This window comes from Schistocerca americana, chromosome 4, assembly GCF_021461395.2.
Source record: "Schistocerca americana isolate TAMUIC-IGC-003095 chromosome 4, iqSchAmer2.1, whole genome shotgun sequence".
Lineage (NCBI taxonomy): Eukaryota > Metazoa > Arthropoda > Insecta > Orthoptera > Acrididae > Schistocerca > Schistocerca americana.
In genome coordinates this window covers 475,296,394-475,368,482 of record NC_060122.1, presented here as the reverse complement: position 1 = coordinate 475,368,482, position 72,089 = coordinate 475,296,394, and the positions used below count along the sequence as shown (strand labels likewise).

Below are 72,089 nucleotides of genomic sequence, written 5' to 3'. Positions count from 1 at the left end.
AAAATATTCGTCAACAATTAATTTCTGAATTATTCAATAAATTATCCACAGATCGCGTAAGTATTGACGTCCCCACATTGAAAACATATGTGTACATAGTCATGTAATAAATGATCATAGTCATATAATCCAATAGAAAATTATATCATTGGTCGGGAAGAATAGTTGACTAATGTCTGAAGACTGTTATACGATTTTTGCACACGCAGAACCCTCTCAATTTCATACTCACAATATATGTCCATTATATTTGTAAGGCCATTATTGACAACTAAATGTCTATTTGGCTACACGATTAAAATAGGAGGGCATGTAACACAGTTTAGTGTTGATAAGCGAAGAATATACACTGATTGTGATTCGAATGCAAAACCATAAAACCGGCATGCAACAAACGTCAAACTATCATGAAGTGTCCTACATGCTTCGGTATGCACTCGATTTGCATTTCATCGCAACTGGAGAAAGTAGCTAGGACCACCGGTCCGTATAGCCAGTAATCTGGGTAGCATTAGACACATTTATGACATAAGACCAGTGCCTGCATCCTGCACTTCAGATCTTTTTGAGGTTGCCTTTCACGAAGATAATTCAAGAGAAGCTGTCCCAGTGCTGTTCTGACCTATCATGATACAGAGTGTGATCGAATGTTGATCTGGCCAGCATAGGGCCGGCCAGAAATTCTGCACGCGTGCGGTACTCCTGCACATGTGCAACTTCCGGGTAACAGCGTGCACGCCGCAGCCGTCAGCTTTCATGTAATGCATGTTTCTACGCACAGATGTCGCTTTATCGACTTGCTGGGATACTCTGTACCGGCGCATTCTAGTGCTCTTTCCACAGCTTGCAAGCCAATCATGGAAAGGTATTTCGTGTATTAAACATTTAAAATACTGTCACAGTCTACTCATTGAGACGTCTAATTTTATGTTAACAGTTTAACCCAGTAAGACAAGTAATACAGTTAACAACCGTGGGTTTTTATTAAGGCAGCTTGACTGACGGCACGTAAATATGCGTAATGTTTTTGATCTAGTATTTAACAAAGAGAAAATAATTTCAAATAAATTTAAACTAATGCAATGTTTCCTATAACTAATTCTCGGTGCCCTCAGTTACACCCACATAATTTCTGTCTCACTTACCTCTGATCAGAATGATAACTGCAGACCTCTCGATGATCACCTGTTATTTCAATACCATTATTGCTATATCTTTCATCAGTTCCGCCTGAAATCTGCATAATAAACGACAATTAGATGAATGTTATGTTTTATCGACTTCAGCTGAGCGTAGTCCTTCACACATTAAAAAAAAACCCTAAATGTAAGTATACAATGGAACAATCGGTTTGCCGGCCGGGGTAGCCGAGCGGTTCTAGGGGCTACAGTCTGGAACCACGCGACCGCTACGGTCGCAGGTTCGAATCCTGCCTCGGGCGTGGATGTGTGAGATGTCCTTAGGTTAGTTCGATTTAAGTAGTTCTAAGTTCTAGGGGACTGATGACCTCAGATGTTAAGTCCCATGTGCTCAGAGCCATTTGAACCATTTTGAACAATCGGTTTAATGACCAATTTTCCTGATAGGAATGTAACATGGAGCAGAATGAGGCAATAATGCACAGTTAGTAAACAATAATTTTTAATTATGAAAGGAATAAATCCAAACACGTTTATCACTGCTCATGAGAAATGATATAGTTAATATCGGGCACAAAAGCACGGCTCATTGACAAACGCAAGCAGTTGCGAATATTTTCATCACTTACGCTTGATCGAAACCTTGATTTATTCATTTTAATCACCGAGAAAAATCATTCGCAAACATATGTCGACCCGAATATGGACATAACTCTCGCGGCTTCTCGGTGCAGGCGTGGAAATTCTTGTTGTGGAAAATTTTCGTAGAATTCTTTTGTACTTCGCACTGCAAAGAACTTGCCCTTCAGTCTTGTATTGCACTGTAGGTCAATCAGTTCCATCTGTAGATCATTCGAAGAATCTTCAACTGACGACGAGAACGGTCGAGCAAAGAGGCGAATGAAAGGAGAAAAACTCGTAACATCTGCAAATAGTGCTCGAAATTGTTCCTTAATTTTTACAATTATTGACACGTATTCTTGAAATCTAGCACTTTCATGGACCAGCCTAAGAGTCGGGAAATGTGCAGTGTTTTCTGTCAATAGCTGGCTCCTCCAAAGCGCAAGCTACCTTTCAAAGGCATTTACTTTTTCCAACATGTCAGAAATTAAATTATTTTCACCTTGCAAACTGACGTTCAGGCTGTTCATGTGAGACGTAATGTCCACGAGAAATGCAAAGTCTGATATCCAACAAGGGTCTTCCAACATAGGTTCACTTTTTCCCTTCTCATCTAAGAATGTTACTCTGACCAAACGTAAATAAAAAAATATTTTCAGCATTTTACCTCGACTGAGCCAGCGTACTTCGGTATAGTAAGGTATGTTGCCGTACTTCGCTCCTAATGCCTCCAAGAACCGCCAAAACTGCCGATGCGTAAACCCATTAGTCTTCAGATAGTTTACAGTACGCACAACAATTTGCATGACGTTTGCTAAAGTTACTGATTTTGCACAAATCGCCTCTCGATGCAGAATGCAGTGAATTCCATACAACGTCTCTTCTGTGTGCCCTAGCTTTTTGCGCATCCGTGCTATGAGTCCTCTCCGATGGCCTTTCATTGATCGTGCTCCATCTGTGGTCGCTGAGACTAACCGATTCCAGTCCATACCGACACTATCAATCGCTTGCTCGACAGCTTGGAGTATGTCCGCACCTGTAGTAGTCCCTTTCAAAGGTACTAAGTCCAAAACGTCCTCTGTTACACAAAGTGCGTTTCGACACGTCGTATGTATATCACAACCTGGGCTGTATCTGTAAGATCTGTTGCTTCATCGAGCGCAACAGAGAAAGCAACAAAGTCTTTAGCCTTATTTATTAACCGCCTGTGCACATCGCCGTCCATAGCACTGATACGTCTTGTCACTGTTTGTATGGATAGACTGATTTCTTGAAACTTGCTAACGTTCGAGGGACACACAAGTTCTGCAGCATCAGTCAGACACCCTTTTACAAACTCCCCTTCGGAAAAGGGTTTCCCAGATTGTGCAATTCTTAACGCGATTTTAAAACTGGCTAGAAGTGAAGATGTAGGGTGGTTGTCATTCTGGAAAATTGGAAACAGTACGTTGTACAGCGTACAGTAAAATAGACACAAATGTAACACAAGAAACAAAGAGTTCAGGAAGTATGTTACTTTGACGTACAGTAAAATCGAGTTGATGTGTCTCATCCATTTTCTTAAGGACATTTAATTTTGCTTGCCGTTCTTCACTGTTGAGTACACTACACTCGTCTTTGTGATATGTATTGTAGTGCCTTTCTATTGAAAACTTACGCTGGCCGCCTATTATTCGGTGGCACAGCAAACACTGAGTTTTCACCAACGGCTACAAAAATGAATTGCAGTTCCCAGTCATTTTTAAAAGACTGAGAACATAGATCTCCCGTCCTTTGCTTTCTCACAGTACCTGCCATTTCTCAGTACTTCTCTGTTAAGGTTACGCTCACCAGGGGTAAACGAGACTGTGTATGTTGCGCTCTTGCTTGTACCACATAAACAGGGAGGAGGAGGAGGATATTGGTGTTTAACGTCCCATCGACAGCGAGGTCATTAGAGACGGAGCACAAGCTCGAATTAGGGAAGGATGGGGAAGGAAGTCGGCCGTGCCTTTTCAAAGGAACCATCCCAGCACATGCCTGGAGCGATTTAGGGAAATGACGGAAAACCTAAATCAGGATGGCCGGACGCGGGATTGAACCGTCTCCTCCCGAATGCGAGTCCAGTGTGCTAACCACTGCGCCACCTCGCTCGGTATAAACAGGGAAGTGGAGCCGCCGCCGTTCATTTAGGGCACATGTCTAATAACAGATGTCGCTGTCGTTCGCTGTCGCACACGTGCGCACATATGCAGCACTTCCGCACGTCTGCACACTGTGCAGCGTTTGGCCGGCCCTGGGCCAGCACGTTCTCCACGCCTCTCCCAGCTGGACCCAGGTTGCCGAAAGACAGCCACGCCACCACTCGCCGGCCACTTCGAATGATTAATTCTCGCATAGACGTGATATCACAGCAACGGGTTTCTCTATTAGATATCTCGTTGAATACTGATTACCTATGACAAGACCGTATGTCAAGGAGCAACGTCTGCCATCACGTATCGTAATTCGACAGTGACGAGATTGTGGCATATCAAGACTGCAGGTTTGTGTCGCACGATGTTTTGCTCACGTTGGTTAGGATCCCAAAACAGCAATGTGAATATGGAATCAGTGGGTTCAGGGCAGGCAGACACCATGCCATGCAGGATCTCAGCGGCCGTACTTTCATAACGCCCGAGAAAACAGACATGTTTCACTAAGCCGTACAATATCGTACAGCCCAGTCATGTTCGTTCAGTCAGAAAACTGGCTTCTTTCCAGCAAGACAAGCATCCAGACGGAGTTCATATATTGATTACTGTTGCAAATCAAACCTGCAGTCTTGTTATCTGCATTGCAGAACACAATTATAGGATTACTTTCTTGTAGCACCACAACTGTCTCCCATTGCAACGCAGAAGCTTGAAATTTGGTTCAATAGTGCCTGCTACCTTCTTCTGCAAAGGTGCAAAAACGTGATAGGCTGTGACGCCGCCGAAACTCGACGACGCTTAAAGCACATGTGCGAAGAAATCTCCACACCTCGGAAATTCTTGCGTCGTCTAAAGTTAGTGGTTGCCACAAAATTTTATGAAACGTCCCCTTAGAAAAATTGTACATGACTGTGTTTAAACTGACACACAATATTTTTAGCGCAACGCAATCTGATTTTCATTAATCCCTACAAAAGAATTGCCCTGACTAACATTAAACTATACCTTTCACAAATCACTTACCTCACAAAAATCTTCGTTACTCAAGCTACTGCAATACAGTGAGCGCCACTACTACCAGCTAAATAAAAGATTCAAACTACTGAAGGCACTAACTACTGATAGGAATCGTTAGCAAATGAAAGATTTTGATAGAGAAAAAACAATGTATTTACCTTAATATTGTTCAAAAGTCATATTATACATATCAGTTCATGACATCCAGTCTTACAAATTTATTGTCTCTGTCCAGATCATCCGCTCTCACAACTCCAACATCCCACATCCACCACTGCTGGTGGCTCACCTCCAACTGCGCAACGCTACGCGCTGTTAACATCTAGCTGCCCAACACTGCAATGGCAGACAACAATGCAAACTAGCCACAGACTGCACACAGTACAGCTAGTGATTTTCATACAGAGCGCAACGTGGCGTTACCAATATAAGAACCTAAACACGGACGTTTCATACGATGGGGAAGTCGTCACATACTCTCTTATCCACATTCCACCCCTTATTTTGTCGCCTCAGCGATGGAGGTCAGAACGGTACGCGGTTTCTGTTACGAGTGACAGAGGAAAAAATTTCTGGCAAACTGCCGCTCGGAATCGACACGACGACTCCTCATGCGGTGGCATAAACCTCGTCAATTAAACCATCCCTTTCTTTGGGGTGTTGATTTTCACATCTTTCGCGGTCTAAAATTACAGTTCGCAGTGTCACGAGCGTTAGGACGACGATCTTGACACTGCTGACACCGCTGGACGTTTCGACCGTCCTCTAAGGAGACGGTGTGACTTCATCCCTATTGATCGTGATGCCATCCATTTTAAGTGCAGCACGACTGCAGTTTTTGCTCTCGGGTACAGAGTGGAACCACTAGCGACCGTTCACACCCATCCAACGAAATTTGAACACATCTGAAGTAGCAAAGGCTGCTTATGCATTTTTGGCCTTCTTGTTTCGTGCACTCATTTGGCGTGATAATTGCGGGAGTGGGGAGCGGGATGCGCAAAGTGTGACAATGACACATGCGTGAATAAAACTGCAAAGGGTCCACGACCACATTCGCTTTCCCGCCAGTCTGACAATACCCTCGGTGGCACCTGTGCTGGGGCATCAGTAGAGGTACATTTTCTTTTAATTCTCAATAAAGTTAGGGCTGGTGCCACCGTAGGTACCCCCTAACGTGAGGGAGGGGCGGGGGGAGGAGTCGTAGAGGGACCCATTGCCTTTAATTCAGCCAACGGCCTTGCCGTATTGGTAATACCGGTCCCCACCAGATCGCCGAAGTTAATCGCTGTCGGACTTGGTTATCCCTGGGATGGATCTCCGTCCAGATCTTCCGAGTGCTGTTGGCAAGCGGGGTGAGGGCAGTTGAGGAGTTGCTTGACTGAGAAGTAGTGACACCAGTCACGAAAACCGACAACGGCTGGGAGAGCGGTGTGCTGCCCACATGTCCCTGTGTACCCGCATCCGGTGAAGCCTAAGGGCTGAGGATGACATGTCGGCCGGTCTGTACCGATGGGTCCTCAAGGCCTCTTCGGACAGTGTTTATTTATTTTGCCGCTTAATTCACACATGTATCATGTGGCGACCACCGGTGATCACGCCCGAGGAGGGAGCGAAACGACAAGGGCTGAAAATGCATAAGCACTCTTTTCTGTTTCTGATCAAGTTCAAATTTCCTGGAATGGTTGTGAAGAGTCCTGGTGGTTACAACCTGTAACAAGAGAGAAAGTTGCCGTCGTGCTGTACTCCAAAGGAGTGCAATCGTGTCCTTAGAGAGCTGTTGAAAAGTCCAGAGGTGTCAGCAGTATTAAATGTGTCAAGATCGTCGTCCTAGTTCTCATCACACCGCGACCCGTCTTTTTCGACCGTGAAACGTGTGAAAACCGAAGCCCAAAGGAAAGGAGTTGTTTAATACACGATCTTTATGCCACCCCATTTATCCTTCTCGTGTTGACTGTGAGCGTCGATTTGTCTGAAATGTTTCCCTCGGCCACCCATAAGAAAACCGCGTGCTTTCAATGTTGGGAATCACGGTTCTCACCTCCATCGCAGACGCGTCAAAAGAAGGGACTGAACGTGGATAAGAGTGTGTGTGGGGACATACATATCGTGTGACAAGGCCACGGTGATTTTGGGCAGAATTGTGGGGAAATGTGTCAATGTGACATCATTTACCCACCCTCATACGGCAATGATCTTCTGAGCCCTGGCCTTTTTCTTCGAATGTGTCGACACCTCGCAGTTTGAAGCATCGTCGAACTCGAAGGTGAGCCAGCAGGGTGCAACGTTTCTACACAGTTACAGAGGAAGGATGTAGGCTGCTTTGAACCAATTTTCAAAATTCTGAGTCACAACTGGAGACAATTACGGGGTCTCGAAAAAGTGATCCTTCAATTCTGTTGCACTATGTCATTCACGTGGCGTAACACAAATTGTAATCGTGACAAATACGAGAAATTGTATTCGTGCAATGGTTGTAGATTTTTGAATGTACGAGGGCTGTAAATACGAGGGATATTCGGAAAGTAAGTTTCGATCGGTCAAGAAACGGAAATCACTGCGAAAATCTAATAAATCTTTGCATATATGTGTTCGACAGTGTCTCTAATACCCCTGTCGGTTGCATCACTTTGTTCTTTTCAGTTGTGAGCGCATGGTGAGCACTTAAAGATGCGCAGAAAATAGTGTCTCCCACCAAGTAGGAGGTCCTGCTGAGAGATTTCGCCTGATGTTATGCAGCCCACTCTCATACGGTACCTATTTCGTGACAATTCTCGGTCGCAATCCTCATGTTAAGGCAACCTCTACTAATAATTTCCGGACAGTCCATAACCTGCGGTCTCATTCCGACCCACACGAAATACTTTCACCCGCAGTCCCACAGCACGACTGTGCTATGTGGTAATGCGTTCTCACCTCAGGCTCCACGTAATCCTCGATAATATTCTGATGCATTTTTCTGACAGGAAACCTCGAATTTAATCAAGGAACGTTGATCAACATTTGGAAGCATGCTTTAGAGCACTAAAATCTAAACCCTTTGAAACGCCCTGCTTAACCCGCATAACAGGACAAGTAGAATAAATTGTGGAAGGAGGGCAAAATAAGGGGCTGTCAGTTACACTCGAACATTATACTTTATTATTTTATTAAACATTACAAAAGCCCAAAAAATTTTTAAACGCACAGCTTTAATCTTTGAGACTTAATTACCGGCAGAAAGCTCCTTTAGTTTAAAAACGGCTGAAAGCCAATAACGCAAGCATAATCAGAAATTTAAAAGGCCAGCCTTTTCTAAAAGTCGTTCTTTAGTTAGGCTGAAGTGAACAAGTTAAATTCAACTTGATTGAAGGCCGAACACTTAAAACTATAAAACATTAATTTTTAAAAAAAATACCAATTTCCTTCCTTTAAACTGTTCTTTAATTTAGGCTGAAGGCCTTAAGAACAAACAACTGAAACTCAAACCGGCAGAAGACCGAAGACTTAAAAATTATATAGGTTGAAGCAAATAAGTTAAAGTCAAATTGGCTGAAGGTCGAAAACTTAAAAAATCAATTATTTTTTAAATGCCAAAGGTCTTACGTGAAACAATACTTCAAACTAGGCTGGAGGCCTTAAGAGTAAAACAACAAAACACAAAACCGGCTAGAAGACATACAAGTACCAACAACAAGAACAAATAAAAAAAATAAGGCAGTCCAGACAAGGGCGCGCAGATGTTCGAGGATCGGCCTGTAATGCAAACACAAACGCTCGCTGAGGTGAGACAGGCAGTCGGGTCAAGCATTCACGATCCGACGACAACCCAACCGACCGACAGTAAGCGGACCAATCGACAAGATAACTTCCACTTCATCCGACCAGGACACAACAGGGTGTTCAACGGAACAATGTAGAAGATATTGGTGCCCACAACCAATCATACACGGAGCTATCAAACTACACACCGTGCTGGACAGCAACAAAACGATGAGGAAACTACATTGCCTGAAATTTACCTCAACGCCCAGGGCAGGTAACCGGAACGTTAACGGCCACAAGACAGAAGATTCCGCTGGTGTACTTCAATTCAAATAACAGAATACAGTGAAACTCCACTGGAGGGTGGCTAGAATTTTCCAACTTGAAAACCACGTTGTTGCTCGCATTAATATCCCAACAGCCGACAACGAACTCCAAACGATACATTGTGAACAGTCTTAACTTCCTGGTAGGTTAAATCAAAACTCATCTGTCGTGTCCAGGGTGGGTGAGCCACGGACCTCGTGGCAATGGCAGCAGCGCCACACTCCGACGCCGTTTAGAGACCGCCAGCGGGTCGCGATCATACGAGGTGCATTCAAGTTCTAAGGCCTCCGATTTTTTTTCTAATTAACTACTTACCCGAAATCGATGAAATGGCGTTACTTCTCGACGTAATCGCCCTGCAGACGTACACATTTTTCACAACGATGACGCCATCATTCCATGGCAGCGGCGAAGGCTTCTTTAGGAGTCTGTTATGACCACTGGAAAATCGCTGAGGCAATAGCAGCACGGCTGGTGAATGTGCGGCCACGGAGAGTGTCTCTCATTGTTGGAAAAAGCCAAAAGTCACTAGGAGCCAGGTCATGTGAGTAGGGACCATTGCGTAACGTTAGCTCGATGTGTGGGTGCGTTGTCTTGGTGAAACAGCATACGCGCAGCCCTTCCCGGACGTTTTTGTTGCAGTGCAGGAAGGAATTTGTTCTTCAAAACATTTTCGTAGGACGCACCTGTTACCGTAGTGCCCTTTGGAACGCAATGGGTAATGATTACGCCCTCGCTGTCCCAGAACATGGACACCATCATTTTTTCAGCACTGGCGGTTACCCGAAATTTTTTTGGTGGCGGTGAATCTGTGTGCTTCCATTGAGCTGACTGGCGCTTTGTTTCTGGATTGAAAAATGACATCCACGTCTCATCCATTGTCACAACCGACGAAAACAAAGTCCCATTCATGCTGTCGTTGCGCGTCAACATTACTTGGCAACATGCCACACGGGCAGCCATGTGGTCGTCCGTCAGCATTCGTGGCACCCACCTGGATGACACTTTTCGCATTTTCAGGTCGTCATGCAGGATTGTGTGCACAGAACCCACAGAAATGCCAACTCTGGAGACGATCTGTTCAACAGTCATTCGGCGATCCCCCAAAACAATTCTCTCCACTTTCTCGATCATGTCGTCAGACCGGCTTGTTCGAGCCCGAGGTTTGCTGTCACACGATGTTCTGCCTTCATTAAACTGTCGCACCCACGAACGCACTTTCGACACATCCATAACTCCATCACCACATGTCTCCTTCAACTGTCGATGAACTTCAATTGGTTTCACACCACGCAAATTCAGAAAACGAATGATTGCACGCTGTTCAAGTAAGGAAAACGTCACCATTTTAAGTATTTAAAACAGTTCTCGTTCTCGCCGCTGGCGGTAAAATTCCATCTGCCGTACGGTGCTGCCATCTCTGGGACGTATTGACAATGAACGCGTCGTCATTTTAAAACAATGTGCATGTTTCTATCTCTTTCCAGTCCGGAGAAAAGAAATCGGAGGCCTTAGAACTTGAATGCACCTCGTACTACGCGCTGCCAAGAATTCCTCGCTGCTCCACGCCAACCGACCGACTCCTCAGAGCCAGTATGGCGACAACATTTAAAACAACCTGTCCATCAAAATCACACAAACTACACAGTTTCACGAACACTGCAAGAAGAACTAGACAATGCTAACGGCAGTGACTGTACAATAACAGGGGTGAATCACGAGTCGGCCCACACAGCCAATCCATAAGCGATCGCCGGTCAAATACACGACGTCCGGCAAGACGACCGACCGACCGTCCGACCAAAGTCGTCGCCACTGTCATCATGTGTGTCGGCAACCGTCGGGCGACTCATGGCGGTCCGGACCTCACTGCTGCCGCGCCCCGACTGAACTTCTGCCGCGTGCCACTCAAACACTGCCAGGTCCAAACTAACTGCTGGCACGTTCCAACTGACTGGTCGACACACGACGACCGGGGAGTAATAGCAGTCCACCAAAGATAATACGGCAGTGCCTATATCGATAAGCGCTGCTGCTGCCTCTCACGGACAGGCAAGGCAGCAACTCAGTGACGCCAGTAATTGAAAATTAACACAAGGAGGTGGCAGTACTGTAAAAACAAGTTGTAAAATAATAAAATGACACGAAAGCGAGCCACGCACCGCTCACCCTTCACTTCAAAGTAACACAGTACCAAACTCACATCTGGATCATCGTCAGATTCACGCTACACATCAACAACAGTGAGACACTTGACCGGCCTCTCATACTATTTGCGCATGCAGGATCTAATGCGAGTTTCCAGAATGCCTTGCCACTATTTTATTTACAGTCCTCATATTAGCTGCATCTAAAAAATTATATCCAAAGGACCCGTCTTTAAAACTAAATATCAGGAGTATGTTACTTTGGGTGGAGGTGCTATTTTCCGCAGGGTGTTACAAAACGACACTGACAAACATAGAGGAAGAAAATGAGGATAGGGACACATGTCCGGAGACGTCATTCACCGACGCCACAGAATGTCGAAGTTCTAAGCTGCGGCGCCTGTCGCTAGCCCACTCTTTCGATAGCAAACGTGACTGTACGCTGATGGACCACACGCGAAACGTCTCACATTATTGTTTGCCGTCCAGTGATTGCGCCTGGCAGGCCGGGGTGGCCGAGCGGTTCTAGGCGCTACAGTCTGGAACCGCGTGACTGCTACGGTCGCAGGTTCGAATCCCGCCTCGGGCATGGATGTGTGCCATGTTCTTAGGTTAGTTGGGTTTAAGTAGTTCTCAGTTCTAGGGGACTGATGACCTCAGAAGTTAAGTCCCATAGTGCTCAGAGCCATTTGAACCATTTGAACCATTGCGACTGACTGCCACGGTCGGCTGTGGAGAAGATTGTACTAGATGCAGCGTAGACAGGCCTTGTCTCCGAATGCGATGCTTTGCTGCGTGGATGGATGACGGTTTCGGACACAGGTTTCCATCGGCAGTTTACTTTACTCCTGGAACCCCCTAAAATCTCCAGTGATCTTCAGTATACAGGTGAGCAATAAAATGTGAATGATCGAAGCTGTTGTCCTAAATCGTCATCCTCCGAAACAATAAAGCATTAAATTCGAAGGAGACAAGGAGTTTCTACCCAGCAGCTGGCTCCCTCTTCTCCACTGTCGATCGTGGCAATCAATGGCGGCTACTGAATAACAAATGTCATTGCGAGACGTTCCACCAGCGTAGGAAGTCACATTTTCTGCCGAAGGGGTGACATAGTGGTAGGTGCTTGTACGTGTAACTTCGACGCTTTGTACCGTCGTTTGATGACGTTACCGTTAACGGGTTTCTGCCCTAAATTTTATCTTCGCGACGCACTCTAGAGATCCTCGAACTTTGTCCGCATCTTTTTGTAACACACTGTATGTGAACTATGGCCTTCCTGGACCAACTCGACTCTCAGCACGGCTACCGTTATTGAGGTTGTTGTTGTTTTTTTTTTTTTTTTGGGAAGGAGACCAGACAGCGAGGTCATCGGTCTCATCGGATTAGGGAAGGACGGGGAAGGAAGTCGGCCGTGCCCTTTCAAAGGAACCATCCCGGCATTTGCCTGGAGCGATTTAGGGAAATCACGGAAAACCTAAATCAGGATGGCCGGACGCGGGATTGAACCGTCGTCCTCCCGAATGCGAGTCCCGTTATTGAGGTTTCCGTTGACGTGGCAGCATGGAGAGGCGCGTTCAGCGAAACCATTGCATACAGACATGACAACATGCCGTCTTTGCAGATCAGTTTGGGTTGTGCCTACAGAAGCGCGATAGAGCTCTGACAATAATGATCGTTGTCAGATTGCATTTGTCATCGCCGTACTGGTCGAACACATGACGAGAATCTCATGCGTGTTATTGCTTCACCAAATGATCACCTCTGGATCGCATAGCTGCTGATTTATACGCCAGCTGTTAAGTTTCTAACGTGTTAAGGTCGGTGTCTTGGCCTATCTTTGTGGTCCCTGTGACATTAACTTATGACAAAAGAAAACTCTCATGTTGCCCGCGCTGTCCTGACCCACCCCGATACTATTTTTCTTGCTCATCACGGTCTCCAGATCTCTCGTCCGTTGAAACCTCCGATTATGTGTTGCCGGATGACTGTTACACCACCACCACACGCCAGTCAGTGTGGTTGATGAACTACTGCTCTGAGTCGAGGTTGTGTGGTACGACGCACCCCTATCTGTCATATAAATTCAGTTTATCCTCTCGCCCAGGCCGGTTAGAACCATTGTAGCTGACAAGGTGACGTCTCTGTTTCTAAAATTCTGCACCCTGTATCCGCCGAAATCACGTATTCCTCGTACCTTTGCGTAACATCACAGAGAGTAAAATTTTGACATATTCTATCGTTCCTGGTGTTGAAATTGTAATGTTTAGCAGTGTAAAAATTAAACGTAACACTTTTATCCCTGACGGATTTTTTTTTCTCAAACTTATACACAACAGGCTGACTTTAAAAAGCTTCGATGTTCTCGCTTGGAAATCTTCTCGGCGACTTCTCGTCGATATTAATTGCGTTTATCGGATGTTGTCGCAGGACAGGAGTTCTGAAGGAGCTTAGGGCCGCCGCAGCAGCCCGCCCTATGACGTAGGGCGGCCATTTGTAGCGGATGAGCCAGACGGATGGGCCGGAACCAGCGAACAGCGAGCCGGTCTCCGGGGGCAAACCCAGCCCCGACAGATAAATCGCCAAACGACCCAACCTGCGGCCCGAGTCCTCCTGCAGCCGAGGTTCGGTCTGCGAGCTCCCTTCACCACAGTAGATGAATGCCGTTGACCCTCAAACGGAACAACTTTCTGTGTGTGGAGGGTCACAATTGCAGGTAATCTTCCCAAAAACCTCTATAAGAAGGACTTTTCTAGATTCAGTGCCTTATGTTTTCGGGCCGATTACTCGTAATTATTATACGAGGGTAAGTCAATTTTTGTCCGCAAAGTAGTTATAAAATTTTATTGTAATCAAATTGGAAACTTAGAAAGATCATCATTTTTCGACATACCATCCTTGCATTTCAACGCACTTGGTCCATCGTTGTTCAAGCTTCCTGATGCCGTCATAAAAGAAGGTTCTCGGTTGAGTTGCGAGCCAGGAATGCATTGCTTCTTTCACTGCTTCGTCCGAAACATATGGACGCCCCCTTAATGCCTGTTTGAGTGGACCAAACAAGTGATGGTCACAAGGTGCAAGACTGGGACAATATGGAGGATGATAAAATACTGCAAATTTGAATTTCTGGAGCGTTTCAGCAGTGCGGGCAGCAGTATGCGGACGGGCATTGTTGTGCAACAACACAACACCTTTTGACACCAATCCACGTCGTTTGACTCGAATTGCAGGCTTTAGCCTGGCAGTAAGCATCTCACTGTAACGTATGCTGTTTATTGTTGTGCCCCTTTCCTACCAATGTTCCAGTACTGGACCTTGTGCGTCCCTAAAAATCGTAAGCATCAGTTTTCCTGCGGACAGTCGGGTCTTGAACTTTTTCTTGCACGGCGAATTTGAATGTTTCCATTTCAAACTCTGCCGTTTACTCTCCGGCTCATAATGATGGATCCATGTTTCGTCACCAGTAATGATCCCGTCTAAGAAATTGTCCCCTTCGTTACCATAGCGATCCAGATGTTTTTGCAGATGTCCCAGTGCGTTTGTTTATGTAACTGTGTGAGTTGCTTTGGGACCCATCTTGCACAAGCTGTATGAAACGCAAGTCTGTTGTGGATGACTTCGTAGGCAGAACCATGACTAAGTGCAGACGATGAGCCACTTCGTCAATAGTTAATCGTCTGTCTACGAGAATTATCTCACGTGAACGCTCAATGGTTTCTTCATATGTTGTGGTAAACAGACGTCCGGCGCCTTCATCGTGCGTAATACTTGTACGACCATTTCTGAATTTTTCAATACATTCGTAGACACTCGGTTGTTTCAAAACACTGTTCACGTACTGTATCAAAATTCTTCGATGAATTTCGGCCCCTGACACGCCTACCGACCACAAAAACGGATTACTGAACGTTGCTCTTCTTTGGTGCAAATAGGCAGCAGAGAATCCATGATTAAAAGCACGGCAGCGATAAAGAAACTAACCTAGCACCTTGAACATTGCAAAGATATAACAACAAATAAACAAAACATGTGACATCAACGTAAAACGATAGTACTACCAAAATAAACAAAAATATAACTAAATTGCGGATAATAATTGACTTACCCTCGTGCCATACACTACCATTTTGCACCTTAGCCATTCTCCGAGGTGACAAAAGTAACGGGATAGCATTACGCACATATACATGTGCCGTTAGTATCGCGTGCACATGGTACAAAACGGCAGTGCTTTGAGGGAGCTGTCATTTGTACGAAGGTGCTTTGCGTGTGTAAAGCTTCCCGACGCGCTTATGGCAGCACAAACATAACATGCTTTGAACGCGAAATTGTTGTTGGAGCTAGACGCATGCAACGTTCCATTTCGGAAATCGTTATTACAATTGAGTTTTCCGACATGCACAGTATCAAGCGTATAACGCATTTCAGGCACTGACTCTCAACACGGACAACGCAATGGACGACCGAGAGCAGCGGCGTTTGCTTAGAGTTTTCGTTGCTAACAGACAAGGAACACTGCTTGTAATAACTGCAGAAATCAATCTGGGACGTGCGAGGAATGTATCGGTTAGGACAGTGCTGCGAAATTTGGCGTTAATAGGTTATGGCAGCAGACGGCTGATGTGAATGCCTTTACTAACAGCACGACATCGCCTGCAGTGCCCCTCCTGGGTTCGTGACCACATGGTTTCGAACCTAGACGACTGGGAAACCGTATGGCCTGGTCAGATGAGTCCCGATTTCAGTTGGTAAGGACTGATGGTAGAGTTCAAAGGTGGCGTAGATCCCACGAACACATGGACCCAAGTTGCCATCAAGGCACTGTGCAAGCTGGTGGTGGCTTCACAATGAAGTGCGCTGCTTTTACATGGAATGGATGAACCGACCACTGACTGGAAATGGCTACATGCAGCCGTTTGGAGACCATTATATGTAAATGGACGGTGGATAGGGGGAGAAAGGAAAGGAAAGGTAGGGCATCACTGCTGTCAGCTGTATCGGGACATCACGCGGAATCAGCGGTGACGAGTGAAAGTGTATGCCAGATCGGGAATCGAATCCTGGATGTCCTCCTTACTAGGCAGGTGCATTAACCAATACGCCATCCGGGACGCAGCATTATCGCCACTGCGCGGACTGTATGCACACTCCCATCGAACGCCACCTATTCGCCGTCTCTGTCCATTTCCTCCAAGATCGCTACTCAAGAGATTCGCACAGCAGGTCGGACGCATTTGTCCATCAGCACGGAAGAAGACTGATCCGTTGCCCAGCTACACTTAAATAATTATTTTAATTCGTGGTGTCAGACGACACTGGAGACAATTTGCAGCCATTCATGGAGTTCATGTTCCCAACAACGATGACATTTTTATGGATAACAATGCGTCACGTCACCGGGAGATTTTTCGCCATTTGTTTTGAAGAACATTCGACCAAATGATCTATCGACCCATCGAACATGTATGGGACATATTCGAGAGGTCAACTCGTGCACAAAATCCTGCACTGGCAACACTTCCGCACTTATGGGAGGCTGTATAGGAAGCATGGCGTACTATTATTGAAGGGACTTCCAACGACTTGTTGAGTCCATTAACAGCGATTTGAGTTGTCAATAATATATTCTCATTCACTGCTTACAACAGTGTGTCAGCGCTGGGATAACTTTTCGATTCTGCGTCTATATAAATCAAGTGGTTTTGAGGCGAAGAACTCGTCGCGCCATGTCCGGAGAGCATTTCCATCCGAAGGGGGGTTCCGTGAAGGCTGCTCGATAGAGAGCGGAAAAGGTGAAAATCTGAGGACGCAAGATTAAGTGAATAAGACGGGTGTGCAATGGATTTCCAACCTAACCCTGTATAGTGTTTTTTGTCAGCCTGAAACGTCCCCTTAGAACAATTATACATGACTGTGCTTAACATGACACACAATATTTTTAGCGCAACGCAATCTGACTTTCAAAAATCCCTACAAAACAATGGCCCTGACTAACATTAACCTATACCTTTCACAAATCACTTACCTCACCAAAAATCTTCGTTACTCGAACTACTGCAAAACAGCGCGCGCCACTACTGCCAGCTAAATAAAAGATTCAAACTACGGAAGGCACTAACTACTGATAGGCATAGGAAATGAAAGATTTTAGTAGAGAACAAACAATGTATTTACCTTAATAGTGTTGAAAAATCATAATATACATAACAGATCATGACATCCAGTCTTACAAATTTCCAAACTCCGCCATCTCTCTCCCCACATCCACCACTGCTGGCGGCTCACCCCCAACTGCGCAACGCTACGCGCTGTTAACAGCCCAGCTGCCCAACACTACAATGGCAGACAACAATGCAAACCAGCCACAGATTGCACACAGCACAGCCAGTGATTCTCACACAGAGCGCTACGTGGCGTTACCAATAAGAAAACCTAAACAGCCTACTTACAAGCCTAGCAGAATGCAGGCAAGTGTTTTTGTGGTGTAGCATCACTTCATGCAGTCTTCCTGGTCGTTGTTCTTGGATTGCGTCTCCAGTACGTCTCGGTTCTTGACAGTAAATGTCAGTAGTAATGCTGACACCTCGGGGAAGCAATTCGTAGCACACCACACCATCACTGTTACACCAGATACATAAGATTATCTTTTGTGGATGGGTGCAGTTCTTTGTAAGGGAAGTTACTGGTTTGTTTGCGCGTTCAACCAAACCATCTTTTCCCTTATGTTAGCATAAAGACACCATTTCTCGTCACCAGTAACCATATAGGACAGGAAAGGTCGGTGTTGTTCACGAGCCAACTGATGATGAGCAAACCGAGTTGCACACATGGTCATACGCATACTTCTGTGATTTTGGCTTATAGAATACAATACACCCGCCAGGGTAAACGAGAGCGCTAATGCTGGTAGGCGCGCCGGCCATGGATCGAAGCCGCCTGTCGGATTAACGTCGAGGGCCAGTACGTCGGCCGGCCTGGTTGTGGTTTTTAGACTGTTTTCCACATATTGCTAGGTGAATATCTGGCTGGTCCCCATGTTCCAGCTAAGGTACATGCTTCGCAGCCATTTGAAAACATTCGCACTATTCCATGGCTTACACTAGATGCAGACAGCTGGGATACACTAATTCTGTCCCAGGGTGTTAGGGGTGGTGGCAGGAAGGGAATCTGTCCACCCTATGCAACTAACACAGCCAATTCAATAGTAACACTGCCGACTACGCATTGCGCGGGACAAAGGCCCCAAGAAAGAAAGAAAGAAAGAAAGAAAGAAAGAAAAGTACACCCGGTTTATGAACCTTTCCCATTGCATGCAGATGTCCCACGATGGTCGAATGACCACAGATAATCACATTTGCCAGTTCTCGAGTACACTGTCCAGCATCACTGTGGGTTAATGCGCTTAACTGATCTTCATCAAACCCCGAAGGTCTTCCTCAACATCGAGAGCCACTTATATCAACACTATCGGCATTAAAAGGAGAAAACCATTTCCCTGCTGTGCTCTATCCAGTGGCGTTGTTCCCATGCACGGTGCAAATGTTTCTAGCTGCCTTCCGTGCTGTCACTTCTCTATTGAACCCAAAAGGATACGTCGGAAATGTTTCTATTTCTCCACTTGGCACTATATTTTCTAGGGTCTAAAACTCATCTTATTATGTCCAAATGACAAAATGACAACATGTAAACACGAATAGTAATAGTGACTACAGGTAAAAAATGATAACCGATAAATAATAGCAAAGCAACCGAAATACCAACGTGGAAAATAAAAACGCTACGAACTTATGCACCAACTTAATTCGTTAGACGGAAGATCGTTCACATATATGCTGAACAATAGTGACACAAAGACAGAACCTTTGGCAACTCCATACGTCGTTTCTCCCCAATGAGAATCACGTTCCCGGACCTCATCACTAAGTACAACTTGATGCATTCTTCTGGTTAAGCAGTGAAGAGCCAAAGAAACTGGTACACCTGCCTAATATCGTGTGGGGCTCCAGCGATCACGCAGAAGTGCCACAACACGACGTGGCATGGACTCGACTAATGTTTGAAGTAGTGCTGGAGGGAACTGACACCATGAATCCTGCAGGGCTGTCAATCCGTAAGAGTGCGAAGGGTTGGAGGTCTCTTCTGAACAGCACGTTAGAACATATCCCATATTTGCTCAATAATATTCATGTCTGGGGAGTCTGGTGACCAGCGGAAGTGTTTAAAAAAAGAAGAGTGTTCCTGGAGCCACTCTGTAGCAATTGTGGACGTGTGGGGTGTCGCATTGTCTTGCTGGATTTCTCCAAGTCAATCCGAATGCACTATGGTCATGAATAGATGCACGTGATCAGATAGGAAACTTAAGTACGTGTCACCTGTCAGAGTCGTATCTAGACGTCTTAGGGGTCAGATATCGCTCAAACTCCACATGCCGCACACCATTACAAAGCCTACACGAGACTGAACAGTCGCCTGCTGACATGTAGGTTGCATGGATTCATGAGGTTGTCTCTATATCTGTACACTACCATCCGCTCGATATAACTTGAAACGAGACTCGTTGGACCAGGCAACACATTTCCAGTCATTAACAGTCCGATGTCGGTCTTGAAGGGCCAAGGTGGGGCGTAAGGCTTTGTGCCGTGCAGGCATCAAGGGCAGACGAGCGGCCCTTCGACTCCGAAAGCCCCTTACGATGATGTTTCGTTGAATGGTCAGCACGCTGACACTTGTGTATTTCGCAGCATTGAGATCTGCAGCAATTTTCGGAAGGGTTGCACTTCCCTCACGTTGAACGATTTTCTTCAGTCGTTGCTGGTCCCATTCTTGCAGGATCTTTTTCCGGCCGCAGCGATGTGGGAGATTTGATGTTTTACCTGATTCCTGATATCCAAGGTACAGTCGTGAAATAGTCCTACGGGAGAACCGACACTTCATCTCTACCTCGGAGACGCTGTGTCCCATGGCTCGTGCGCCGACTAAAACACCAGGCTCAAACTCACTTAAGTAATGATAACCCGCCATTGTAGCAGGAGTAACTGATCTAACAACCAGGCACTTGTTGTCTTATATAGGCGTTACCGACCGCAGTGGCGTGTTCTGCCTGTTTACATATATCTATATTTGAATACGCATGCCTATACCAGTTTCTTTGACTCTTCAGTGTATATGACATTACCTATTGGTTGACTACACCATCGCCGGCCGGAGTGGCCGAGCGGTTCTAGGCGCTACAGTCTGGAACCGCGCGACCGCTACGGTAGCAGGTTCGAATCCTGCCTCGGGCAAGGATGTGTGTTATGTCCTTAGGTTAGTTAGGTTTAAGTAGTTCTAAGTTCTAGGGGACTGATGAACTCAGAAGTTAAGTCCCATAGTGTTCAGAGCGATTTTTTTTTCTTTTTTTTTGACTACACCATCAAGCACTTTAAACCTCGGTCTATCTAATGCACTCCTGAAATTCTCACAGTTAAACAGTCTAGATATGCTGCAGAAAATATGAGCAGACCCTGTTTTATTATGTAATACATGTAAAATTTTGTGAGTGATAATTTAAATGGCGTTCTCTGTATAGTAACTCTTCTGAAACGCAAACTGTGATTTTCCGAGTATATTACCCTTGCTAAGGAGAAATACTTTTCTAGAATACATTACCTTCCCGAACATTTTAGAAACTAATGTTAGCAGTGAAACAGGTCGGTAGTTGTAGACAGCAATTTCTTAAAGAGGGGTTTGATAACGGCATATTTCAGTCTCTCTGGAAGAATGCCTAGAATTAGTGATCCATTACATACTTCGGATAAGACTGGGTCTATTCAAGGGAATAACTCTTTAGCACGCTATTGGAAACAACATCAAAACCACATGAGTCCCAACAAGCACGTGGAGCAGCGACTTAGGATACCTAATTCCCATGCGTTGACACAGAGACGCACACGTGGTAGGCAGAGGTGAGGCAGGCGCCACGGGACGCTTGACACTTGGCAGGCGGCCACGGCGCGACTGATGAAGACGTGCATGGCGTCAGCAGCTGCCTCCCCTCAGGTGGCCCCACTGCCTGGAGGCTGGTCCACCAGCCCCGGCGGTCACGCAGCGAGAACGTTCGGTACGGCCGACGAGTGATTTACGAGCGCAGCTGGCGCCGCCAGATGTAAACTCCATCAGTAATCATCAAAATTAAATAATGCCACAGCAACCGCCCGGACATATAACAAATGGCCCGCACTCTGTTCGCCGGTCTAGCCTCCTCTGATGAAGACTGATGGTGTCTCGGCGCGCCCTCTGCGCCTGACAAATCCCTGTTTGTTTCCTCTGGCGCGCTACCATCCTCGAAGGGCGTCTCGGACTGCTAGCAGCTCCGTGTTCTTCAATAACAAGCTCAGCGCCACTGCTTGTTTTCTGAAGAAAATACTCTTTCATTTGGTGTGTGCCCTCACACCATTAGTAAATCTTTACATACTACTATCATTATTATAGTGTGGCAATAGAGATCGTACACATATTCACACACAATAAATTTGTAGGGATGTTTAAATTTGACAAGAATGTAGCAGCACTGGTACAAGTCTTTCAGAACCCCTATAGAAACATACACTAGCCGGGCCTGTACGATACGTCGTATTGTCTATTTCTTCTCCCCGCGCCTACTTATTCAAGATAAAGCCACATACCGCTCGTCTCATTCGGATACGTTTCGACCCTTTGTGAGCGGCTGGAGCATTCGTCGTTTGCTTTTGAATTAGGTCGCCACTCTACGGAGGATGTAGGTTCCGCTGCTCTTCCCACTTCTCGGTGACATCGTAAACGTCCCTGACACGACGATCAACCCCAGGTAGCTTTCGGCTTGTAGCTGACGGATTCTGGAAAGCGTTACTTAGAAATGAGTTCTTATGGAACGTTTTCTTCTTAATAATTTGCCGCTTGGCAGCTTTCATTGTAAGACCCGGAGGACAGTTGTGACAGTGTCAGCAGCTTTCCTCATTGCCTCTTCCATACGTACAAGGAGGTTATAATTAAACTTTCACTACTTCAGCCATTGCAGACGGTAAACTACACTGAAGGGCCGAAGAAACTAAACATGCCACTCGCATACCGTAATACCAAGAGCGCAGCGCACAAGCTGAGACAAGTACCGGCTGTGCGATGTGACGCATGGTGCACCTGTCTGCCTGGAAGTTGTTATTGTGCAAATCTGTGTCTACTGCTGGAACTGAAGGGGTCGGCAGGAGAAAGTTTTAACCCGCGAGACCGTATTTTGCGTTCCTGTGTATTAAATGTATGGCCAAATTTTAAAAAAAGAATATAAATACAATGAGACCAAGCAGTTTATATTGTAGATAGTATTTTCTAGCGCTACTTGTCGAACTACTTGTTATCAGCATGTGGTGCTTCTGAAAACATATCACGTAACTTGGAAAGTGTAATCCCTACTGAACGTATGGTTATTACTTTCTTCCAGCGAAGTCTTCAGAATTTCCTACTTTCCTTAAAGTCCGAAGTTAAAGATCCTTGATGCCTTGACACATTCCCCAACACAAAATTACGCTTTCTTGTAAATGTTTACATATAGCTCTTTAAGGTCAAATTATTTTAGTATCCTTCCCCTTTCCTTTTGTTCTCGATGTTTTTACCCTATTGGATATCGCAAATTTTTTCTACTCATCATCACTTTCGTCTTTATCATTACTCGCTATTCTGTGCTTTATATGCTGTCTATTTCATTCAACAGACCTTATCTTCCTGATCTCTGGGAATACGGCCAATGTTGCTTTCGAACGTAAGGATTGATATTTGTTTCCCTTGCACTTCGAAAACCGTTCTACAGTTTTCTTGTATCGAAACTCGACTTGTACCACAACTAGCTAGTTGGAATTAGCGAAGTGCGGTGGCAGGGAGAACATGGCTCTTAGGCAGATGGATGCAGTGTTCTCAACAGAAGAACAAGTAAGCACAACGCAGGAGTAAGTCTAATATTGAACATGAAAATAAGACTGTGGGTAAACTAAAATGAATGCCGCAAGGAACTGATTATGATAGGCAAGTCAGATACAAAGTTTTGGCAATCCAGAGTAGCACTAGCTATGCAGATGACGAAGAGTCTGAAAAAATGTATGATGTCACAAAAATATTATCCAGCACAGTAAAGGAGAAAACTCATTTTTTGGATTGCACTTTATGACCTGACATGAAAAGCACTACAAAATCTGCAAGTTTCAGCAAATAATAGACGAGAATAAAATGTCAATGCAGCAGATTTCCTAGAAAATAAGATCAAAATCAGATTTCTATGGCAACTGGTGTCCATTTAAAGAGGAAGAAATTGTGACTGTTTATTAAAATACACAGTTTATTTGGAAACATTAACCTTAAGGAGAAATGGGTTAGTATCTAAAAAGCGAATTGATGCTGTGGTACGCCACAAGACTCTTATTTGAGACGGCAGCGGTTCAAATCCCCGTGTTACTGACCTGATATAGGTTTTACATGTGCATAAATCGCTTAAGGCAAATGGTCCCTTCGAGAGGTCATGGCCGATTTCATTTCCTAACATTCCCAATACGAGCTTCTACAACGTTCCTAATGACGTCATTGTCTTTGGGACATTAAATCCTAGTAGTCCGTCCTTCAACACACCATGAAAAATATGAACAGTACCTCTGAGCACAATAGACAGAATTTAACATCATTTAGAAGCTCCAGTTCCACAATAATACAAGAGTCTAATAGAAAAACATATAATTATTGATATTTTTGAATTATTGGTCAACTTGCAGTTATAGCTTGATTGCCCTGAATTTTGGTAGGAGTGTCAAACTATAACTTACATGCCTAATGTCATTTTTGTATTATCCTGGAAGTTGTAATCGCTTTGACAGTAAACCACTGCTAACTGTCTCGATTAATATTTTAGCTGTCTTTGTAGTATGTAGAATGTAGAATGTAGAAGGTAGGTTGAAGGAAATAATTAATTTAAAAGGTTAGACCCAGTATCATGTAATATATGGTCATAATTTAGTGCAAATAGGTCATTACTTGCAGAGATAAACTTTGCAAAGCGCATGTCTGTCCTAATTGTATCAGATTAAAACAGGAGAGATGAGTAGCTGGCAAAATATATCCGCAGATGATATTGAAGAAGTTCATGGTCAACTATCATGTTCCGAATGCGAAAACATTTCGTTGCAGTACACCCACATCTTGAGAAATGATGATCATAATAAAATAACAGAAATCAGCGCAATAACGGAAAGATTTAAGTGTTAGTTTTTCCTACGTACTGTTAGAGAGCGGAATGACAGAAAAATAGCGTGAAGGTGTTCGATGAAGCGTCTTCCAGGTACTTAATTATGAATTGCATATTAATCATGTAGGTGTAGATATAGATGACCACAATAATAGAAAAAACTTCCTCATTTACATGGATTACAAAAAGAGAAAAACTGCTTTGACCTTGTGGACGACTGTAGCAAACGAGGACTGTACAACAAATTAAGGTTATTAGCATTCTCACGGCCTGGTCATTATAGTGTAAGTTACGTTACTGTGAACGTACGCTTTGGGTTCTGGTGGATGAAAAACATGAACTCTCTAAATCTGAATACAGCAGATTAAGCAATGAATCACTAGGAAGAGTATATTAGAAAGTTATTTTCTACTATTGATACAGAAGAGGATGGCTCTACAGATTTGAGTTGAAGATTCCACAGACGAATGGATTGTAAGTAAGGAAGTAGACGGTTCCCAGTGCTTTCACCCCACGCATGTACACTATTACAGAAGAAGGTTATAGCCTTCTTTGGACCAAATTTAAAATTTATACGTCGAAATGGGAGACAATTAGGGGGTTTTTGATTGTGTTGTGCACTATATATTGAGAATTTTATCTATGCATACTTTAAGAAATTATCTGTTGAAGACAGTAAAGATTGTATTTCTGGAGGTATAAAACTAATCTCCAACCGAACACGACATGAAGGCCCAACGTTATCGACCGGCCGCCGTGTCACCCTCAGCCCGCAGGCGTCACTAGATCCGGATATGGAGGGGCATGTGGTCAGCACACCGCTCTCCCAGCCGTATGTCAGTTTACCACACCGCAGCCGCTGTTTCTTAGTCAAGTAGCTCCTCAGTTTGCCCCGCAAGGGCTGTGTTTACCCCCCTTGCAAACAGCACTCGACAGACCGGATGGTCACCCATCGTAGCCCAGCCCGACAGCGCTTAACTACGGTGATCTGACGGAAACCGGTGTTACCACCGCAGCAAAGCCGTTCGCTATTTCTGTAGGTGTAGTAAATGTTTTAGGACTTGGTAGTATAGGCTAATACGAATAAAACGTATTGTATAACATGAGTCCAACTGATATGGAATACAAAGGTACAGCTGTGAGAATGTAGCACAATCAAATATCTACAGAAGGCATTATGCAAAAGGAGATTGTTACGTTCCAAGTTCATTGTCACAAATTCCACCTGCGACTAAAGTGCAAATTCGAATTCTTCTGGCAACACCAGGGATATCTCTTTTGAGGTCGTCTTCGCGTTACTCTGTAAACCTGGACTATCGATTAGTCTCGTGTTCTTTTATAATTAAGTTGTCTGTCGTACTTACCTTTCCTTTGTAGCTGTCATCCCTACAGACAAAAATCTCTTCCTGGTCGATCAACATGACCGTTTTTGCCAACCCATCGTCCAGGGAAAGGTGTAGATTATGTGTCACCTGGCGACTAGAGAATGTAGAGGCCACGTCATGCTGGAAGAATACGGACGTCTTTGTAGCGAAAGGAAATACTTGTAATGCCCGAAGCTCGTTTTGAACAAAGGGCTATCTCGCGCACTTTAGTGAAAACACGAATAAACTCTCTTTACGGGGTACTCTCCGGAAATCGTCTGCCGTATTTTCTACCGGCAGTAACACCATTTCCATTACAGAATCTGACTTAAATACCATTCTGGCACACTAAAAATTTGGAAGTATGTGCGGCATACTTCAACGAAACAGCACAATTGCCCAACGAATCACAATCAGAATCTCAGTAGAAAATTTCACGACAATTCATGCTCCATCATAACTTCACAAAAAAATATGATAGTCGATAAATAGACCCACAGTAACTGTCGTACCAACATTTGAAATTAAAGCTTACCTCCATAACTAACTGTACCTTTGTAATCAATTAAAATTCGACACATGTTATATGCGATGTTTTATTCGAATTTGCCTGTGACACTTCTTCCTAAGATGTTTACCTCTCCTCCAGAAACGCCCTTATAAGTATTTTGGGTCAAAGCTGCCTACAACCTTGTTCCGTAATGGTGCAAAAACGTGGCGCTCTGCGACGTCAGCCTCGGGCTGCGGCGTCGTTTCAAATAGCACATTGTAGACACATACGAAATATAGACCAGAGTTCAGTGGTTCATGTGAAGTTTATGGTGAGTTAACGATGTCACACTGACATCAGATTTCACTAAAATTATGCTTAATGTCACTGTGAACGTACCACACAATAGGAAGGTCGTCATACCACCTCCTCTTGACGCCTTTGCAATGGAGGGCAGAACCGCAATGTCCAGAGTTGAAATCAGCTATTTTCTTATGGGGGGCCGAGGAAAATATTGCAGACACACCACGACTCGGAATCAACACGATAAAGCCTCAGAGAGTGGTATAAAGGACGTTAATGAAACCACCCCTTCCTTTGGGTCTTTGATTCCCGCACATTTCGCAGTCGCAAACGAGAGTTCGCAACATGACATTATTGATAACGTTTGACATTGGTGATACTCCCCGAACGATTCAACTGTTCTCTAAGGACACCGTGGGGCTGCAACCACACTGAACATGATCTGAGCCTTTACAGTATAGTGCGACGATAATTTTTGCGCTGGTGCATAAGGTGGAGCATTAGGGACCTTTCTATACCATTAGACGAAATTTGAATGTGACCCTAAGCAGCAAAGTGTGTTTATGCTTCTTCAGCCCTTCCGTTTTGTACCCTCCTGTGGCGTGATCACAGTGGAATGCGGCATTGATACATGCGTGAATAAACCCATTCCCTCATTCCCTTCCTCCCTCACCACTTATGCAACAACGCACCTTTGTTAGACGCAAGCGACAACCACTCATTGATTCCTGGGCGGCGGTGTCACATGCTTCCTTCCTTTAGATCGGATGAAGCCAGCAGCTAGCTCAGCGGTATAGCGCCACTCAGCTGAGCCGCGACAACATGGCTGCCTTTCACAGGGTGTCTAGGAATCAGCCAGTGTCTGCCTCTGTACAGAGATATTTTTATTGGCCCAACAAATGCACCCTTGTGGTACGTAGGGTACTGACGACCTGGGTGGTTTTACATCGATTCTTTGTCTATTCATTAACGCACCCCTCCCTACCCTTTCATGGTGATCATGCCATTGGAGGCCATGAAATAAAAGGGCTTGTCTTCTTTGGCTCATGTTCAAATTTCATGGAACAGTTTTGAAAGACCATAGCGGTCAATCTTGTACAGCAGAACAAAACTTATGGTCGCGCTACATTTCAAAAAAGTCAGATCATGTTCAGTGGGGTTGCAGCCCCACTATGGCCTTATAGAAGGATTGAATCGTTTTGGGGCTGTCAGCAGAGTCGAACGTTGTCAAGAACGTCTTCCTGTAGCTCATCAAACTCCGAACCAGTGTTTTCAACCGCGAATTATGTGGGATTCAAGACCCAAAGGGAACGTGTTGTTTCTTTGACGCTCTTCATGCCATCCACGGAGGCCTTTTCGTGTCAGTTCTGAGCGGCGGTGTATCTGAAATGTTCTCGTGGACCACACATAAGAACCCAAATGATTTCAAGGCTGAGTGTCTGTATTTTGACCTTCATCGTTGAGGCGTCAAAAGAATGGTCGAAATGAGGTGGTGCGACGACCTTCCCATCGTGTAACCATCCACGGTGACGTTTAGCGAAATTTTAGAGAAATTGGGTGCCAATGAGACACCATTACCCCCCCCCCCTCCCTTCCTTTTACTCTTCACATAAACTTCTGAGCTCTCGTCTCTTTTTCGCAAGTGCCGACACCTTTAGGTGCATGTGCCGAACCTGAAGGTAACGTAGCAGGGTGCCACCACGTTTGCTACCTAAGTACCTTGACCCAAATTTTAAACTTCTTCGTCTCAATAGGAGATAACTGGAAGTTTCGAAAGCTTCGTCCTTTAACTGCATTGCGCAGTGTCTAGACGACGGAAGAATGGTATTTTGCTGATCTATAGTGAGGAATGATTGAATGCTTAATAAAACTTTTACGTTGGCCTATCACATGTAATTTCTTTGTGTATCTTGTCGATTTAATAAAGGAATGCGCCCCCTACAACTACATATGGGGCGTCGCGATCAAATATGCCTGTAAATCGGCCAGTGTGTGTAAATTAAAAAGATTAGACCCACCTGGACATTTCTTCATTCTGGTGCGAATTTAGACATATGTTTGAGAAATCTGTTTGAGTCTAGTGAAGTTACCGCACCAGTGCTTCACTAATTATTGCAGCGTTTATTCGTTTAAAATCAAGAAGACACCATCCAGTCTTAGTCAAGTCAGCGAACTCTGGGCTTGCAGCATGAGTCACTTCCTTCCTCCGTCACAAGGTAGAATAAACTTCATTGCATACTTCCTTGAGCATCGGAAAACATTTACAGCGAAAGCGATCAAAACAAAGTGTCACTAGTATATAATAACAACCGAAATATAGTTCGAGGACTCCCCTCTCTATTTAATGAGACGTATCATTTTGGAAGACTTCTCAAGGGCGAAAGTAACTGAACAATTGTTATATCTATTTAGTGTTTCAGTAGTGTAAGTCAACAAAGCAAACACAAACCGAAAAACGTTTCAGATTTCGGGGGGTTCCTGGAGGAATTAAACTGCAGATGGAAACCTATGTCCAAAACCATCATCCACCGAGGAAACAAAGCATCGCATTCATAGGAGGCAAGTCCCGTCTAGGCAGCAGCTAGCTTCATCTTCTCTTCTGTCAAACTGAGAATCACTCGCAGTTACTGATTAACATACACCATTGCGAAACGTTCCATCCATGGTCCGTCAGCGTACAAACTCACGTTTGCTGCCGGAGGGATGCCCTCGACTGTCACGAGCCGGCCGCTTTGGCCGAGCGATTCTACGCGCTTCAGTCCGGAACCGCGCTGTTGCTACGGTCCCATGTTCGAATCCTGCCTCAGACATGGATGTGTGTGAAGTCCTTAGGTTAGGTAAGTTTAAGTAGTTCTAAGTCTAGGGGACTGATGACCTCAGATGTTAAGTCCCATAGTGCTTAGAGCCATTTGAACCATTTGAATTGTCACGACTATCATGATATTCACGTAAGGTGCTCTTATACGCGTCTCTCTCTCTCTCCCTCTCTCTCTCTCTCTCTCCCTCCCTCCTTCCCTCCCCCCCCCCCCTCTCTCTCTCTCTCTCTCTTCTTTCTTTTATCATCGCACACCACATTTTTTTCTCTAGTTTCAATCTTTATCTTTGCTAATGGACATAAGCTCCTTAATTTATACGCATATGTCATCCATTCTTTCTAATGTATCTCTGTTATTACTAATTACTATTTATTATAAACAGAGGAACGAATCTCCTTACAAGCGTCTGCGATCAGTATCTATACCTTTAACCTTTAGACTCTGTAGTGTCGTTGCATAACGTTTCCAGATACGGGCTCCTGCTCTCGATTTGTTCCTCAAGACACCCTCTGGAATCCATCGAACATTGTCGCAACATTTCTTAGACACTCTGTGGATATACACGAAACTTAACTTTAGTGTTGTCAATTGGAAATTTGTTCCCTTTTTCGAAGCTTTCCTATTTGTTGTCAAGTAAATGCTGGAACTGGTACTTCCCTCGTGTATACCTGTATTCGTAATTAGGAAGCGTTCTGTCCCTCTACCAGCCTGCCTTGTAGTTGACTGCAATGAACCGTGACTCTATAATGCGTAACGTCTAAAATGGTCAAATGGTTTAAATGGTTCTGAGCACTACGAGACTTAACATCTGAGGTCATCAGTTCCCTAGAACTTAGAACTACTTAAACCTAACTAACCTAAGGACATCACACACATCCATGCCCGAGGCAGGACTGGAACCTGCGACCGTAGCAGTCGCACGGTGTCGGACTGACGCGCCTAGAACTGCTCGGCTACCGAGGCCGGCCTAAAATGGTCCACTCTGCTCCTTGGAATTGAGGAAAAATAGTGTACTTGGCTAGAAAGGTTATAATGCATAAATGATAAAAACAGACTTCGTGGTTAATACTGGCTACACATTAATGATAAAATTTTTGTAGCCTGAAATAAAAAATCATTTACAACGTAAGACCTGTACTGGCACCTCAAACTGAGAAAATTCAGCAGGTGTAATCCTTGCGTATTTGAATATTTATACAGTACGTTTCCACAGAAGTAAAGCAGCAGTGAATACTGGTGAAAAAGTTATGCAAAATTTAAAAAAAAATAGGAAACCGATACTGTTACTCTACATTCGTCAGCTTCGAGGTAAATATCAAAAGAATAATCGCAGTTAGATGCTACATCACTCCTCCTTTTCATTTCGACGAGTCTTATATTCTCAAAGAAAGATGCTTCGTGAGCTGTGATTAATCATCCCTGCATTTACGACTTGTAGTTGGGCAAATTGGGTCAGCGCGGAGACAGAGCAGAGAACTGCGTAAGCTCCCAACTTGGCGAGTAGTAAGCGCCCTCGGACCCCCTGTCGCCGCAGAAGCTGAATGGCGGGCGCCTCGGCTCGGCCGTGGAGGGTGCGTGCAAATTGCCCGCAAGTAGCGGCGCGCCGCAGCTGCTGCCAGGCTGGCGAATTATCGGGCCGCTCACGTCGGCCGCATTAACATCAGCCCCTGCTGGACAGCCGCCAGGCCAACCTCGTTACCAGGGCGGCCGGCCCCGAGGAGGCGGACCAACTCCTCCAGGGGCCGGGAACGGCGCGCGGACCTTGTCGCCGTGGAGCACCAGCTGCCGCCCACAGCAAGTGTCTGTCCGGCAGACTCTGGTGGCACTGACAAGAAGCGTCTGCGGCACAACTGCTAACACATCTCTACCAAACCGAGCAAGAAGACGCCACGCAAATCCGTACAACCTGCTACGAATGTAACTACTTGTAAACTTGGTTCCAAAACTCCCAAAACATCTTTTTTGTATGGCCCACTACGACTTTCTCCCTGTGTTAACCTCTTCAGTTCGGGGCAACATACTCAGTGCCCTCAATTATTTGTTTGACATAAGGGGCGTCCACAATTGAAGGAGTTTAAAGAAGGCTGTAGAAAGAGAAACACTGCTCAGAATGACTTCAAATTTTAACAGGATGTTATTGACGCAGGAGAAAACGTTATGGAACAAAAAAAAAAAAAAAAACAAAAAAAAAAACATTACGAAAGTTTGACCGATAGATTGCGCTGCAAGGATCAGAATATTTACACCAACAGAGGCGCGGCACAAGAGGTGTACAAATTCTCTTTCTGCTGTGTGCCACTATCTCCACGATAACCATTAAAGGAAATCAACCTGCCGCAACGGAGATACAAGAGCACATGTGCAGTGACACGCAGTGGTTCAAGCAGGTCAATGAGGGTTTCCGCAAGCCTAGCTAGTTTCATGGGCGCCATTCAGCGTGATGCACCTGACAACAGGTGGCACTTTCACTCCATGTCTAGCCAGGTATACACGGTGCGACGCTTATATCCGAACAAACGAAACTTGAACCTTCCTGGCAGATTAAAACTGTGTGCCGGACCGAGACTCGAGACCTTTGCTTTTCGCGGGCAAGTGCTCTACCAACTGCACTACCCAAGCACGACTCACGCCCCGTGCTCGCAGCTTTACTTCTGCCAGTCTCCTATCTTCCAAAATTTACCTTTTGGAGGTAGGAGACGAGGTACTGGCAGAAGTAAAGCTGTGAGGACGGGCCGTGAGTCGTCCTTGGGCAGATCTGATGGTAGAGCACTTGCCCGTGAAAGGCAAAGGTCCTGAGTTCGAGTCTCGGTCCGGCACACAGTTTTAATCTGCCAGGAAGATTCATATCAGCACACTCTCCGCTGCAGAGTGAAAAATCTCATTCTGGATACGAAACTTTTTTAAAGCAAATTCATTAAATAAATATACAAATGAAAATCCCTTTACATATAAGTAGTGGTATCTTTCAAAAATAACATTACTCAATGTAATCCGGTTCAGCCGCAATGACCACCTCCAATCTTGTCCTGTAGCGATCGCACGCACTCTTTAAAACAGCGCTGTCCACATTCGCCAATGCTGCTTCGATAGCGGTGAGTACAGATGCGACATTAGGGGCCTCGTCTTATTGGTAGATCTTTCGACTAGTCTTGAAACATAGTAGTCGACGCGGTTCAAATCCGGGCTATTCGCGGGCCTGAAATCCTTTGACCGGAACTTGTCAACATTACCCTAGAGCCAGTTTTGGACTAAATGGCTCGTATGAGGTCCTCCTCCGCCAGCCGAAGCATTGTTCGCTCGCTGACATTCAATACCGACGCCAATTTCTCCAGCGATTGCCCCGTGTCCTCCGAAATCAGCGCCTGAGCCTTTTCGATGAGTCCGCAGTTCGTGACACGTGTTTCCTCGAGTGAGGTTTCCTCGCCGGGTAAGCGGAATCTTCCCAAGACTTCGCCGAAGCAATATGGTTGGCCACAATATCGTAACCAGTTGATCTCGGTAACCCGAAGAATCTAAGTATCTCAGTAGGCGAATGACCACTGCGAAGACTTTCGATAATCGCAGATCTTCGGCTGTTCTGTGCACTTTTCCGTAACATCTGAGCGACTTTGAAGCTCTGTTTACTAGATGCCTATGGCTTTCAAGAACGCCTATTTCGACCTCCAGCGGAACTACCATATGGCGGGAAATTTAAATTGAGATATATCCTAATTCATCCGCCGCTCCCTGTATGTTTGCGTTGGTAGTTTCACTGCAGCTCATTTATCATAAGGGCGGGAGCAGCAAAATGAACAAAGCAGACTTAAAGGAGATTTTTGCGTATTGCTCACCGCGCTTTTGACTTTATATGCAGTTTATATGGCATAATATTTTAATTAACTGTATATTGCTTATTGTTGCGAGCAGAACAGATAAAATGCGATTCTCACTATTAGTTTCTACTAATGAAAATATTTTAACTTTATGCACCTTGATCTATTACGTGGGGATTCGCACAACACTAAAAGATTTCCTGCTGTGCACGTATGATCTTTAATTTGCAAACTATTTTTATCTAACCTTGATCTGGCTTTTTAGAAATGGAGCACGGTATCATTACTGTAACTAATTATGAAATTAAACATGTCCTTCTCTACTTTCATCTCTGAAATGCACTGAAAATTACTCTTATTATACGTACGGAAGTTACAGTAAGCTATGTTCGCTAAACGTAAAAGTTGGAGTGTTTTTTTTTTTTTTTTTTTTTTAAGTATATCAACACTATTGATTGCCACGACTAACACGATAGCATGAAACTAAAAATGAAATTTGGTTTTTGTATTCCTAGCCAGAACAGGTTTCATCACACCAGCCTTTGATATCACACAAGTAAATTTTTATTGCTCTGATTCACTTAAATTCTTTACGTCACTGATATTGTAATAGCAGTTGCCCTTGTCCACCTGAAAATGACATAATAAAATCCACCATTCATCTCTGAGGTCTCCGGGAAGCTGAAAGAAATAATTTTAATGTACCATTAATCGCCTGCTTAATTGCGGGAAAACTGCTTTCATTCAATTTAATTTGAATTTGCCGCGGCAGCGGCTACCGCGATCTCTGCACAGCTATGGGTCATGAAAAATTCTAAATATGCTGAAAACGGCTAAAAATGTGGAATGAAATACTGGGCAAGCTATCAATAAATTATTACAAGTATTTTTAACAATTTCTACATTCAAAAATCAACATAAATTTAAAGTACACACCTTTTTCATTCATGGGCCTTAAATGGAGTCTTTCTCGAACAAGAAACAGAAGGAAGCTAACCAAGCATTCAATCGATCGTTACAGGCGCTTACAACTTTAACGGCTACAAGACGACAGAGAGAGTAATGTTTTAACCTCCACTATTTATAGGCAATTTAATATGCGTGTTTGTTATCTTTTTAATTATCATTGTCTGCTTTGATTTCTACACTCGCCGACCACAGACGTCATTTGCAAAATACAGATACATAATTATTGCGCAAACATAAATATGAAAAAAGGTTATTTCTTTTTTACAGAGTCTACATAATCGACAACCGTTCATACAGAAATGAAATAATAGTAATGATAATACAGATAAATGTTTCTTTTTTTCACATATATTACAACGATTTTGTAAATGTCTTGCCAGGAGACGCCACAAGACTGAAGAGAAAAATAAGTGTTGGGGAGCGCAAATGCAGCAGGGGACAAGCTGTATGGTGTGTCTGAGGCAGCTTTAAAGAAATCGGGAGGTGTCTCGTAATGCAAGCTGTGTAAAAAAGGTTACAGACGCTCATTCGGGTATGTCAAGCATGATACGACGTGTTTGTAAATTTGACCAGCTGTTGCCTCATTCTTTAAATATGTTGAAAGAGAACCAAGACTTCGTGGCTGACAAATGTGTGGAAATTTATGCTAAGGGCTTCAGGCCATTTAGCATTATGTAGGCTTTCTAAATTTGGGGCAAGCACTGATAGAAATAGAAAAAAAATGGCTCATTAGATATTAAAAGACACATTCTAGTGGTATGTACCATAGTGCGAAGAAAGCTTCGTATGAAAGAAAAACTTCTTCTATCAGACACGTACTTGTTAGATTAACGTAATCCAAAAACCGAACTTCGTCTTTGTAATAATAAAAAGAATTTGGAATGAACCATTTTGACCACTTAGAATGAATTCAGCGAATCAGCAATACACATCCTAGAAACAGTAATAAAAATTGGTATAACTGGGGTCGTATTTGCCTGAAACATAGTAAGGATACCGAAAGTAGACTTACAAAACCTTACTTTAGTTGGCGTTGCAGTGTAATAGATATCTTCAGGTTTTTGTGTTCAAAGATTCTTGATTTTCAGAGATGGTTCGTTCTGCTTACTGCAGAAAACATGTGTCGGAGGTTACCTGGTGATGGTTCAGATTGAGAGTGACCAGTACAAGTCGAAACAGGTTGAAGTTGTAGAGAAAACCGTTTGTATCGAAATAAATAAATAAACCCCAAATACGCCGCAAAGTGAAGAAGGGCACATAAAATCCACAATTATATGTACTCGTACTATATAGAATAAATTGCCACGTGGCGTAGCACTAGGATAAGACCGACAGACCCGCAAGACTCCTTCAATCTTCTTGGCTTGGGTGGGAGTAGAGCAGGCTGCCAGTTCTGCTGATAACGTGCGGCAGTTTGCCTGCCTGGCTAGAAGGCAAGCATAGGCATGTACACCCTCTACGCGGCACACACCTGTTCCTCAGTTGGCGCCCGAGACGCGTAACACGACTGACTCCATGAAGGGTCGTGAGCTGCTAGTAAAGCTCTTTTACAAGAACGATAACTGTGCACCAGTAACCCTACAGAAGTTCCAGACACTCAAGGGCATGAAATAAAAGGCGTTGGTTCGGTGCCTGCTAAGGGTATAGAGACTCGTCTTCAGTTGTCTTTAACTGAAAAGTGTCCGACGTCTGTCGAATATGTGGCCACAGAATTGCAGGCGGGGTCGAGAGGTTGCGTGCATAAATGAATTTTCCGAATATTGGACATGCATTCGTGCACGGCGCATAAAATCATAGAAACGTTCTACGCTGCCAGTCATACAAAATCACTAGTATTCAGGAGTAGCTTCCTGCTGACGTGCCAGCAAGACGAACGTTCGCTCTGGAATTTCTTGCCCGCATCGAATTGGACAATGAATGGCTATGTAATGCCTCTTGCAGCGGTCTCTCCGCGACATTTTCAGAAATTTTATAAATTATATAACTCAGTACATATCTCGAAATATCTCTTCTTATCTTACCGATTCCTAAACTTTAATATACGATGATTATCAATGCAAAGTAGTTTCAAGCCCTATTATCCTTGGAGCGTCCATTTACTCCATGGAATAGCTTCTCTGCTATCTATGTTTTCTCTTATGAAATGAATGAAGAGGAGCTTGCCGATTAGCCGTGAAAGAAGGAGGATGTATATGTATGTATTGTTGAGCTAGTCGCCATCTTGATGAGATTCTGTATGAGAAGGAATTTAATACATGAACTAAACTAAAGTAAGTGTGTTTTCTCGTATTATTTAACTGACTATTATTGACAGTGTCTGCTTACTACGCTGTGTTGCACGGGATCAGTGGGGAACGTCTGATTTACACTGAACAAACCTGCCGCTTTGTATGCTCAAGATATCCAGTTACTTCAAATAAATAGGCTAACACGGTCTTACCGGCAGATCTCCGGTCTTCCCCATGTGATCACCGAAAGTTAATAATTATTAATTATTACAAATGTTTTCAAGAGATCGACTGACAATTTTCGCCGCACCGAGACTTCGAAATTCCTTCACTGCCTTATGGAATTTAAGTTAAGCTCAATTTAATCAGGATAGAACAATATTGAACTGTGTGAATGTGATAAGCCTGCTTTGTGAATGAAAATTCCCTTAACATACGCATGTTTTTACTATCTTGATCAGTTAAGCTAAATCAGGCCCGTGTGAGAGAGGTTTTTAAATTTTTTGAATACCAAAAAAAAAAAAATATTAAAGCTATAGAAGATCCTTTTGAACCGACGAAGCTCATTTCCATCTCAAGGGACATGTCAATACACAGAATTACATATGAGCAACGGCAAATCCGCGCGCACGTCAAGCGGTACTATTTCATTCCTCAAAGGCGGCTGTGAGGTGCGGGTTAACGGTTTCTTTTATAATAAGTCCGTATTTTTCCGGTGAGACGACTCCTGCAGGTACTGCTACCTGTACCGTCACTGTTAAAAGTTATGAATTTGTGGTAAGGACTATGGGACCAAACTGCTAAGGTCATCGCTCCCTAGGCTTACGCACAAGTTAAGCTAACTTTAACTTACGCTAAGGACAACACACACACACACACACACACACACACACACACACACACACACACACACACACACACACACACACACATGGCCGAGGGAGGACTCGAACCTCCGACGGAGGGAGTGGCGCGAACCGTTGCAACACGCGCTAGACCGCTCGGCTACCCCTCGCGGAAAACGTTATGCTCGCCAGCGTCATTCCAACACTTGAACAACGTGAATGTATGGATAAGATCATTTTAATGCAAGATGACCTTGCTCCACATATTGCACAGTGAACGTCATATTATGGCCCCCGTTGTCTCATGCAACATCTGTCCAAACTTTTCAGCTACTATCATACTTTCGGAATTATTGCAGGTGGCAATAGTTAGTGACTCACCCTGTATAGTACTGGTTTAAAAGTTTGCCAAGATCACTAGAGTTGCATTAATTTATTTATAATGGTCTTACGAATATCTTGAAGAAACGTAATTAATCTGGAGGGTGGAAGAGGGAACGGTGGGGGGAGAGGGGGGGAGGGGGGAGGGCGCACCAACTGCTAGTGTGGAAAAGTTTTCTCAAATCAAACCGGTATTGACTACAGCTTTCAAATTCTCCTTTCCAGAAATGATTAAGGGACCAATAAATACGTTGTGATTAATGTCAGGCTCACTGTTATAGTGCGCGAATGACGTTTATGCTTGTGTACATGTTTTGATAGAAGCTCATTAATTACAGATAGGTTTAATCTCTATAAATACTTTTTGAACTTATTTTAATGTTCTTATTATCACATACTAAACTGGGGGAGATGTAGAGTGGGAGATAGATAGAGAGAGAGAGAGAGAGAGAGAGAGAGAGAGAGAGAGAGAGAGAGAGAAAGAAGAAGATGGAGGAAGAGTGTACTATGGGTTAATGTAGTAAATATTCCTTATCACTCTAAGGCATAGTTTTCACAAGAACGTTGAAGAATTGAAACTGATGTTGTTGAGGTGGCAACTGCCTTGCCGTAGTGGATACACCGGTTCCCATCAGATCACCGAAGTTAAGCGCTGTCGGGCGTGGCCAGCACTTGGATGGGTGACCATCCGGGCCGCCATGTGCTGTTGCCATTTTTCGGGGTGCACTCAGCCTGGTGATGCCAACTGAGGAGCTACTCGACCGAATAGTAGCGGCTCCGGTCAAAGAAAACCCTCATAACGACCGGGAGAGCGGTGTGCTGACCAAATGCCTCTCCTATCTGCATCCTCATCTCAGGATGAGACGGCGGTCGGATGGTCCCGATGGGCCACTTGTGGCCTGATGACGGAGTGTTTCTTGTTGAGGTGTGTAAATGATAGGAAAGCGGTGGCTACTCTGTATGACAGAAAGGTACACTAACAGTTGTGTAAACCAACCAAGAGCTTTCTAAAGGACAATATTTTCGTCTTTCCTTCCAGTTACGTTTCACTCATGAAATTTGATAAATCTATCATAAAGCCAGCTTTTTAATGAGAGATTTCGCGGTTTGCATTAGGCCTGTAAATCCGTCGTCCAAAAAGTGAGTCACACAGATAATGGTTTTAATTTGACGTTTACAATATATGATGATGCCCACTTCGGTATGGACACATAATGGCTGTTTAAGTCTTATTTAAGTCGCTATAATGATTTATAGTGATGTTGCATATGAAGTACGAGCGAAAGATGGTACAGCTATGCTTATTCACTAAAACTGGCAATCCAGAATTGGCAGAACTACAGAGACTAGCGTATAATATAAGCAACTACTATGGCAGATTGGCAAAACTAATAAAAACGATCATCGAATAATAGGAGGAGATTTTAATGCACAACTGGATACAGCACAGTACCAGGAGTAGTAGAACCACTTGAAGAAAATCATTAAAACAATTATAGCAATTTTTTAAATAATTTGCTTACATAAACCAAATAAAAATCACTAACACGTTCTCTATAAAGAAAGGAGTTTATGAGTGTATCTGGGGTCATATCTAAATAACAGATTACATCCGAATGAATTATAAGTTCAGCCCTCAGTTCAGAGATATGCAGATCTTCAGAGGATGGAATATTGGCTCAGACCGCTATATAATAGTAGCAAGTGTGAACTGTGGAAAAAGTAGAAGATACAAACCTCATCAAGACAATCCACCACATGAAATGAATAAATCAAATTTATTACAAGAAGAAAGAATAAACAGCTGTATGGAAAACGGGTGAGGCAATAACTTTTAGAAACACGTGCCAAAAATTATCTGCAGGTGGACTGATACAAGGTTAATGGCTCCATAGAAAAAGCAGCGATAGAAGCTCTTAAGAAAAGAGGAAAACAAGAAACTGAAGTGTTATGATGACATGGGACGAGAAAGGCGACGAAACTGTTGAAAATAAACATATTAACTACATATGAAATTTACAGTAAAACACGGAAAATAGTGCAGAAATATAGAAGGAGAAAAGAGAAGATGCTATGCAGATAAATAGGAAAGAACAACAAGCAATTTGCGACAAATTTATAAGCCAAATTGAAAATGATATCCGTGGAGGGCGGAAATTTGCATACAAAATGTTAAAACACATGAACACATGATGTACAGGCACCATTAGGGAGCAGTTCAGAGCCGTTCAGCAAGTTCGAGGGAGCGAATTGTAGAAGGACATTCTCTGCCGCCATGGACTCCAGGATGAAGTACTTGAAATCTGTCTTCCTGCTGAGCTTCTCCAGCTGTTTTCAAATACTATCATAATTCTGCTGTTGATGCTCATCTGGGGTTATATAAACACATTCACAAGATTCACGAATCCCTAACCTGAGTCACCCCGTACCGTGATGTTAGAAAAAATGGTTAGACAGTATCAGGAATGCAAGATCGCTAAGCTGAATTCCGATGGTTGTAGGGAGTTGCTTCAATCCACCCAGGTGGGAGTTACCATGGAGCATCATTCTAATGATTAAATCGGTCCTCTTCCATGGACCCTAGGTGGCCAGCACAAATTTGTGGTGGTTGATAGTTTTACTTAGTGCATGTGGTTGATTCCCACTACTGGTATTACAGACAGACAAAGTATTAGGCATGTAAAATTTTCTCTTGGTTCGGTCCTGCGAAGATTGTTGTCAGCGATAATGCACCTTCTTTCTCTTTGAGGGAGTTGGAACTTCTGTTTCGAATCAGGCCTGAAGAGGGCACCACACATTTGCTCCGAGTGATGTTTTCCGGGGAGGCAGTGAGTGAAGTTACATGGATAGCAGAGGTCTGTGGCGCAACAGGCTGGCTGTTTAACACCTTGTGACTTCCAAGTTTGTCTGGCTGAGCTTCTTCCAGACAGAAGGGAGGCGTACCAGAAATGGGAGTGGGGGCACATAATTCCTTTGGCTGATCAGATTTGGAGGCGGACAGTGGGTCATCATCATCCATGCAACTCCTGCTGGCTACAAGCCTGGCCACTGTTTGTCATTGCACAGGGGCTTCGGATACTCGATGAGCTACTTTTAGTTCATTGCTTCGGTGCCCAGACCACGCGGTGTTCGTAAAGACTGATCTCGCTCCCCACTGCGAGCATTATAATCGTCACTTGATCGATTCCTGCGCACGCTTGTGTATTGCTACCTCTGTATTGGACTGCGTTCAGCATCCTGTCGCTGTTCCCTGATCCTGTGTCTTGCCAGGTGTTTGGAGAAGCATGTCGCTCGTATGAAACCAGCTTAAATTCGGCAAATTCGTAAAGTTGTGATCTGATTGTATGTTTCAAATTACAGGGCCGTTGGACTGCTTGGGGTCATGTGAATTTTTTGACATTCAATGTATCATTATTCGTCACGTTCTATTTTTTTTCTGCCTTGTACATTGTGCACTAAATCACCAAGTCGCTCTCTCCAGATATTTGGGCCGGCCGGTGTGGCCGTGCGGTTCTAGGCGCTTCAATCTGGAACCGCGTGACCGCTACGGTCGCAGGTTGGAATCCTGCCTGGGGCATGGATGTGTGTGATGTCCTTAGGTTAGTTAGGTTTAAGTAGTTCTAAGTTCTAGGGGACTGATGACCTCAGATGTTAAGTCCCATAGTGCTCAAAGCCATTTGAACCATTTGAACCAGATATTTGGAGCCCGCAGTCTTATCCGTCTTACAGGGTAAATTTTGTTATATGTGCTTTGGTCAATATAAAGCAGGTGAAGATCACCAACCAACCATACACGTCTCCATTCGACCTATGTTTTCTGTGCTATGCGATGGTTAAGTATTTACCATTTCCGCCTTATGGTGTGATTTGAAGCTGAATCTCGGTCAGTCGCTGAACTTCTTTACGGCCAGGTGTAGGCCCTAAGCTTTACACTCAATTTTGAGTGTGGTTTACTTGTCAATAAGCGATTTATTACCAGTGTTCTGTCTACGCTGCCAGTGTGTAATCTGATGACGACTTTGTACGCGTGTTATTTAAAAGTTACTTCTTTGTTCATCAGGCTATCATCGTGTATTGCGCCTTGGGGCGTGTGCCCACTGATTGCTTATAAAAGGAGGAGTGTGGCGAGCTGCGTATCGGACGTGTCCTAGGTAATTTCAGGGCTGTTCATCCGTACCACATTGTCCGAGTGTGGAGTCTCATATCAAGCGGCTTTCATTGTTTTTCTTTTCTTTTAACGAACTTCTTTTAGGTAAACCTGAATTATTTATTGTATTTTAGTAAAACATGTTCCAAATATATTTCCTGCCTGCCTAATGTTACGATATTTGTAATGAAACACAATTATTTGGGGCATTGTTTAGTTTTGTGTTTAACCTTTGAAGAAATGGATTTATCGATTACCAGTAACTGTAATTAAATTGTTTTATCTAGTTATATGGTTTTGTTTTAATATATTAAAGTCCTGTTGCCCGAACTGCTGAAGTTACTTTTCCTGGGGCGTGTTAATGAAAATCCAGATACGCATTATGTTCAATCTTTGTTCTGTCCAGTCCTTCTGCTTCCAGGCAACCTTACGCCAGTGGTGCGTACCACTATTGCGTTTATTGTTACTGCTGTTTCGTTGGGCGCTTGTATCTTACCTATTCCTAACGATCCTTATCTTCTCTTGGAGTGGTGTGATGAGCAGAGTTTGGGTTTCAAAATATTGTTAACTGAATGCCAATCGAAGATCAGCTTAAATAACTGATTTAGTTTCCTTCTCATTACAACCTTAGAATTAAGGTTTGTTGCTCCTTCATAAATCAAATTTTAATGACTTTTTACATTGCTTATTTTAAGGGCTGAGGCATTGCGTTTATTGTTATTACTAGTTCTTTGAGCACTAGTACTTTATCTATTCGTAATTACTAATGATGCTGACTTTCTCGCGAAACTGCGACCCGAGTACTTCACATTTTCAGGATACTGTGTAATTTGGGTACCACTCGAAATTGAGCTAAAATCATTGAATTTTGTTGTTTTTTCATGACAACCTACTATAAACGAAATTTCAGTGACGGTTTAGATGGTCTTTTTTAAGGGCCAAAGGCTGTTATCTTAAAATTTAGAAACTGAGTACCTGTACAAAGTTTTAATGGTTAGTACTAATGATGCTATGTAATTGTTCGACGAGTGCCAATGTATGCAAACTTTCTAAAGGTTAGTAGCAATAATACTATGTAATTGTTTGACGAGTGCCAATGTATGCAAACTGACTAGATCGTTCGTTAAATCATATAGAAGGGCTCAGTGGCTCACCAATCAATGAGACTTGTATCTAAGTTTAATCTACTCCAAGGTCAAATAATGCCGTTCCAAAACCCGAACATATCAAGGTGGATGATGTCTTGGCATTGCAAGGAAAAGACAATGACTTACGACATGCACTGTACCACCTGAATTACCTTTTGTAAACAATACAACGTGGAGATTTCTGCAACCAAGACTAAGTTGATGGTTTCAGAGCCAAAGATCCCGTCCGCTACAAAAGCATTGTGTACAACATGATTTTATAACAAGTGTGATCCTCCCCTTATTTTGGATGTCAAGTTGGCCTTGACAGTCATTTAGATGTAAGATCCAGACGTAAAACCGGCTACATTTGGAAATATATGTGTCATCATTAACAATTTATTTAAAAATAAGGCCAAACAAGAACCGAGAGTAAACTTTTACAATAATATGGATCTTCTGCAATTCTTCATGAGAGTGGATACTGGGTATCACTATAAAGAAAATTAGGGAAAATACAGAGCGCAGAAATAATATTTCTAAGATGAACGAAAGGCAACTCAAGAACAGAACACATAAAAACAGTGCGACAAGAATTAAAAGTATAGCCAACTGTATGCAGAATAACCAGACACCAGAACACCTGATATGAACATCTATAAAGAAACGGCAGTAAACGACCCACCAAACAAGTCTGAGTTTACAAACCGTCAGGAAGAAGAAATGGTGGAAGAACCTAGATGAAATGATGCAGTGTGCTGGGATAAAATATGTTTGTTTTTATGTAAGTATTGTGCTCCGTAATGAGAGACAATCCCTAAACGCACCTTTGGCAAAGTTATCTTGCTTATGCAGCAGTGGGTATTTGCCGATGTTGTTCCCTGTACATACAATATGATATTATGCCATCACAGTACACTTTTCTAGTCGAATGACGTACTAACAACCATAAGCGTCAACCTGATCTTCAGAAAATTCTCAGATAACAGGAAGTTGTCAGTACGCAGGAAGCAATAACATGTAAGCAATGTTTGAATGTCTGCTGACTTACTTCTACTTGAGTGATGTTCTATTACAAGCAGTAAATCATTCAGCGAAGAAAACCAGAAAGTAACAAATTAATCTGTCTCTATACATCTGTATACTATAGCCTACAGAGTTCAGGCTTCCCTAAAACATGTTCACTGCTAAAGCAAATTTCTTGGGGAACCGAAACATTAGTTTGCTTCACTAAATACGTTCTAAAGCTACAAGAGACTACCGTCTCACCTCAGGATGGCATCCCCAGCGGATACTAATTATTTGTCCATGTTCTAACTTGGGAGCTCGTGGAGGCCGAACCGCCTGTGTCAGTGACCATTACCATTAGACTGTCATTTCCAGCACCTACAAAGAAATGGCGAGGAAGCTGCAGCAAACGCTGAGGCTCTAGGAGCAGGGGGGGGGGGGGGGATGGATGGAGGTGGGAGGGGAAGGAATGACTGAGCGCCCTAATGACTTCACAGAAGCCATGACATACTCTCATATTAGTGACAAAGCAGAGTTTTGTAAGGAAGGCTAGGTACAACGCAACATTAAGGTTCAGGTGTTAAGCCAGCAGAAACGAGCTTCTGAAATGTGACGTTGCTAAAGTTTGAAGTCATTAGAAGAGCTGACAGAGAGGAGAAACAAAAACAAACGTCACAGGCATCCCCACTACCACGGAGCGCACAGGAAGCGCCAACATAAATACTCCACCCTCCTTAACTAATTTCTGATTGTTGAGTGCAGATCCCCTACTGCCCAGTGCGTAGCCTCAGCCCTTGTCTGTTGCAGCTATGCAGTGAGAAGAGAGGCTATGGAGATAGACCCTCAGCACATCTCTCTGTTTTCAATCGTCTATGGAAGCTGGAAGACCGAAGCTGCTGCTACTGCCAACTGCACTGCCAATTCCTGAGGCCACAGAGATGGAGTGCAGAGGCCATCATCACCCGGCAGATCTGCCAGAAGCTTCACCTGCTTGGCCTGGATGCTGTCAGTCTTCCACCTCCATGAAAGTGGGCACTGCTGCTGCTCATCCCGCTCCTGTGGCAGATACTGATGCTGCCCGCTCCTGGTTCCTAAACGGAGCCTGAGAGCCAATCCCGGGGAGCCGGCGAGTACTTCAGGTGTATGTGGGGCGAGACTCCTGAATGAAGAACTTCGACGTACACAAGAGCACTTATAGACCGATACACAGATCTGGAAGCAGGCGGATTCCGCGGTCGACGGCCGTCCGTGACGTAGCAGTCGCCTGTTGATGCGTGCTGTGCTGGTGACACTGCGAGATGAGTGTGTGCCAGCCTTCCACAGCTGATATGAAGCACTGCTTTACTGGCCTGTCTCAGATATGGCACTTTGGAAGACAATCCTGTGTTACTATCTAATACATGTGTTTGTGTCAGTGACATTTTCTTGGCGTTCTCGAGTGTAGCTATGTCCTCACCATCGCATCCCGCCTGACTCTCTCCTGACAGAGTCTGGGATTGGATTACTATGCTATACATACGTTGCTGACTAGGCGAAACGATTCTGCTAATAGCCGAAATTTATCCACCTCAGGATTTCTATTCCTAAAGGGTACCCAAGCCACTAATCAGTAAAGAAAAACATTGGACATTCAGTCTTGAGGCACCCTAGTAGGAATGACGTTTGATCGTATAGATGCAATGTTGTGGCGACTTGTGTACACAGTAATTTTAACTTTTACTTTTAACGTGCCAACACATCATTCATGTAATATGTTGTGCATCTGGATATTTAATGGAAAGATAATTATTTTCGGCCATAATGGCTGTTTGTGAACTGTGACTTTGTGGGAAAATTATTTATTTCTAATTTCTGCTACGAGTCACTTTTTTATTTTATATTTAATCTAACATAATACAACGTGTTTCGAACATTTCCTGATCATCGTCAGGCGTTTATACATACATACAGAGAAATGTTACTTAAAAAAGTCTTAAACTAGATTAATCTAGAAATCTTTGTCCATTGTTTGTTACTGTAGCGGCTGGTGTGGCTTTTTTTTGGGGGGGGGGGGGGGGCGGGGGGAGGAGGGGCACAGTGTATGGCTAGAAATCGAAATCAGTGATGTCTTCTACTGGTTTTATTCCTTGTGGTTTATGTATGATATCACAGCGATTTCATCATCTTGCTGCTTCACTTGCATCTCTGGTGTAATGCCGGAGCTGTTTATTGGCATTCCACTATTGCACATTGTATTTTGTCACTGATTGCCGACGTAATTCACTGCACAGATTGCTCCGATGTTATGCACACAACAAAAGATGGCGGACTGTAGCATGTAAGTCTGTACCGATTACGTAACATAGTTTTAGCGAAACTGGTTATCCACAATGCAGCGTTTTATTGTGATCATGGCTAAGAAGTTTTTCTTCTCCTAAGAAAACGTTAAAATTTGCCTTCGGAAAGAATTTTGAAGTCGCGTGTCACTGTAATCTTACAACTAACAACCTTTTCTTTCTCTTTTGTTGTGGTAGGCTGCGGTACAGCGTCACCGGCGTAGAGCTGTCTAACTGTATTTACCTGTCTTGGTGTAGGAGTAAAATTTTCTTACCTTACATTGACATTATTGTATTGCACGTTGAAGGTGTGGTGGTGGAACTTGAAGTTCCGTACCACCCTCCTGCGGTGGGAATTCAAGGTTCCTGGGTAAAGCTGACAAAACCACATACGCAGTTATAGTGGTGGCCGCACCATGGATTTCACATAATGAGAGGGCGTATTGAAACTGACACATTATTAGTGGCCGTACCAGGGCTGTCGTTAACCATGGTCTGAATCCCCATCAGAGGCCACTTCTTCCTTAAATAGCAAGTGTCCGCCAATCGCGAGCCGTCAAGGACCGCTTAGCCGGTTAACCATGGTCTGAATCCCCGTCAAAGGCAACTTCTTCGTTAAATAGCAAGTGTCCGCCAATAGCGAGCCGTCAAGGACCGGTTAGCCGGAAAGAGCGGCCACACAGCCGGCGCCAACGATGTTCTATGATGTCACCACTTTTGTTATCTCTTAAATCTCAACAAGACGGTACAATTCACTGCTTCAGTTCTCCAGCCATGTTGGCGAGAGATTGAACACTTAATGACAGAGAAATCCAAAGGACTGATTTATACTCAGAAGTTATTGTTTCTACGTCTCATTTCATTTGTTCTAATTACGCATTTCGGCAGACTGCCATTACGACATCAAAAACTTAAATAATCGGGACAACGTATTACGTCAGACATCGATCACACTAACGTGACCATCACCTATGTTCGTGCCGGCCGAAGTGGCCGAGCGGTTCTAGGCGCTACAGTCTGGAACCGCGCGACCGCTAAGGCCGCAGGTTAGAATCCTGCCTCGGACATGGATGTGTGTGATGTCCTTAACTTAGTTAGGTTTAAGTAGTTCTAAATTCTAGGGGACTGATGACCTCAGAAGCTAGGTCCCACAGTGCTCAGAGCCATTTGAACCATTTGAACCTATGTTCGTCGTCAACGTGTAATAACCAGTCCCAGACGGCAGGTGGTAGCACTTTCAGGGGAAGGTACATAAAAAATGTCGCTTGTAAGCGAAAAACAGTGGAATCGTTGTCGTTATTGGGGAAACTAAACGATTTATGTTACGTCCGTAAGTGCATGATATTGGCTTTCTGACACAGGTTGTAAACTGTTTTCGAGTGTCGGCATGGTTAAGTACTGCGTGGATGGAATAAAGGCACTATACAAAACTAGCACTGAGGCAGCTACGGTGCACCACGGGTCATAAATGACAGCAGTGAGCGACGGCTGCGGACCTTGAACCCCCTCACCTCCTGGTTGATCCTCTCCTCTCCGATCCCCGCCCTCTGCCACGCCTTCACTGTTGTGTCCCCCCTACCCGCCATCTGTACACCCGTCATCTCCTTTACCAAGGTGGCTTCCATCCACTGCCTCTCTAGGATGATGCCCTCTCTCCCTCCATTTATCCCTCCAAAACTGTGATCCTCACCTCCCCCTCCTTTCCTCAGTCCTTTCCCTGGGCTCTCTTCCCCCCCTTCCTTCCTGTTTTTCTCCCTGCCTAACCTTTCCCTACCTCCCTCTCTCCCCGGCCCCTTCCATCCTATTTTCTCCCTGCCTAACCTTTCCCTGCCTCCCTTCTCCCCCCCCCCCCCCCGAGTCCTTTGGTATTCCCCTCCTCTGCCTTTCTCCACTCCGTGTCGCATCTAACCAGCACCCCCTCCCCCTCTTATGGGTCCTCATCCTCCCTCGGCTCCTTTCCCCCCTCCCCCACCCCTTGGTTTTTCCTCGCCTTCTCTCTTTTCTTTCCCATCATCTGTCCAGGTTCCCCCTGTCTGCCCTCGGCTGTGGTATGCCATATTTATGCCAACTTTTTAGTGCAGTGTTCAAGTGAATGTTCAGTGTTGTTCGTCTTTCCAAAGTGTTGCGAACAGAAATCATGCTGTCGCTGGGTGTGATTTTTTATATCTCTTGCGAACAGAAACAAGACTGTCGCCGTGTTTTTTAATTGTCTTTCTATTATTTTACCTGTCTGCTTCATATGTATTTTATTAGCATCATCAACCTTTTGGTCTATATCTTAAGTTCCACGATTTTCCGCCATGTTACCATTTACACTCCTGGAAATGGAAAAAAGAACACATTGACACCGGTGTGTCAGACCCACCATACTTGCTCCGGACACTGCGAGAGGGCTGTACAAGCAATGATCACACGCACGGCACAGCGGACACACCAGGAACCGCGGTGTTGGCCGTCGAATGGCGCTAGCTGCGCAGCATTTGTGCACCGCCGCCGTCAGTGTCAGCCAGTTTGCCGTGGCATACGGAGCTCCATCGCAGTCTTTAACACTGGTAGCATGCCGCGACAGCGTGGACGTGAACCGTATGTGCAGTTGATGGACTTTGAGCGAGGGCGTATAGTGGGGATGCGGGAGGCCGGGTGGACGTACCGCCGAATTGCTCAACACGTGGGGCGTGAGGTCTCCACAGTACATCGATGTTGTCGCCAGTGGTCGGCGGAAGGTGCACGTGCCCGTCGACCTGGGACCGGACCGCAGCGACGCACGGATGCACGCCAAGACCGTAGGATCCTACGCAGTGCCGTAGGGGACCGCACCGCCACTTCCCAGCAAATTAGGGACACTGTTGCTCCTGGGGTATCGGCGAGGACCATTCGCAACCGTCTCCATGAAGCTGGGCTACGGTCCCGCACACCGTTAGGCCGTATTCCGCTCACGTCCCAACATCATGCAGCCCGCCTCCAGTGGTGTCGCGACAGGCGTGAATGGAGGGACGAATGGAGATGTGTCGTCTTCAGCGATGAGAGTCGCTTCTGCCTTGGTGCCAATGATGGTCGTATGCGTGTTTGGCGCCGTGCAGGTGAGCGCCACAATCAGGACTGCATACGACCGAGGCACACAGGGCCAACACCCGGCATCATGGTGTGGGGAGCGATCTCCTACACTGGCCGTACACCACTGGTGATCGTCGAGGGGACACTGAATAGTGCACGGTACATCCAAACCGTCATCGAACCCATCGTTCTACCATTCCTAGACCGGCAAGGGAACTTGCTGTTCCAACAGGACAATGCACGTCCGCATGTATCCCGTGCCACCCAACGTGCTCTAGAAGGTGTAAGTCAACTACCCTGGCCAGCACGATCTCCGGATCTGTCCCCCATTGAGCATGTTTGGGACTGGATGAAGCGTCGTCTCACGCGGTCTGCACGTCCAGCACGAACGCTGGTCCAACTGAGGCGCCAGGTGGAAATGGCATGGCAAGCCGTTCCACAGGACTACATCCAGCATCTCTACGATCGTGTCCATGGGAGAATAGCAGCCTGCATTGCTGCGAAAGGTGGATATACACTGTACTAGTGCCAACATTGTGCATGCTCTGTTGCCTGTGTCTATGTGCCTTTGGTTCTGTCAGTGTGATCATGTGATGTATCTGACCCCAGGAATGTGTCAATAAAGTTTCCCCTTCCTGGGACAATGAATTCACGGTGTTCTTATTTCAATTTCCAGGAGTGTAAGTCTCCGATTTTATCGCCGGTTTTTATTAGTTATTATCTTCATCTTTTGGAAACAAATTCTGTAGGCTGAAGAGCGGCATACTAAGCTGCTGCCAGCCCGCCCCCTTCGGGGGAAATCGAAACTCAATAAAGAAAAAAAATAATAAAAAGATAGCTGCTGAAGTGTGTACGGGCAACTGTTGAGCATCTGATAGCCCAGATGACCCAAGGGCAACCGACAACGTCTCCTCAACGAATGCTCTAAGAACGTTGCTGCGCAATGGCCTCTGCAGCACGCGACTGATTCGCGCACGCTTGCTGACCGACCGCTGTTCTTCGGCGACGAAGGATGGAATTCACACTCCGGTATCGCATCTGGGCGTCCACTGAGTGGCGACAGGGGGCGTTTTCCAAAGAGTCACGTGTCATCCTCCATGGGACAGTTGGTCTTGGGACACTGGTGTCCGCGTGGCTGCACATCCGTGTGGGTATCCTCCTGAAACTCACTGTCTCTCTTTCTGTACGTCTCACGCTGCAAAAGGTGGTTATTCGGGTCTTTAACACGTGGTCACAATAATGTGACTGTACACTGTAGTGCATGAGGGTATATGTGCTTACACTCAATACAATCAAGTACAATCTGAAGCTATACATTGAACTGATTCTTTAAGTTATAGCAGTCTGCTGGAACGTGTAATTAGAACCAATAAAGTGTGAGCTAGAAAGAAATTTTTTGTATAAACACATCGTGGTTGCAGACTTCTACATAGACTTCCTGTCTTCCCTTGCCATAGGACGGTGTTCTCATGCTAAAGCTCGATAACACATAATGAAAACTTTAGTGCCGGGACAGGATTCGAACCTATTCACGCGCGATATGTGGAGATGTTGAGAAATCTGTAGTTTTTAACAAACAACAAATTGTAGTCGAGTTGAATTGTCACGAAGGGATCAAATTCCGCGTTAAGGGCGGTCTGAGTTGCAAACCCAGTTCAGAAACAATTTTATCGACATACAGAAGCTCAAATAAAAGATGGGATAAGTGTCCTGTGACCCTACGTAGCGTTTGTTTCGTCAATAGAAATAAATAACTAGTATAAGAACGGTTACTGCCGACAGACTTTCTACATGTCGCCACGCCTGACTTTAATGTGGTTCAACCCAACATCTACTTGGTTGAGAAGGAATATCATGTCTAATGTGAATTTCAGACCACAATGGTTCCAATGGCTCTGAGCACTATGGGATTTAACATCTGTGGTCATCAGTTCCCTAGAACGCAGAACTACTTAAACCTAAGTAACCTAAGGACATCACACACATCCATGCCCGAGGCAGGACTCGAACCTGCGACCGTAGCGGTCACGCGGCTATAGACTGAAGCGCCTAGAACCGCACGGCCACACCGGCCGGCGTGGTCGGGTGACATTTGATGCCAAGATAGTTGATGTGCTCAGCATGTTCGTCTTAGAACACATCGGCGCGTCGAATGTCTAATATGGGGTGTTCCGAGGCCTCGTAATGCACGAACTACAAACCCCAAAGTTGCACAACGTGCAGTAGGCCGAGGGTGAAATTTGACGAGTACTTAACACAAAGATTACATTTCAAATAAACTTCACTAACCTCGTCAATACAGGCTACTGCAGTCAGTGGTAGCTCGTAACCACACACATGCAGTTATCTCGCAGACGGCCAGTTCGCTGACTTTCCACTCGTGTCAGATTTTGTCATTACGTATGATACACATTGCATATTTATATAATTGAAATCTGGGAATAAAAAGTATGCGACAGCTCGTGTGGATCGAGTGCCGGTGGCGGCAAGTGCAAATTTTGCTTATCGTATTGCGATCGACCCTCTGTATGTATGGATAAATAAATACAAAATTGTGAAAGGTGCAAACATTTTTATCTAGCACCATTTCAGGGAAGAGTGTATCACTTCAAATTGGTGCCATCATCACTGTTTGACCCCAGGCGCAAAGAGTAAAATAGGGCTAACGCTACCATTCAGCTACGTACCGGGACTATTATTGTTGAGACATGGACGCCATGCCGAAGGTAGCTGTTTGTCTGGAAAATTCGCAGTTGAGCGCAGCTCTTGCGGTAGAAGGTGATGTCCTGCTCTTCCAGTTAGCAATGCCCAAGCCCTGCCGCCAATCCGCCTTCATGCGAGGCGAGAGCAGTCGCTGTGGAACGATCGCATGCTGCCGAGTCACTCCAAAAAACGTGCTTAATCTGCGGATGGTAAAACAAGAATTTCGTAGTTTTTCGTCTAATGGAAAGTCAACAGTGGGTGATCAATCCGTTTATTCGCGGAAGGTGCGCGTAGTTATGTACGAAATTAGTGGGCAAATCAGTATTGTAATTCTTGATCATTAGCGTACGTTGACGGCCTATATTATTATTTGAACAGTTGTTATCTCTACCGTGAATCGTTATGAAAGCAGAACAAAGTTTAACTGCTGATATGGGCATGGTTGTTTCTATCCACTGTGTGTCGCTTACGGATTCAACAGAAAAAGCAAATCTTATGTACATTTATCCTTTCATAGCAGCCTTTTTCACCTTAAACTGGAGAACTTTAGTATTCGTAAAGAAAAGAGACACCTTTTAACGGTTATTCATGTCCGTTGACCCCAAAGAGAATTGTTTCATCTAAGAATCAGGCGAATATAGTAGCCGGGAGGGGGGGGGCTGTGGTTGGGAAGGCAGGGGTTACAGACTGTCTCAGATTTAATGCCACGACCCATAGTAGCTCTGATAGCAGCGCGTGTGGGCTTTACACCATATGCTGTTCAGAGTCAAGGATCACGTATAATTCTGTCAACTGCATCTCTTGTGTCTTATACTGTATGTAATCTGTGGTATGAAGTTCACTCTACAGCGAGCGTTCAGTACGTAATGCGACACATTTCCTTGTCGACGAATTTTGATATGGAATTTGTTGTGGAAGATCGTCTAATAATCGTACTTCAGCCTCTATAGTTTCATGAAGTTCAGTTAAGTGGCAGCGCTGTACGTAACCCGCAAAATTGCGTCCGTAGCGGAAGTGCTTTAAAAACAGATAGCTGTCACTACGTTTGACTTGGCGGAAATCCAGATAATCGCAGATATTCATAGGCACCCGCAGAATGTCTACTGACACTTGGCAATGAACAAAAGCACCGTGAGTCATTGGGCGAGGGGTCTCTCAGTAATGCAAACCTGTCCGATCTCCCCCGTGCCGGCAAGCCGCAGACACCTGTGACTCCCTAACTGCTAGAACGTGCGGACACCCTCATTCGAGGTGATCGACGGATCACAATAAAACACCTCGCTGCACATCTGGACGTCTCTGTTGGTATTGCTGACACACTCGTCTACTAGTTGGGATACTGAAAGGTGGGTGCCCACTGGATTCCTCACCGCCTAAGAGAAGACCATAAAGAGCAACGACAGACCATCTGTGCGGAATTGCTTGCAAGTTACAAGGCTGATCGTAACAATTTTTTGTCGAGCATCATCACAGGCGATAAAACATCGGTTCATAACTTCGAACCGGACCCAAAATGGCACTCCATGGACTGGCACTACATCACCTTTCGGCCGAAGAAAAAGTTGAAGGCCCCACACTCAGCCGGTATAGACATGGCGACGGTCTTCTGGGACTCTGAAGGAGGTATTCTGTTTGATGTCGTCCATCATGGTGCAATGAACAACTCTGAAGTGTATTGTGTTACCCTCAGGGAACTGAAAAAACGACTTGATCGTGTTAGTCGTCACAAAAATATAAACGAACTACTCATTCTCCATGACAGCGCAATGCCTCACACAAGTTTGTGAACCAAGAGGACCTCACAAGGCTTCCTTGGACTGTTATTCCTCATCTGTTCTACAGCTCGTACTAACACCTTCCGACTTCCATCTGTTTGTCCCAACGAACTATGCACTCTGCAGGAAGCAGTACGTGAATGACAGGGAGGTTATTCATGCAGCAAGTCGTTGGTTCCGACGTCAATCGGTGGAATGGTACCATGTTGGCGTATAGCCCCTCCCAGTAAGATGCGTAAGGACGTCGTACTGAGGGGAGATGATGTTGAAAACTAGGATTTTGTACCTAAAAGAGTGGGTATGATATGGTGTACTGGAGTCCTAAATAAAACCAATCTGTTTTCAGAATAAAATGTGTCGCATTAATTACTGAACGCCTATTCTAGTTACGTGTACCCATTATTGTTTAACAATTTGCAGGAACGTTAGAGAATATTCTTATGAGGCAATTAGTACAAGCACAGATACTTCCTCTTTGAATGCTATTAATATGTCTACGTTAATGAAAGAAATTGTGATATAAAGGCTGTGGATGTCGGATTGATGTTAAAGGACGTTTGATAGGAAAAGTGTTTCTCGCTGATCTGTTTGGGGAACGTAACTGCTCGACTGACAGTTGTGGTCCTTGTTTACAAATGATCGCTGAAAGCTAGCAGTGATCATGTCACGACATTGTCGCTGAAGGGGGGAAGGACACCACTATTGAACGAGAAGACGCATTGGCACAACCATCCTTCAAGCTTTCGGTTTAAGGATGTCGAGGAGAGATTCTAAATTCAAGTCCTGATAATAGAGCAGAAAGGTGTTTTGGTTCTATGCAATATATTTTACAGTAATTTGAACACTGTATTAAATAGTGCCTAAGAAACTGGCGCAGTTGTTACATCGGTTACTTCTGCCACAATGCCAGGTTACCAAGATTTAAGTGAGTGTGAATGTGGTGTTATAGACGGAGCTCGAGCGATGGGTCACAGCATCTCCAACGTAGCGATGAAGTGGAGGTTTTCCCGTAGAACCCTTTCACGAGTGTACCGTGAATATCAGGAAGCCGACAAAACATCAGATCTCCAACATTGCTGCGGCCCTAGTAAGATCATGCAAGAGCGTGACCAACGACGACTGAAAAGAATCGTTCTGTGTGACAGAAGTCCAACCTCCCTAAACTGCTGCAGATTTCGATGCTGGGTAACCAACAAGTGTCAGCGTGCGAACCATTCAATGAAAGATCATCCATCGCTTGGGCCCGCCAGCACCGACATTGGTGTGTTGATGCCTGGTCGGACGTCTTATTTCGAATGTATACAGCTGATGGATGTGTACGGGTATGGAGACCACCACATGAATCCAAGGTCCCTCCATGTCAGCAGGAGACAGTTCAAGCTGGTGGAGGCACTATAATGGTTGGGGCGTGTGAAGTTAGAGCGATATGGGATCCCTGATAACCCTAGATACCACTCTAACTAGTGACACGTACGTAAGCATCGTGTCTGATCATCCGCATACGTTTATGTCCACTGTGCATTCCGACGGATTTGCACAATTACACCAGGACAATGCGACACCCCACACGTTCAGAATTGCTACAGAGTGGCTCCAGGGAATCACTTCTAAGTTTAAAAACTTCCACTGACCACCAAACTCCCCTGACATGAACACTATTGAGCATATCTGGGATTCCCTGCAACGTGCAGATCAGAAGAGATCTTCACCCTCTCGTACTCTTACGAATTTATGGACAGCCCTACAGGATTCAAAGTGTCAGTTACCTCCAGCACTACTTCAGACATTAGTCGTGCCCATGCCATGTCGTGCTGGGGCACTTCCACGCGCTCGCGGTGACCCTACACGATATTAGGCAGGTGTAAAATTTTCTTTGGATCTTCAGTGTATCATTTAGTTACAAAAAATGCGGACCACCCAGAAAACATGGTCGGATATCAAAGTGACTTCGTACACGTGCACATCATCGGCGACATTAGTGTTGCAATTCTCTATGACAGACAGGCTGTCACCAGAGCGCATTAGTGTTGTTCGTGTTCAGTGTTGTCACCAGGTCTGGTAGTGTACATAAGGGGGTGAACAGTGCAAGATACTATTTACTGAAAATGACATGGAGATGGCGGGTACTCTTGTGAGGCAGCGTTATTAGCGCGTAACAGAATTTGAAAGACGTCTCACTGTCGGTATCTACTTGGTCTAACAGGCAAATCCTGCTATTATCCAGATTTTTGGAGTAGTGGATGCGGCAGTGGTGCGATATTGGACTGCATCAGAATGTGAGGACAGGCAGACTCCACCAAGCTTGTGGTCGACCACGTGTGGCCACCTCAACATCGCTGTATTGTGCACCGTGTATCTAGTAGTTCCTGCACATTTACGGTTGCATATGCGAGCAACTAATGGACTTCTGAAACTTCTATGTCATCCCGCACCATTGTTTGGAGAGTAACAGCGATTTACCATCTCATGTGTAGACTGCCGTTAATACCACAGCAGAAACTACTGAGTTTGGGGTAGTGCTATGACAGGGAAGCTTGGACTGCTCGTGAACGGTGTCTCAATGTGTTCAGTTATGAATTGCGGTTCTACACTACCCCTGATGATCATCTTTTACGAACACGACGGCAATTAGGGTAGAGATCCCATTCCACTGTTTGGTGTAGCTACGTTACTCCTAGCGTCATGATGTGGGAAGCCAGACTGTATAACTTTATGTCACCGCTGATAGCGATTGAGGGAAATCTAACGGGACAAGTGTGTCACACATAAGCTGCCGTCACGCGGTATCTTTCATGCGACGCTACTGTGGTGCAGTTTTTCAACATCGTGAACCCATGACACGTGTCTCGCGTGGTGCTGAGGTACTCCAGTGGCAAGCATCATCCTGAAATCTGTTCCCTATAAAACACGTGTGGGATCAACTCGGACGCACATCTATTGCAGCGTCTGTATCCGGGGTATCGAAGATGAGTTGAAAACAGTTGTAGGGCAGCTTGAGTCAGGAGAGCATACAACCGTTTTATGACAGCTATATCCAACCGAATCAATCCATCGAGCCAGGCCAGAGGGGTGTACCATTACAGGGATAAGTCCTTTCTAAATTTTACGCGACTTTTTAATCATCAAAATAACATGTCACAGTCTCCCAACCCGAGTAGTTCCATTTCGTTTCTTCCTCCTCATGTGGGTGCTTCACTTAATTTTGTTGGGCAGTGTATTGATGCCGGCCTGCCTTTCCTGCCAAAAATCAGAAGAACTAAAAATACGTAACATAACACGATGACAAATTACTTTTAAAAATAATAATCTGTATGATAGAAACAAGAAATTACAAATGTTTTAATAACTGATATTGGTATATCTGCAAGAAAATGAACTAGGATACGCCAACAGAATACTAAAGAACGGAATCGTTATTTCTGAATGCACTGTATCTAGTGAATTAGGTGATAATGTAAATGATTGAATCAATCAGATTACTTCGAACAAGAAACGAGTGCAATAGTAACAGCCAAGGGGGGTTCGCAACAACATTTTTCGGCCGCTTCGCTGATACTCCAAAGTCCGCAGCGTCAGATCAGTCAGTGGTTCTCATACCAACACATTCAGATCCCGTGTGGACAGGATTTGTGGATGTTGCTCTTTAACAAAAATTCCTAAGAAAATTCACCAAGGGTGGAGCGTGCGTGCCCACCGCGGCCAAGGCGATGACAACTGCCCTCTGCATATCGCCCAGTGGCCTCTCTCGCCAGCAACGCTGGAAGATGAATCAGACGGAATCGCGTCGTTCATGGTACACAAAACATAGGCTGTTCACTACAGCAGTAGTTCAACTATAGTGGCGTGTCCACCTCCAATGAACTGTTAACGTTCGTTGGTGTGTGCAAATATCTGTTGCAGTTTTTACTCAAAAAAATGTGTGTGAAATCTTATGGGACTTAACAGCTAAGGTCATCAGTCCCTAAGCTTACACACTTCTTAACCTAAACTATCCTAAGCACAAACACACAAAACCATGCCCGAGGGAGGACTCGAACCTCCGCCGGGAACGGTCACACAGTCCGTGTCTGCAGCGCCCTAGACCGCTTGGGCAATCCCGAGAGGCACAGTTTTAACTACCCTTTATCTTTTCCTTCTTAGTAGCTGAGGACCGGTACCGCAAAAATCCAGGTCAACGTACCAGATGTCGGTGTGCTCTTTTAAATGCTAAAGCACCTCACGATCTGCTATAGACAGAGGTATTGCACAGTGTTTTATATTATTCTGTACTCAACTTTAACGTCACAGCACAATACTTTCCAAAAAGCCTAATTAGATACTACAAAAGAAACAATTTCTGTTTCTTACGATATAGTGCTATTAAACACTGGAATTTGCTCTTAATATTTTGTTAACCACTTCCTTTTGGGTGATGCCTGTTCATAAGATTGTGTTAGCCCATTTACGTCCTGTCAGGGGTACCAATGTGGAAACCACTAACTGCCGTGAAATAATCAGAGGCCGGGTTTAATTGGTAATATGTACAGTGTCAAAGAAAATGTTATTTCACCCCCTCGGTAGCATTATAAAAGTTCCAGTAGTGTAAACGTCCGAGAATCTAACCAAAAAATCCTATTGCATAATCTTCAAAGAACAGCTAACGTCCATATATTTGTGAATTTTGTTGTAATTAATTATAAAACTGCAATTCAGTGCACAATTTTTTGTCCTGACGAAGTATAATTGCTTCCTTGACCATTCACTCTCATTAAAAATTTTCGTAGTTATCACAAATCATTCGAGTACATTGTAGCTATTGTTTCTAAAACCACGCTGTAGCGACGCTTCGCCAGTGGTTAATCCGAAACATGTGTTACTGCTACATCTTTCTTATTATTAATGTTGTTATTTCCACAACAGTACAGATATTGTTGCAACAGTAGATTCTTCAGGTCTGTACGACCTTGTCCCAGCCATCGTCGAAATTCTAAATTAGAAAGTATTGTGATAATACTATAAATCTACAGTGTTCATATCTAAACTCACAAGAAGAAACATAACAACAGCGGACAAAACTTAAGGGGTAGACAGACTTTTGGATCCCCATGTTGAAACTCTTCTCCACTAGGGTGAATAAACGAGAAAATACAAGGTTTGCCGTTAAGGGACTTTCAGGGACAGACAGTAATTTTTGTCTTTTTGAAGATGAACATTACATGTATTCAAATTGGAATTAGGCTGAACATGTGATATCTGTAAATACATCGTAATGAACTGCAAACATTCATTAAATATAAACCAGAGTCAATTAGCTGCTAATCTGCTTAATGTGTCTCGTTGACATGTGTCGACTAAATGCCATATAACGATTTATGAGCTCGTCATTCCATTTTCTCTGTACCAGTCTCCCGTAATATTTTGTTTCCACATGTAGCTTCGTTCCTAAAATCGACAGGAAATGTTAAATCGATTTTTCTCAAAGATTACTGTGCATGAGAAGCTAGAAAGAAATTATAAGTAAAGAACGATTATCCCACTTGAATTCGTTCATTACGAAGTCATCTGTGTCTGTCTTTGTTCGGCTCTGCTTCATGGTAGGGACCTAGAAACAGAACTGTTATTGTGTATATGTAGGATGCCGTCTACTATTTAGAAGTTGTTTGAGTTTTTTTCATGACTGGATGAATAACATGGTTGTAGAAGATGTGAAAGAATTCTTATTCTTCTACACGGAAATCAAGGTTATATATTGTAGCAATGAAGGTATTAGAAGAGGAATCTCGCAGATGAAGAAATATTTCTACAAGGAAAAACTCTACACGTATTAAATATTGATATAGCACTGTGCAAGAAACTTCAAGATGTGAAATTTAAGAAAGTGAAGCATCCTTCCTGCGGAAAAGAGAAAACAAAATACCAGAAGCATTTAAATTAAAAACTAAGGGCACAGTTAAATGAATAGGTACAATACATAACAAGTGATAAAAGTAATCATTCTATTATTATTATCAAAAGAAGAACTGATCAGTTATTTCTTATTTTAATTTTTAAGCTAACTGCAGTTAAATCATATTTTTCATCAGACACGTTCCACTTTTTTTATAAAGCATCTTCTGTTGTCGGTACAGAAATATGATATACGCAATACATCCCTATATTCTGGTGTTCATAGGTGAAACAGTATTTCTGTACGTCATTGGCAGACATTTAATCTAAGGTCTCTTTTCCTCTTCTTTAGCTATTCTGAGGTCCATTGTCTTCCCCTTCGTAGTTTGTGAAGGCTAAGATCCAAAGAAACTTGGTTGCGTATTAACTTTTCTCAATTTTTGGACTTTTTTAACCAGTTCTATCTCCTACGTGTCATTGAACTTCACAAGAGCTGTAGTAGCCTAATTTAGTTTCAGGTAGTTCACACTCAGCACAGTGTTTATATTTATTCAGGTGTTTTATGTGTAGATTGTATTTTATTGTGTGTGTGTGTGTGTGTGTGTGTGTAAATTAGAGACGATGCATTAGATGTGCAGCAGCAATGTGGGTGGATGGGACTGTGGACTGTGACGACGAGAGTGGCAGGGTTAGGGAGGGATGGAGGATGGTGGGTTACAGGGAAAGCAACTGGGGAGTGGTGGTGGCGGTGGACGGCATTTGAGTGGGTGGTGGGATGAAAGCTGGTAGGAAGTGGGTGACATAGGGGTGTGGTCATGTCTTAGTTTTTAGCATTACAGTAAATGAGCTGTTAATTTAAGAAGTGCGTGGTTTGCCAGTTCTGATCATTAATAAGTTGTTTTCTTTCTGCTATGGTTTTATTTAATGTGATAATTTTTGTTGTTTGTCTCTGTGATTTCCATATGTGTCTCAGGTAGTAATTATATGTTAGTACTGATGTAGGTCTTCAGCTAATGTTAAATTATTTGTTTGTGCTTCCAGGCTATTACATGTTCTTTGTACCTGGTTCAAATGTTTTCCTAATTTAACCTATGCATCTCCCATCACGTGTATTACATTTTAGTTAGTAGATTCCCGATTTCTAATGGAGATCTGTTTTTCTGTTACTTTTGGAAAGTATTTCTACGTTGAATTGCTGGCTTGATGGGCCATCATTATACTTGCTTTCTCAAAATATTGGATGTTTGTGTGTTCTCCATTGTACATAATTGTTTACTATCATTCGTTTTCTTTTTCTTTTCGATTCTGTGTTGCTTCTGTTCGTGTGTCTTGTATGTATATTTTTGTGTTATTCTTTCCTTATGTTGGTGATGGCTGGGAGTTTGCTCTTTTCCATTTCTTGATTTTATTGTTCGGATTTGATACTAAACGTTCTTCATATCCAGTGTTTGTGGCTATTTCTGTTGTGGCATTATTTCCTGTTTGGTAATTGTCTGTATTTGGTGGTGTTATGATTGCAGAGCATGTACTTAACTGCTGCTTGTTTCTTTGAGTTTGGGTGATTTGATGTCTAGTGTATTATTTTATCCACTGTTGGGGATTTTCGGTGTAGGTCGAATATGTTTTGTTTGTTCTGAAACTTTACGGTATCGTTAAAACTCTTGTTTTATCCTTTTCTCATTGAAAAATTTATCTGAATATGAATCGACTTCATATCTGTACGTAACTTGTAAATTTTACACCTTAGTTCATCTTTCGGGCTGAGGACGTCATCGAAGTATCTAGGATACATCGCTTATTTGGCACTATTTTGCTGAGTATGATCTGACCTATAAGGTTCATAAATATGTCTGCTATGTTTCCAGACATGGAGGATTCCTCTGGTACTCCTTCACTTGGTAAATAGAATTCATTACTGAACTGGAAGTAGTCCTGCTCTGATATTAGCTCTAGCATATTGACTGTGAAGTTTACAGGTTATATAAAGATTTCCTTCTATGATGTTTATTGCGTACGTTCTCTACATAAAATGACAGGAGGCAGGATGTGTCTGGAATCAGTATGTCTTTCATATACTGAATCTATTTTTTTGCGATTCCTAGAATTCAGTCCTTTTGTATATTGTAGTTTTGTGCTAAAATTTTCAACATGTGTTTGCAAGGAAGTATGTAGGACCATTTCTATAACTCTCTAAAAAATGGTTCAAATGGCTCTGAGCACTATGGGACTTAACTTCTGAGGTCATCAGTCCCCTAGAACTTAAAACTACTGAAACCTAACTAATCTAATGATATCACACGCATCCATGCCCGAGGCAGGATTCGAACCTGCGACCGTTGCGGTCGCGTGGTTCCAGACTGTAGCGCCTAGAACCGCTTGGCCACTCCGGCCGGCTATAACTCTCAATAGGTCCATCATTGACGTCTTTCCTATGTAAGCTAGGTTGACATCGGACGTATTTATTATAGAATTTCAATGTATTTTTCCATTGAAATGGCACTCTTTCATAACACACAAGCTACAATAGGAAAACAATAAAATACAAAAATTCTTTAACCACCAACATTATGTTTTCCGTCATTTTATGACAACATATCGTAACAGAACGACGCGTTTTCGGGTATTCTCAGTGTACTGGTGCTTCATGGAGCGTAATTTAAAATATACCACAAATAACAGTCAAATATGGACTTCAACAACAAGTTAAATAATCTAACACGGCGTCTCCCAAGTTCTGATTATGACATAGAACGAAAGCTTGCATATCACTGAATAACGCTGTTCTCCACGAAGCAAAAATCGTCTCTATTCCATGCTGTGGAACGTGAAATTTCGACCATCTTTTCGTCCACGAAGGCTTTCACGTCACGCTCTAGTGAGAACAAGAATGCATGAACCTGGATTACTTGATCAGTTACAGTGTACACATGGCCTATGAAAATGGAGCTGATACGAGTCAACTGTGATGTGTACTTTCAGTGCCTTGAGTCGTACTGTATATTTTGCTAAGAAGCTGATTCAAAAGTCTAGTTGCATAGCACAAGTTAGTGCTTAAATTAGTGAATCAAATCTTATTAACACAACCTTCACATGTTATATGCAAGTGAAATGATACATACGTAATACATACTAATATATGTTGCTAAAAAGACTCCTGAAGTTCATCAGAGCATCTTTTACTGCCACTGCTTAGAATGGCAGTTGTGCTTCTGTGGAAAATCTCGATCATCCTCTATCTCAACAGACGCAACGTGATGACCATTCTAGATGTATTTTTGTTTGGTCTTGATTTTATTCTTATTATTTTCAGCTGTTTATCATACTTGCATTGTATCGATGCACTACTTATCGAAGGTATTTCCGAGCAGTTTAGAACTTTCCAGTATGTTCATTTTATTGTTTCCTTAAATCTCCCGCCTTCTTACTCCTCACCTCTTCTTTAATAACTGCTTCGTTCAGTTTGAGATGTACTTATTCTTAACGTTCTTTGCACATAAGCAAATATTGCTGTCCGCATAAGTACCTTTGATTAATCTTTGTCCATGTGATCTATGTATCTAAAGCAATCATTTTCTTACATGATGAAGTCGTTGCATAATTTAATCTCTCACGTCTCTCTGTTCTTAAAAAAGTGCTCATCATATGTATCTCTGCCTACCTGCCTGAACATTTTTTCCCATAATGTTGTATGTATTTTCATTCAGCATCTTACAACTGATTTGAAAATCACCAAGTCCTGTACAATTTCTTTGTTGTTCTATAAAATACAGTCGATTTAATTCTTAGGGCCATTAGATCCATATCAAATTCATTGTTAACCTGCTTTTTCTTCTATACGAATGTGTATGAAGAAATATGCATACCTTCTACACATATTCTACTAACGGTCATTTCTGGTATCACACCCAAAACTTGAGTCACACGAACTGTTCTCATATTGTAGTGGTAATTCATGACTCCCGTAAGCTTGTAATTCATCATGCAGGTTGTATGTTTCTGTATAGACTTGGAAGATTTCTATGGTATAAGACAAAAATGTAAAGTTCCGCGTGCTGACCTAAGACGAACCAGTCAGTCCCGACCGACTGCCGTGTCACCCTCTGCCAATTGTGTAACTCAGTGTGGTACAGAGGGGCACGTGATCATCACTCTGCTCTCCCGGTAGTTGTCGGCTTCCTTGACCGTGGCTCCGTCACTATGCGGTCAAATGTCTCCTCATTTGCCCTGACGAGATTGAGCGCACTCTGTACCAGTCCTTCCACTAAGGAAAAATCCCTCGCAGTAGCAGAAATCGAACCCAAGTCCCCAAGTCAGCTGTGACGACCACTCAGCGTCGGAGGCGATTTCTAAGGAATACCTCGTATTTATTTTTAAAACACAACTTATTATTAGGTCTGGCATTCCCTGATGTGTATAATACCTGCTTTCTCAATCTTCTCGATTACAATAAGCCCTTTACCTTAATTGTCTCACTGATGCGGTTTTCTACGGTAAAACTTATGTCTCGGTTCCAAGTTTGTTTGCTCTTCATTTTTTAACCACTTCTGATAACACCCCTACATTACATTACATCTTACGTAGCTCCTCTTGCGTCACTTGTATGCTTCTGATTGAAGATTTCTGCATTTTATTATCCCTAAGCGGTAGCTGTATGGAGTAACTTCTGTGTTTAAATCGCCGTCAGCTGTCACTATGCATATTTTTCTTATCAGACATGTCAGCACTTCCGTAAGCAGTATGCGTTAAGAAGCGATGGTTATTTTTATTTATTAGCTCAGTTTCATTTCAGCTGTAATATGGTCTACCTACATTGGACAGGCAAGATAACATCATTATGCATGAAGTTAATGAACATTTATATATGTTTCGTAATTTTTCTGTTTCAGATACATTGAATACATGAAATATATTACAAATATAGCTTCTCACTTACACATTTCTGTAGTTTTGCTATCTCATTCTTACAATATCTTTCACTGTTTGCTTTACTATATTGTTAGCCATCTCGCCAATGTCTGCATAACCTCTCTTTGTTTTGTTGAACTTGTTGGTTAATTCATTTAGTATACTGCAGCGTTTTGAAATGACATACATAAGAGCTTTTCCCATCACACCATGGACCCTGCTGTAGAGGCGTGGGTTGGGTGGATCAACGATACAGTTAGTTTTGTTATAGGTAAAACCACGATAGTGGGGTATGTGTGTAGAGACCAGACTAAACTATGATTCGTGCAGATTTTTCAGCAGCTCCTCGGTCAAAAGTCTGGATGATTGACTCACCTTCTCTCGGAACACTAGCCAACATGGCCTTACTGAAATACTACTGCGAATGGCTGGCACCAAGGAAAACTAGTAATTTTTCCCGAGGAGAGGTATCTGTGCTGTATGGCTTAATGATAATGACATCTTCCTGAGTAAAATATTCTGAAGGTAAAATAGTGCCCGTTTTGGATCTCTGGGCGAGGACTATTCAGAAAGATGCCGTCGTGAGAAAAAACAAAACTGAAATTCTGTCGGTCGCAGAATGGAATGTTAGATCCTTTAAGTAGGTAGGTAGGTTACAGAATTTAAAACTGGATGTGTATAATTTCACTTTATTTGTATTGACAGTTGGTGAAGTGTGGTGGGAGAAAAACAAATACTACTATTCCCATTGATCAGGTGAACACAGGGTTACAAATGCAGACACAAATAGGCTTGATGCAGCAATAGATACAATAACAAATGAGGTGCTATAAACGCAGATCACCTGCTACGAACAGCACAGTGAACACATTTTCGTAATCTGATAGACACGAAGCCATAATTCAGCACAGCAGTGCAAGTTTGTATGCTTACTAGGTCTGTGGATAATCAAGACGTTAAAAGAATGAATAACGAGATAAAAAAATTATTCAAATACCTCAAGGAGATGAAAAGTTTATTAAAATGGGAAACTGAATTTCTATGGTGGGAAAACGGAAAAACGGAAAAAGTAGTATTGAGGAAAAGGAATGAAACTGGAAGCTGTATGGTAGGATTTTGCACAGAGCATAATTAAATTACTGGCAACGCCTGGTTCAGGAATCGATGATGATGATGACGATTTGTGTTTTAGCCTGCTAAATGTCTGTATGATCAGCTCCAATTTAAGAACCATGAAAAAACGTAATACAGTTGAAAGAGACCTGGAGGTACCGGAAGCTTTCAGATTATATAACAGAGATTTCTAAACTAGTTGGACATGTGAACTCGTCACATAATTTATTGGCTATGACCTGCAGATGAAATCTCAAGAAATTTGAGAATAGGGGAAATACGGAGATGAGATCTAAATAAGTTAAAAGAACTGGGGGTTGTTGAAAATTTCAAACGGAACATTAGGCAGCTATAGACTGAAACAATCGAAATGAATAAAACTGAAGATGAATGAGTAGTTTCGAGAGATGAAATAGTGTAGGCAGCAGAGATTAAATAGCTAAGAAGGCAAGGCCGTGTAGAAACACTTGGATAACGTTTGAGACACTCAGTTTGATTGAAAATAGTATAAACTGTAAAACGCGGTATATGAAGCAGCCGAAACGATATATAGATGTATCAAATGTGATAATTATAGATAGTGCAAAACGCCTAACCAGGAATGGCTGGAGCGCAAATACAAAGCTGTGGATGCATGCATAGCTCGGTGAAAGACAGCTGTCGTCTAAAGAAAAGGAAGAGAAGCAGCTATAAGAAAGCTAAGAACTCAGTAGGTAAGGCAGTATTAAGCAAAGAAAGAAAATCTTAAATGTGCAAGGAATATGAAAAAGGGTTATAGAAGGTAAACCTACTTGAAGACAATGTTAAATAAAGCGAAGATGATGGAGAAGATATGAGAGATATGATACTATAAGAAGAATTTGATAGAGCACTGACAGATTCATGACGATGCAAGATCACTCTAGCGAACGATATACCCTCATAATTATTGCGATACTTGGGAGGGCCAGCTATTACAAATCCATTCCACCTGTTGTCCAAAATAAATGAAACAGGCGAAAAATATAATAATTTAATGTCCTCAAATCTATAAAAAACACCGAACCACCAGTTTAATATGGCATACTCGTAAAATACTGAGATGAATTGTCTGTAGAACAGTGGAGAAACCGGTATAAGCTGACCTCTGGGAAGAGCAGATTAGATTCCACAAAAATGTAGAAACACTGGCTCTATGCTTTTATTAGGAAGGTAGGTTAAAGAAAGACGACAATATTTTTCAGCTTCTGTAGATTTAGAGAAATCTATTGAAAATGTTGACTGGAACGCACTCTTTGAAAAGCTAGGAGTGGTAATATAGGTAGAGCGAAAAGCTATCAACATTTAATATGTAACCTAGACTGCAGTTATAAGAGCCGAAGTACTTGAAAGGAAAGCAGTAGTTGAGAAGCGAGTGAGATAGTTTGTAGCCTATAACGGAGGTTGTTCAATCTATACAATGAGTATGCAATTAAGGACGCCAAGGACAAATTTGGAAATGGAACCATAATCCGGGAGAAGAAATAAAACCTTTGAGGCTTGCCGATGAAATTGTAATTCTGAGAGAGACGGCAAAAGACTAGAGAGCACAGTCTAACGGAATGTATGGTGTTTTGATAATAGGTTGCAGGACAAACATCAACAAAAAAACAAGGTAGTGAAATGTTACCAAATTCAAACAAATGATGCTGAGAAATTAGGTTAGAAAATAAGACAGTGAAAGTAGTAAAATAACGTGATTTTTTATTTGGGGAGTAAAGTAACTGATGATGGTGTAGGTCGAGAGGATATAATATGCAGACTGGTAAAGATAAAAAAGCATTTCCAAAAAAGAAAAATTCATTAACACCGAATATACACAGAACACACAAAGAAACAGGTACACCTGTCTAATATCGTGTAGGGCCCGCGAGAGCACGCAGAAGTGCCGCAACACGACGTGACATCGACTCAATCACTATCTGAAGTAGTGCTGGAAGGAATTGACACCATGAATCCTGCAGGGCTGTCCATAAATCTATAAGAGTACGAGGAGTTGGAGACCTCTTTTGAACAGCACGTTGCAAGACCACCCAGATATGCTCAATGATGTTCACTTCTCTAGAGTTTGGTGGCCAGCGGAAGTTTTTAACATCACGATTAGTAACTGCTTTTCTCGTGCAGTTACATGTTTGTTTGCTCACGTTTTTATTTGAATCTGTTTCACGTGCAAGCATCAGCAGGACTGTGTTTATGGTACCAGTTTCGCATGTGTTGGTTAAGCTATTTTCTTGTAAGTATACAGCCCGATTTTCTCATTTTTAAAGATTTGTGACTGCATAAGCACGCATTGCGTCGTTGTTTCCTTCTGGATATATAAATCCTTTTATATGTATAAGTTTAGTTTATCCCGTACTATCAAGGGCTTATAAGATTTCATTGTCGCGTGTGCGCGTACTCAGAAACTTACTAACCAAACAGCTGTTACTCTAAAAGATTAAATTTACCTACGATGGTCTTATTCATTTTTCTACGTATTTAAATTTGTTTAAAGTAAATGTGCGCACCTTGCTGCTTATGGAGTTCACTGTCATGTGTTAACAGGGTGTTATAATTCCTTACATTTTTCTTATTCATGTCTGTTAATACCCTAAATAGGTTTATTTCTGTGTTACAAAAGTATCGACTGCTGCGCTATATTGGTCTGCCTCCTATTACATGGCATCCGGTTCCTGAAGTATCTGGACGGGTTTGAATCCTGTGTGAAACTAAGTAAAGTAAATATATGTAAACTCTAGACGAGTTGGAACCTCCATGTCCTTCACAAACATATTGCTTTGGTATCATATACGAAGAAAATGACTAATATTGATATTTTTGTAGCCTGCAATCCAATGACCGGTTTCATGCAGTTCTCCGCGCTAGTCTATCCTGTGTAATCCTCTACGTTTCTGAATAACTGCTGCAATGTACATCCATTTGAACCCTCTCATTGCATTCAAGGCTTAGTCTCGCTAAACAATTTTTATGCCTTCACTCTCTCCCTTCACCGCCTCCCATTAGCAAATTTACGATTCCTTGATCACTCAGGATGTATCCAATCAACCGATCCCTTCTTTTGGTCAAATTGCGCATTAAATTTAATTTCTTCCAAGCCCGATTCAGTACCTACTCGTTAAATACTCTGTCCACCCATCTAATCAGTGTCAGACAAGAAGCAACTAGAAATTTTAGAACTGTGGTGCCACGGAAGAATGCTAAAGATTAGTTGGGGAACTTGAAGGGCATTTTTAATTGCTAATAAAACATGACAGTAAGTTAGTGTATATTCATTCAGATTTCAGTTCTGTGTCTTCTTCTCACCTCCAGATGACGCCTCGTACCCATGGCACGGAGGAATAGCGCTGATTCCAGTTGTCAGCTGCACTGCGCAGTCTCCAGGGCTACTGCTCCAGAGACTTAGCTGAAGTCTTTCAGTCTGTCTTCTGGCTTATTAAGCTGTAGCTTGAGATTATGCCCTCGCACTGTGTTGGAACGTCCTCGATCCCCGTCCTGAAGATGGTGGTAAACCAAGGTGATCCAGCAGGATGTACAGCGCTGTTGGAAGTCATGTAGTCGGCTGATCCTGGCCCCACCGGGTATGACTGTAGTGATGATCAGGAACAGAGGCACCGAATGGCGTTCTCACCGAGCAGTAACGATGATGTTAGTACGATAACCATCGTGAGATATACTAGTACTGGAAGGCCCTCAGTCTCCCAACACAAATGTGGAAGGCCGTGGTTGCTTGGATGTTGCCATTTCGGGAACAGCAGGCTGTGCGTTAACGAGAAGTGCTGGAAGATCTAATATATTGATGTCACTACATCGTAATAATCACTGAATAGAGTGATTGGGCACAAGCGCCATCGAACCCATTGATCAAATAAATTTAGAGACGTGGTATTTATAGAGACAATGACGTGAGGCTCTGTTTGTTACGGCCGGATGTGGCCTGTTTCTTTATTAATAGTCAGCAGTCCTGTTTCCACTGTGTTTGCTTAACACGTTGTTACAGTATATTTACTGAACTGTCAAGTCTCTGATAGATGTCACTGCGTTCGAGATATAGCTTGTTGCTCCACGTTACACAGGCTACCGAATATACCTCTGTCTGTCTCTCTCAATGGCCGTTCTGTTGAATGTGTAACTTGCACCTGGCGATTGTTGCCGATGTAGCAAGGTTTACTATTGTCCGCATCCGAGTTACAGTGTTGATTGTTTCTTTCTGCCGCATAGCTATGTCAGCACCTCTGCCTGGTGTCGCCTTTGGCAACGCTAGCGCGAACTTAAGAAACATTTTAATTTGTTCCCCTATTCTGCTCTGTGGCATGAAAATACTTTCATCGATGACTATTGCTGTATTCAGTAAACATTCCGCTTTAAACTTGACGTCCTTGGATGCGGTATAGAGCTAATATTTTGTGTCGGTAATGGAATTTCGTAATATAGTGCTTGTTAAAGTTTGTATAAAGTATTGCAAGAAAGCGATGCCGTCTCCATAAAAGGCGAAAACAATTACAAACAACCCAGCCCGTTGCTGCAATAGATACATTGCCTTCAAGCTGGTGCCACCGAAGCCTTGACGTGGTTAATCGAGGATAGGAACTCTGCTCTCTGCCTAAATAGCTATTAAATAAAGAATGTAACAGTCTGTCAGGAATTAAGTTTCCTTATTTATTTTTTTGCAAGGAAACCTTGGTTGGATCAAAAAATCATTGGCTACGGACACAGCAAATTTTGAGATATTTTTCGACACAGTCACCAAAAGAAATTAGACACCTGTCATATTGTGGGACCATCTACACTGGTGTGCAAAATTAAAGCAACAAACAGCTACTTCCCTGTCCTGTGTCTAATTCTTGATATAATCGTACAAACTGTAATCAGATGTTCGTAAGATCGTATTCTGCACGGAAGATGGCATTCCGCTCATAGGACAACCATGTCAACGATGACGTCATGGCGCCTACGACACAAGGTCGTGTTGGCCGGGTAGCCTCACACAATCGCTGTGTGCACAGTCACGTATGGTGCTGTATGGCACAGAGAAGATGCCTACCAGACTCTCTGCGGTGGAGGGCCAGAGAAAGAAAAGAAGCAGGACAAACCCAAACTGATGTCGCCCAATGCCTTAGTGTGAATCGCTCTATTGCTTCTCGGATGTGATGAGAGCGTATACACACCAAAACTGTATCCCGAAGACAGGGACACAGCCAACCACGTGTGGCTACAGAAGAGAACACCGTTATTTGGCTGTGAGGGTACGACAGCGCCGCTCTAGTTCAGCACGACAGTTGGCATGTGAGCTCGCAGCATCCACTGGACGTGTTGTATCGAGGCAAACGGTGTACAGAAGCCTTCGGTAGAGTGAAATTTACTGTGGGAGACTTGCTGTATGTCCACCTTTGACGCGTCTTCACAGAAGGGAACGTCTAGAGTTGTAGAATTTTGGAACACGTATTATGTTCGAGTATAATGACTTTTCTGGAGACTAGCAATCTACTCTGTAGGAATCAGCATGGGTTTCGAAAAAGACGGTCACGTGAAACCCAGCTCGCGCTATTCGTCCACGAGATTCAGAGGGCCATAGACACGGGTTCACAGGCAGATGCCGAGTTTCTTGACTTCCGCAAGGCGTTCGATACAGTTCCCCACAGTCGTTTAATGAACAAAGTAAGAGCATATGAACTATCAGACCAATTGTGTGATTGGATTGAAGAGTTCCTATATAACAGAACGCAGCATGTCATTCTCAATGGAGAGAAGTCTTCCGAAGTAAGAGTGATTTCAGGTGTGCCGCAGGGGAGTGTCATAGGACCGTTGCTATTCACAATATACATAAATGACCTGGTGGATGACATCGGAAGTTCACTGAGGCTTTTTGCAGATGATGCTGTTGTGTATCGAGAGGTTGTAACAATGGAAAATTGTACTGAAATGCAGGATGATCTGCAGCGAATTGACGCATGGTGCAGTGAATGGCAATTGAATCTCAATGTAGACAAGCGTAATGTGCTGCGAATACATAGAAAGATAGATCCCTTATCATTTAGCTACAAAATAGCAGGTCAGCAACTGGAAGCAGTTAATTCCATAAATTATCTGGGAGTACGCATTAGGAGTCATTTAAAATGGAATGATCATATAAAGTTGATCGTCGGTAAAGCAGATGCCAGACTGAGATTCGTTGGAAGAATCCTAAGGAAATGCCATCCGAAAACAAAGGAAGTAGGTTACAGTACGCTTGTTCGCCCACTGCTTGAATGCTGCTCAGCAGTGTGGGATCCGTACCAGATAGGGTTGATAGAAGAGATAGAGAAGATCCAACGGAGAGCAGCGCGCTTCGTTACAGGATCATTTAGTAATCGCGAAAGTGTTACGGAGATGATAGATAAACTCCAGTGGAAGACTCTGCAGGACAGACGCCCAGAAGCTCGGTACGGGCTTTTGTTAAACTTTCGAGAACATA

General features: G+C 43.6%; 1 pseudogene; it reads left to right on the top strand.

Moving 5' to 3' along the window:
• Positions 1-38,202: 38,202 nt before the first annotated feature.
• On the top strand, positions 38,203-38,320 carry LOC124614146 (annotated as a pseudogene).
• The last annotated feature ends 33,769 nt before the right edge of the window (positions 38,321-72,089 follow it).